Source organism: Ochlerotatus camptorhynchus, unplaced genomic scaffold (assembly GCF_037179485.1).
Source record: "Ochlerotatus camptorhynchus isolate MF236.1 unplaced genomic scaffold, CSIRO-AGI_Acam_v1.1 ptg000729l, whole genome shotgun sequence".
Lineage (NCBI taxonomy): Eukaryota > Metazoa > Arthropoda > Insecta > Diptera > Culicidae > Ochlerotatus > Ochlerotatus camptorhynchus.
The window spans coordinates 46,762-118,850 of NW_027041203.1; the positions used below are offsets into that span (position 1 = coordinate 46,762).

Genomic DNA, 72,089 nt, shown 5'->3' on the forward strand with positions numbered 1-72,089 from the left:
GTGCTCTTTCGAGTACCAGTCGAAGCTGATGTGGTGAATTACCACCAATACTCTTAAAGAACTACCTCGCGCAGTTGTATAAGAAACATGGGTAGATTTCTGGAGGTACTTATTAAGGAATATTTACCTAGTGCAGGGATAACCTGTTTAATATACATATATTATGTACTAGGTGGGGTGAAAAGTATCCTTCTTGACCACCAGAATGCGCTGCTACTACAAAAAAGGTTATGGTGCCTTGTAGTCCATTCATATTTAGGCAGACATGCCCAATTTCAGTGCATGTTTGCAAATGCTTGCTTGTGTAGGTGAAAGCACAGACAGAACACGAAATAAAAAAGGCAAAAAACCATTACATCGCCGGCAAGGTCAACTTCTAACATTCGCTGCGATGTTCATGAACAGAGGATGATAGGAACTGGAACTAACATTCATTGTAATAGATTTTTGGTTTGCGTGTACTTGACTAGCCTATTGGTCCCAAGCAAATCGATTAACGTACCCTATTCTATTCAAAATTCTAGTACTACACTATGTTTGTTTTGATTCGCTATGAAAGTTTGACAGATAAAATGAGGGGCTAGTGAATTTTTCTATGTTTCTAGCGATGCATCGATTAGCTTGGAACCGAAGATAGTACCAGAGCTGAGCCAAAAAGTATAGCACGTTTCTTCGGGACCTACTAGTCTTAGAGTTATTTCTATGGTATTACTGTGCATTATTGGAGCGTTTGAAGGTGGAAGTCGCTGCAAAATAGCCTCACATAAAGCGAAAAAAAAAATTGTTTTTGCAAGACAATGTGCCGGCACACAAGAGCATCGCAACCACGGCTAAAATCAATGACTTATGGCTCCAATTGCTTCCGCATCCACCGTATTCGCCCGATTTGGCTCCCTCAGACTTTTATCTCTTTCCATACCTCAAAAGATGGCTCATCAATAAAAAATTCAGCTCACGTGAGGAAATCATCGACGCCGCGGAGGAGTATATAGCAGACCTTCCGGAAAATTACTTTTCAGACGGGATCATGAAGTTGGAAAATCACTATGAAGCTACAAGGGACTATATTGAATAACATTAAAAAAAAAACATAAAAAAAATTCATTCCCAAGGAGGTTTAAATAAATTAGAGTTAAGGTGATCATCGTTTACAATGGACTTTCCGTCTTATATCACACCCCATAGGAGCTGGAGAAATGAAGACAGTCAACGGTGGGATTACACAGTTGGTTTCGATACACTGATGAACATTTGTTACGTCACAATTGCGCGTCACCTTTTATATATGCACATATCGGCGCAGGTTGCCACGTACAAGCTGCGGTGTTCTGCTACACTGCTCGATCGACGATGATGCACTAATTGGCTACTTCATTGCGATCTTTACTACTAGGATTGCTAGAATGCCCCACCTTGATTTGTTTGAAATTGGAAAAAGGAGACTACTTATAACTACTATTTACAACTACAACTAACCTACAACTACTATATACACCTAACTTAAGGGGAGGTTTACTTGAATTTTTTCAAAAAAAAATGATTTTTTTGCATAAAATGAAAGCTACAAGTGTGTAGAATATGTGGCCAAAAGGATTTTACGATCCGAAACATATTTAGCGAGTTATGGCGCATTGAGTGAACCTTTGTCATGCGCGCTGAGGGACGCTACAAAAACTTTAAACGCGTTTTTCTCGAAACCATATTTTTTATAACAACTTAGAGCATAGGGCTTGAACAAATGATCCGATTTACAATCGGAAAATTGCGCTTTGAAGGATACTATTTTTTGTATGGCTTATATCTAAAATGAAAAAAAAAAAATTGTTAGTTACTATTTTTTAAGCAAGGTAAAAAGGGGTAAAAAAAGCTTAAATTTTCAAATGTCCATAATTTGTTCATTTTTGTCTGATTTCGTTCTAGTTATGTAGGGGAATTTACGTATTCTCGTCAATCTAAGCAGCGTCCGAACTTCTATTAGCGATTTCTCAGCGTCCCACGCATACATGACAGGTTTGTTTGTTGACATTTATCTGCTGCTTGCTGTTCTACCAATTTCAATCGACAGAATTGATCAAAACGGGTTGAACATGTTTTTACAACGCTCCAAACTTCTCAGGTGAGTGTGACTATTGTCGGCAGTCTCTTTTTCTTTGGCACCCTTTCCATTTGAACTGCGTGTTAACCAGCTGTTCTATTATCGGCAACTCGAAATCAGCCGTATTTTGTAGTGTGTATATTTCATTTAAAAAAAAATATGGCAGAACAGGATTGCACAGTCGTAAAAATGTAATCAGATTGAAGCTGAAAAGGTAAGGAATCGGCTTAATATGTTCAGCGAAGAGTTTTGATGGGAAAATACAGTGAACTTAACGTTTCAATTTCGGTTGCCGAAAACAGTCAATGGGTGCCGAAGCCATAATTTACCCTATAAGCCATAGGGAATATTATCAACTTTAACCACAATAAAAAAATTTCATTTCAGTTCACCACCAGAGGGTGTGCACTCGAAGTTCTGCAGCAAAACCTGACTTACACTCCTCCACGCGAGCCGCCATTTTGTTTTTTTACCTTCAAAAAATTTCCAAGTATTCAGGAATAGTGGACAAATATAATTATCGAAACCGGAAGTTCGTATGTCTTTTCATTCTCCTGAAAAAAATTCCAAAGTTCAACTGTTTTTCAGCCAAATCCAAGTAAACCTCCCCTTAAGTTTTGGTAGCAAGGATTTTAATTTTTCATGTGTTTGCATAATCAGCAAAGGCGTTAAGGCATCATTGAAGTTCGACTTCTATACCCAGGGAAGTCGAGAAATTTTCCAACCCGAAAAATTCCTAGGCCGGACCGGGAATTGAACCCACCCAACTAACAATTTTCACACAGTAAACGCTTTACTCATTTCATTTATACAGCCTCAAGCTGTATTCAAACGTTCTACGATATGAGGCAACCTTTACTCAACCTCTATACAAGCAAATCTGGCGAACTTAGTCAGCTACTTATGGCTGTTGTTATGGTTGGAACAAGCTCTTACTGCATTTCTATTTACGCTTCTTTAGTGCTGATATCCTTCTGTTTAAGTTGTGTGCGAACTTGAAAGGCGCTTACCTTTTCCCGGTTATCCAATAATCACACAGCTTTCTCTTGAAGCTTTATTTGTTGGAGAAATTGATTGAGTTTATTTGCTATGAGGAGCAAATTAATCGACATTAGTTATAAACCCACCACCAAATTATTTACCCTGCTCCGGAACCTGGAACCGAACTCGAGACGATACGACCTTGACACTACCAACTTAGCTACGCCAACACTTTGAACTAACGGAAATAAATATACATGAGTGTCTACAATAATACTGTTGAGTAGAGGCTTTATAATAGTGCACATGAATCGCTTTTCTTGACTAGTTACTTCAGCTTTGTAAAGGAGCGGAGTAAGAGTTGTAAAACTTCACAAGTCTAAAAATAAACCTAGATGACTTTAAAAATGCTTCCAAACTAGCGCTAATACAGTTTATTAGCTGAGTACAGGTTGTTTAGTTGTTGAAAAAGCACTGTTGATATGTATGTTATTCAGCAAGAGTGGTTGGTTGTATAGAAGCCATCAAATGAGTAATATATTCCATTTTTTTACTTTGTTTTGCAGCTACAAGTTAAAAGTTGATTAATATTTGCATATTTAGAAGTGGTATTAGCGTTTATTGGCTGCTGTTTTTCAGTGCGACTGACAAATTGAATAATGGTTGTGAAAAAGTTGAGTAAACGCTCTCCAAAACTATTTTGCTAGCTTCTGCTTGTAGCTGTTTCTGCAACTTTTTTCAGCTACTTTACAGCACAATGCTGGAAAAGTTGGCTTATAAAGCTTAAAATGTTAGTTGGGCAGCCACCTCCTCCACCATGGTGTTGCTTTGTAGCTGCGCCTTTACCGACTGAGCTAAGGGAGGTCCACTCAGTCATTTCCCCTATATATTAATTTTAACCATGAAACATCCCAGTGTTGCGCATAGTGAACCTCTCAGTTTGATGGACACGAATCAGCCTATAATTTGACTGTCAGAATCGTTGTTTTCCCTCACGCAGAGCATTATTTAATTTTCTTTCGATTGCTTTCATTTTCGTCTCCACTTGTGTCTGTGGCTGAAGTGCCTGAGCATTGAAAGGGGCGGCGATAGACAGCAGTGGCAGTGCGATGAATGATTATGCGAGACGATCGGCTGGCTGGCAGTGACGACGTCGTCGTCGTCGTCGTCGGTGGCAACCTACTCTTAAGACCCCCTCATCAGCACAATCCTGGAAGTCAGTGTTGAATAAAAAGGTAGCACAGACGATGTCGAGTCGCTCAGTCAAGGTGGGCGTAGTCCTCTTATGTTCTACAGTATGTTCGTAGCGACTGTTTGATGTCTGCATGACTAGATGAGAAGTTGATAATGCGATGATTGTCTTGTAAAATTGCTTATAGCACACATCGCCGATGCACAACGGAAGGAGCCTCGGCTATTGATGTGCCATCAAGCAGTGCTACTTGTTGTTGCCCTTTCTGCTTGTCAGATCGTTGAGTCTCTGTTTGCACAAGCGGCGTACAAGGGTGTCGGAGAACAGTAGCGATCATTGATAGAAAAGGCAACTTGTCATGGAAAAATAACGAGCTCTGTATTTACCGAACGTACCCACTGCCGCGCCGTGTGTACTTATCGTCTATCGAAATCATTAGACCATGGCCAAGTGGTAGCTTTCTAGAGTCGCAAGTACTTTACAAATTAAGCTGAAAAACGTCGGCTGGAAATCAATTTGTGCAATAAGCTTGAGTTATTTCAACAGCGTTCGAACGATGATTTGATTTTAAAATTTGCTAATGGGCTGGTTTTCAAAAATCAGTATGAGTCCGGAAGGGTGTTTTGCTTAAACATGATAATTTGAATTGGAGCCATTACTATATATGAGTATTTTGACAATAATTGCAAACTATTCTATTACTTAACTGTTTTTTAAGCTAAATAATTATCAGGAAAGTAAAACAGTTCATTGATCAATCGTTTAGTCTGTTTGTTCGATAATAAAGTTATGCCATTGTCCCAATTTTCATATCCTCAAAAAAAAAATCCTTAACCCAAACTTGAACAATCCCAGAAATTCTATTAGATTTCTGAGATTCCTGTAAGAAGAAATAATTTGATCAAGTTTCTTCAGCGAGAACTGACATATGTTTTTGAGACATTTGACATTTTTAGACATATTTTTTTGTCCCAGTATTAGAATAAATTTGGAAAAATTGTTCACTTAACTGTTGTAATACGAAGAGAATCGATCGTCGCAGTTACTCACTAAGAATTATCCTTTGCGCCCTTGTAGGAAATAATAAAAGATTATTTTATGTAACTGGTTAACCTGGAGGGGGATAAGTTCAAACTATCAAGACATCACTGATCTTGTGATCACTGATGTGATAGTATTTCTATCTGTATTCAGTTGAGGATTCCTAAATTATTCGGATCTATAAACAAACATCATATTTTCTCACAACAACATGGTTTTGTCAAAGGATGTTGAACGACTACTAATTTGTTAAATATTGTATCATTTTCTATTAACACAATGGATAAAGGAAATTATGTAGAAGCATTACATACTGATTTTAGTAAAGCATTTGATAGAATTGATTTTTTTTTTAATTTATCTAAGCTACGGTTCAATCACGGGTTATTAAAATTGGTTCAGCCTAACTTGACTGTTAAAACACAAAAAAGTAAGATTTGAAGTTTGTCACAAGTAGTGAATGTGACAACTTGTGCGCTAAAATGTTCTCTTGGTGCATTACTGAATGAAGGTGGGTTATTCCACGCACTTTAATCAATCTGATATTGTTCATGCTAATGGTTAAAACAAACGAGTAGATATGTATACTTATTTTACCTGTATGTTCTAGGCAAATGTCAAAAATGTACAGCTTTTTGTAGATTGTAAAAACAAAACAAAAATAAATTGAACGAGAGGTTACGTCATTTCAACAGAATCCGTTAGCTGTTAAGCTAACATCCTACCAAAGCAGCACATTTCCTTCGAAATAAGTTGCTGCAACTTAAATGTGACTAGAATAAGTTGCACACAAGTATCCACAATTGTTAAGTGACAAGCGTGCTGCTAGAGTACCTCGCAAATAATTATTTGTTTCATCGATTTACATGACAATTTTGAAGAGCAAAGACGTTGAACAGGTAAATACAATTGTTCTCTGCCATGTTCATATCATAAATCAACTAAACGTTTCAAAATCATGTTTTAATTACAGAAATATGTATGTGCGGAAAAAAGGGAACTAGATGTTTAAATGTTGATAATTCCGCTAATTTGCATAAAAATGCTCTGAAAAAGGTGAGGAAAAGTTGTTCAGTACTACACACTTACTTTATTTCGATGGAAACCAGCAAAATTTTGCTGGATTTTGCCGAGCTGGATTTACAGCAATCAATCCAGCAAAAATGAACTTTGCTGACCTTTCAGCAATCTAATTTGACAGTTATTTTGCTGGATTTTCAGCAATTATTTTTATTGACAGCAGTAGGATTTTGCTGTACTTTCAGCATTATTTTGTTTTGTTTATTTGTTTTAACAAATGTAGGGGAAATGGCTCTAATATTGGCCTATGGATCTAAGATTGGGTCCATCGCTAAACATCTGCCATTTATCAATTTTATCTAGATGAACGCGTCATTGGGACGATACTGATAAATATTTTTGGTCGCTATTGAAAATTTAGTCGATAGCTGAATTTATGTATGGGCCCAAATTAGTGGCATTTAGGCCGACATTACATCCATTTCCCCTGTATTAGATAATTGATTTACAAAAGAAATTTTTTGTATTTATTAATACTGCAGCCTATTTTATGATATAGGCATGGGTGATTGATGTTATTTGGGATTAACACAATGTATGGATGAATGAACCCCATCAGGTGAGGGAACAGTCGGTGATCATTTCTGGATTGCTTTAGATAGCATCTAGAAAAGATACATTCATAATAGAGTTTATTTTGACTTACTTTAATGAGGATCTAACCACTCTCGAAGATGAATGTTTGCAGGAAATAGATAAATACTGTGTCAATAATGTTGTCACCTAACTGTTTACCAACTTGTGATGCACGTAAAAAAGTATAAGTCTAACTGACACATAGCACTTGCTTATTTTACAGGTTTCTAGCAATAAAAATACGTTTACTAATTTCCCGCACTTCAAACAAAGCGTTGCTGGTATCCAGTAAAAAATAGTTTTGCTGGACATTATTCAGCAATTCAAACTGCTGGAAGGCGAATTCAAAATTTGGTGTGTAGGTTCAATAAAAAAAAGGCCAAAAATATATGCTTAGGCAGCAAGTAATGTTCAAAAATTTGATCCTGGATTATTTTCCATGGGGCTGCAACTATATAGCAACTATGTTAAACTGCTATGGCATGTTTTCATTATGTGATTCATTGGTTAAAATTACTAAATAATTACTTCCAAACAGGGATGGAAATCATTCACATTCATTTCGTGCATTCATTACATTCATTTGCCTCTAACTTTTTTCATCAGCAGAGTTCCGTAAAATAGTGTTTGAAGCTTTTGTAGGCTTTGATATTAACTACATCTTTTGTAAACAACTCAAATTTTAATCTCTTATGCATGATGATTCAGAACGATAGGCACCCGCCATTGTTTTTCAGTGAATGTAAATTGCATTCACTGAAAAACAATAACATATTCTGCCAGCTCTATTTCATCATGCATAAGAGATTCAGATTTTAATTAATAACATAAGTTGTAGTTAATATCAAAAGCTACAAAAGCCTTATACATCATTTTACGGTATTCTGTTTATGAAAAAAGTTAGAGGCAAATGAATGTAAATGAATGCTTGAAATGAACAATTAATCACATATCAGACATTTTGCTCATTTCACCTCATTTTCCCACACAAACTCAGCCAATTTAGTCCAAAGCAACACTGATAACACTAGTTTACAAAACAACATAAAAAGTGTGAACTTTAGTGGTTGACCAACGTTTCTAATGCAACATCCTACGCTGAATTCAATGCCGTGGTCAGAAAAAAATAAAGTAGAGCCATTTTTGAGATATACAAAAATTTTGATTTTTTGAATTTTGGACAAAAGTACGATTACTAAAATGTCAATATCTTTGGAACTAGTGCACCAATTTTAAATCTTTTTTTTATGAAAGTGAAGCTAAATAAATTTGCTATCGTTCACAAGAATATTATGTCTTAATTAAAAATTTAATTTTGAAGTCATTTAAAAATTTACAGCATTTTTTTTTTATTTTTCCTGCGAATTTTCCATAAAAATCTTGTTTTAATCAACATTTTTAATGGGATAAAAAAATTCAAAAAATCATTCCATAATTTATTCTTAAATTCCATTAAAAACTGGAGAAAATGAGCCTTTAATGGATGAAATCGGTTGGAAATTGTCAAAGTTATGAATTTTTTTGTAAAATCATGGAAATTGAATGTTCCAAGATTGGCCGTTGTCCCGCTCCTAGGTTCATGCACCACTTCCAGTAAGCCTTTCTGCGGACGTGTACGCATACGGTGCATTTCACTAACACTACCAGCTGTCACGCAAAATTAAATGGGATATTTTCAACAATATAATTTACGCTAGTGTTTGTAAGACCGCTCGGCGAGAACCTAACGCAACCAACTCAATTTGACAGCTTTCTTTCTTTAACATTGCTTAACGATGTATACGACAAAACGTGAATTCAAGTGTAAAAATGATCCTCAAAAGTTTTGTTACGCGTGAGGCAACTATATATTTACAAAATCGGTCAATTTCACTGCTTCGTTGCAAACTGCATACAGGCTTTATTTTAAAATTGATCCTGGAGACTTTGACGAACCGTGGATTCCAAAAGTATTATGTAGTTCGTGCAAAACGTGCTTGGCTAGGTGGATGTCAGGCGCAAGGTAAATTGATTTTTTGAATAACTATCATATAAACAATTTATGTACAGCATGGTAGTGCTTTGTTCTTTCCTGATCGACATTATCTTACTTCATCTATTTTTGATAAGTGTTAATGTCTTACTTACTAACTCACTTATTTGTTATCTGTCAGTCGCTATTTGTCCTTTGACATGCCCACCATATGGCGTCGACCGTTTTGTCATGCAACGGATTGTTATTTCTGCTTGACAAAAGTTAAGCAACAAGGACGTCACAAAACAGTTGAGTATCCACAAGTGGCTTCTATGACAAAACCTGTTCCACATTCAAGTTCGGTCCCGTATCCTGTTTATCCAAAGCGGAAACGAGCGCCCTCTGTTGAATCGACCGTTACAAAAAGTGAGGAGGAATTCAAGGAGGAATGCGAGGAAGACTTCGAGGTGGAATTGGAAAGAAGCCCAAAACTGTTTACACAATCCGAATTTAATGATTTGGTGCGAGATCTCGACTTATCGAAGGGGAAATCCGAATTGCTGGCATCACGCTTGAAAGAACACAACATGCTGAGCAAGGAGGTCAAAATTTCTTGTCACAGGAATCGTCACAAGAAATTTGACAAAAATAGAATAATCTACAAAGGACCAGGCATGTTTTTGCCATGACGTAAACGGCTTGTTTGAAGAGTTTGGTGAGCCATATGATCCAGCTGAATGGCGTTTATTCATCGATAGCAGCAAGTTGAGCTTGAAAGCCGTTTTACTGCATCAAGGGAATGAGAAACCTTCTATTCCATGCCGTTAATATGAAGGAAACGTATGAATCAATGGCTCTATTGCTCAATTTGATAAATTACAATCTACATAATTGGAAAATTTGTTCCGATCTTAAAGTGGTTGCCATGTTGACTGGATTGCAACAGGGATACACAAAATATATGTGTTTTTTGTGTAAATGGGACAGTCGAGCTCGTAAGGAACACTACGTCCGAAAAGATTGGCCAAAACGGGATAATTTCACAATTGGTAAAGACAACGTTAAAAATGATCATCTTGTTGTAAAAGAACGCATAATACTTCCACCACTACATATAAAACTTGGGCTATTCAAAAATTTCGTCGAAGCGTTGCAAAAAGAAGGGCCGGCATTCCAGTACTTGAAATCAGTATTTCCAAATTTATCTGACGCAAAGTTAAAGGAAGGTGTATTTGTTGGCCCACAGATCAAAAAACTGCTCAATGATTCCGCATTCAATACAGTTTTGACACCAGATGAGGAAGAAGCGTGGAACTCGTTCCAGCGTGTTGTCACAACCTTTTTAGGAAATTTCAGACGCCCAGATTATGAGGAAGCCGTCGATGAATTGCTCAAAAATTATGAGAAAATAGGTATAAATCAAAAATATTGTGTTTGTTACATATAATTAATTTCAAATCCTTTTATTTCACTGAACACAGGTGTGAATATGTCTTTGAAGATACATTTCCTACATGGATTTTTTCCCGGAAAATCTTGGTGACGAGAGTGATGAGCACGGCGAACGTTTTCACCAACAAATGAAGATGATGGAACGTCGTTACCAAGGGTTTTGGGATGAAGCAATGATGAATGACTATTGTTGGTTTCTGATTCGAGAAACAAGTTCAAAACATCGAAGACAAAGTCATTCGATTCTCAATCATTTTTAATAAAACCTAAATAAATTTCTTTTGTATCAACTCGGTTTTAAATCCTGATATGCCTTAATCAAATTGATATGTAGAGAAAAGAATCTCCCATGAAAACTTTACATGCGATTTGGATGCTTACAACGACACCTAGAAAAGGAACTCTAAAGCTGTTGTATTTCAGCAACATTTTTAAGTGTTTTACAAAAATGCTCATAACTTCGACAATTTTCAACCGATTGTCGATTGTCTTAATGGACTTTAAGAATAAATTATGAAATGATTTTTTGAATCTTTTTATCCCATTGAAAATGTTGATTAAAACAAGATTTTTATGGAAAATTCGCAGGAAAAATAAAAAAAAAATGCTGTAAATTTTTAAATGACTTCAAAATTAAATTTTTAATTAAGACATAGTATTCTAGTGAACAATAGCCAATTTATTTAGCATCATTTTCATAAAAAAATATTTAAAATTGGTGTACTAGTTCCAAACATATTAACATTTTAGCAATCGTACTTTTGTCCAAAATTCAAAAAATCAAAATTTTTGTATATCTCAAAAATGGCTCTACTTTAATTTTTTCTGACCACGGCATTGAATTCAGCGTAGGATTTTGCATTGGAAATGATCATCACCTTACCGAGTTCAAAAATGCTGTAAACTAGTGTAACTAAATAAATACTTGATCAACCAGCATCCAAGGATTTAGAAATCTATCCATACATAGTGTTTTACACATCTCTTCGATACAGTTATAAGAAATTAGGACAGCACAAAGTTCAGATTTCTTTTTACTTTATTAATTTATAACAATTTAAATGTTGGGACCTTATTTGGTAAAGCTTTTAAGAATACTGATTGGAATATAATGTAATGAAATAAAAGGTTATATAATAATATAATGAAAGATGTTACGTACAGATTAATGGAAATGAAATTTAACTCGACGTGAACACGAAAAACGATGGAACGTCACGAGTCCGATATTCACTTTCAAAACCGCTTGTCAATGGCAACCCGCAGGACATAGAGCCAGTATGCCAGTCGGGGACGGGATTCAGCACAGACGGGATTCAAACGCACAGCCTACTCTCACTTACTTTATTCATTCTCTTATGGGAGACGAACAAATACTACACAATAGGTACGAAATTGAATGAATAAATGGTCTTCAAAAATGATCTACCTATGCCCATTCATTTTCTTCAAATCCTTGGATACCGGTAATTTACCGGTATTACCGGTACTAAACCTCTCAGTACTGTAATACCGATACTATCAAAAAGGGTCCGGTATTGACAACCCTAGCCTTGGCGTGTTACGACTAACTTGCCTCCATACGTGAATCACTGTTGCCTACTTGGAATTGACACCTTGAAAAGAAGAAGACGCAACGCGCAAGCTGTGTTTTCTGCTAGGGTGATTCTCCTGAACTCTTTCAGCAGTTCTTCATCTACGCGCTTGAGAGTGACAATACAACAATATTCCATATAAAGAGCATGAATTTATAAAGAGACGACATCTTATCCATTTGACAGGTCTTCTGCTCGATTGGAATGACTTTTCCTATGACTTTGACAGACAATCGATTGTTCCAATTTTGAAATGTCGCCTCTTTATAAATTTAGGCTCTTTAATTCCATACACCTCTCAGCTCGTAATCGACAATATGGGCTGAATGAACCTATCCGTGCCGTCGATATTACGTTTAATGACGCTCATGCTTCGTTTGACTTTAATGTGCCGTTAACTGTTTTTATTAAAAATACTGTCCTGATTTTGAATGTTACTTGGTTATATTATTATCATTTTTATTCATTAAGAGAAACATAAAGGGTGATACGGTCAAAATTTGGTCAAGGGAAAACGCGTGTAAATCGGTGAAATCGTTTATTTAAAAAATCAAATTAAATTTCTTTTTCAAGTTCAATTAGTATAAAATTCAGGAAAAATATTCAGTTAGGCTTCCGCTTTTCCAAATCCGAATTGCCGGGCCTTACGCTTGACCCCTGCCATCAGATTTTGTACAGCCACCTTGTCCACCTTCTTCGCCGCAGAAAGCCAGTTTGCCTTGAACTGCTGCTCGCCCTTAGCAGTTTTTTGGTCTTCTTTAGGTTCCGCTTGACAATAGCCCAGTATTTCTCAATTGGGCGGAGCTCTGGCGTGTTGGGAGGGTTCTTGTCCTTGGGAACCACCTGCACGTTGTTGGCGGCGTACCACTCCATGGCCTTTTTACCGTAATGGCAAGATGCCAAATCCGGCCAAAACAGTACGGAACAACCGTGTTTCTTCAGGAAAGGCAGCAGACGTTTATTCAAACACTCTTTCACGTAAATTTCTTGGTTGACAGTCCCGAAAGCTATGAAAATGCTGCTTTTCAAGCCACAGGTACAGATGGCTTGCCAAATCAGATATTTCTTTGCGAACTTTGACAGTTTCATGTGCTTGAAAACATCTGCTACCTTTCCCCTTCCTTTTGCCGTATAAAACTCCTGTCCCGGAAGCTGCTTGTAGTCGGCTTTGACGTAGGTTTCGTCGTCCATTACCACGCAGTCAAACTTCGTCAGCATCGTCGTGTACAGCCTCCGGGATCGCGCTTTGGCCGTCGTATTTTGTTTATCATCGCGATTTGGAGTCACTACCTTCTTGTAAGTCGATAGTCCGGCTCGTTTTTTGGCTCGATGCACGGTTGTAGACGATACACCCAGCTTATTTGCGGCATCTCGGAGAGAGAGGTTAGGGTTTCGCTTGAAACTACCGGCAACTCTCTTTGTCGTCTCAGCGGCTTCCGGTTTTCGATTTCCCCCCGATCCAGACTTCCTGGCTGTCGACAAACGTTCCCCAAACACTTTAATTACATTTGTAACGGTTGATTTGGCAACTTTTAGCGATTTTGCCAACTTTGCTCGGATTTTCGCGATGCGCGAGCAAAATTTTGTTACGCTGCTCTTCTTGCTTGGACGGCATTTTGACAACTGAAGAGTGAATTCCAAAATCAAAATAGGAGCAACATTCTACACACACACGCCTTCAAAATGAGGGGTGTTCAGGTTTTTTAAATGCAAAATTGAAAGAAATACGTCAAGTTGATATTGACCAAATTTTGACCGTATCACCCTTTAAGCCAGATTATTATTATTATTATTATTATTATTATTTGCTCTTTAAAGGAGATTTTCAGTCGTACTAGCCCATTTCCTTCTTTGATTAATCAAGAGTGCAATAAACAATATCAGATCGTGGCCAATGCGGTCTTGAATCCTCATAATGACCTACAATAATCATACAATTTTTTTGATTGTTTATATAATGTAGAAACATTTATTTATCTTGATTAAACAAAAAGTGATAATTGTCAAGATTTAAAATAAATAACAGTGTTGTTTTCTTTTTTCCTTTATTTAACGTCGGTCTCTGTTCCGCAATCTAGTGCCAATCACCGACGGACATCGATTACATTGACGGCAATTGAATGTGCAGGAAGGTAGCTTCCACACCTGCGTAAGATATCGTACCCATTCAACAACACACATGGGGCGGGACCAACGGCTTTGCTTCCCTTCTGAAGGAAGACGTCACCAGAGTTTTTTATGCCTCAGAAAAATCCCACTGACCTCGGCTGGGATTGAACTCATACCCATTGGGATGAGAAAGCAGTCACGCTTACCACTACCTTACCGGCGTCAGTTAAATTGCAGTGTTGAGAATATATTTCAAAAAATCTTATGTCGTTCTATCACGCTTGATTTTTGTGGACATAGGGAAAAAGTTGGCTTCGGCAATACCTTAACCTATTATCGTCATACAACGTCCTTGAGTGCTCAATTTTGGCATGTGGATACATTGTGTTTCAGAGCAACTATTGGTCAAATTTGAATGCTCTAGGACTTTGTTTACCCCGACGATAATAGGTTAAGGTATTGCCGAAGCCAACTTTTCCCCTATATCAGCAAACAAACAACAGCGAAAAAATGTATAAGCTGTGATGTCATTGCTACAAATTTAAAGCAAACAAAAGCTACGATTATCACCAAACAGTGGTGAGTTTGAGTTCAAGATTTTTGCTTTACACCAAAACGCGCCCCGAGGCTTCAATCACCACTAGCAGCAATAACTGTGTGACGGAACGGAATAAATTTTGAAGCATGATATTTTGTTTCAATATCACGCATGATATTGAAAGTGTATATGAAAGTAAGAAAATGCAATTTTCCAATGATTATACCATCACTGATAAATTGGTAACATGTAGTTTCCTTAAGCATGAATTTAAGTTACATACGTAAATACACTGGAATCGAATGTGCAGGAAGGCAGCTTCCACACCTGCTTAGATTATCGCACCCATTCAAACACACATGGGCCGGGACCAACGGCTTTACTTCCCTTCCGAAGGGAGATTTTAAAGCCTCAGAAAAATCCCACTGACCTCGACTGGGATTGAACTCAGACCCATTGGGGTGAGAAAGCAGTCACGCTTACCACTTCACCACTGGCACCGGCTAACCATATAGTTCACTCTTCAATTTTCCATACATCACTCAGGAGACAGAAACTTCATGTTCGACACACCACCAAACGTCAGAATAGTCAACCAACATGCATTTGATTGAAGTCGAGGGGTGAGTGAGTTGCAATTATTGCACAAGAATAATTCAATTTAATTACATTAACTACAATCAGAAAAAAGGTTGTACGCAAAGATTTTTAACTGGTATTGTTTCCAAACGGTTTTTCAATGCAGAATATACATTTTAATACTTGCATTACTTTTCTTGTATCTATTAGCACCTAGGAGAATTGATTTGAATATAATGGGCGACATTAGCAAGTTTATGCACTAATTTTTATCAACTAGAAAAATACTCATGTGAGTATACTATAATTTGACCTAAAATTTCCATTTTTCTATTTCTTAACGAATTTAATCAAACATTGAAATTATCAAACAAAAATAGGTTTTAAAAATAATGTATACTGAATATAGATTTATATCTAACAGTGGCATGCTCGCATTCTGATTCATCAGACATATATTATTCAATATATAGACGAATCAATGTTCTGAAATAACTCTACTGCGTTAAACTAACAAGAAAAAAAATGTCTCTCAATACCATATAAAAATGTGTGCGGAGAAGTATTTCAATATTGTTGTCACAGGTGAAAACAAAAAAAAACCTACTATCGAAAATCGATTTTACTCTCGTTCGGTACGTTATACATAGTGTCGGAGTAGTGCGCATTATAGCGCGTCATTGTGCACTACTTCCGACACTACGTATAACGTATATAAAAGCGGTTTTCACTAGATGTCTTTATTTAATTCTACCGCCGGCATTATAGAATATTCCGGGTCATTTCAAATTTGTTGATTTTCCTTGATTTCTTTTTCTTTTGTTGACTCTTCTATATCTCATTTATCTTTTACTGGCATAGCTAGAAATGGTTAAGTGATTGGAAAAAAAATCAACACTTGTAGTCGTTGTGAGGATGTGAGGAAAGATTGGTAAACTTAGAGAAAATGACAAAATGAGGTGCCTGAGTTATGATCTACTGCTAGGGTAAACGCTCCTATAGTTGCGGTACGTTAGAAGCGTTAGTTTCCTATAGTTGTGTATTGCGTCTCCATACACAACTATAGGAACCTAACGCTTCTAACGTACCGCAACTATAGGAGCGTTTCCCCTATAACGTACCACCGCCTTCCATCATCAGCGCCGTCTGCCTTTGTGCCGCGGTTATAAGCCAAGCAGCCGTCACCAGACAGATGAACCATTCAGCTCGTTGTTTACCCCTGAAGTGGTTTCCCGCAACGAACGACGAACATACAAGTGTGTCATGGTACGGTTGTAGCTATGCCAGCTCGTCGTGGTGTGTTAGCAGAAGCAGCAGCAGCAGTAGCGGTCGCGTCAAAAGAGCGAACGCCGCGTCAACTTTGGTCGGGCCAGCTAAAAGGAACGATTTGGCTGCCATCAACATCAACAACATCATCATCACCACCCGCCATCACCGACAATGCCGAGTGCGATGATGACAACCGTGCTGTGGTTGGAGAGCTATAAGGCGGTTTATTCTCGTGGTTTCATATCATCTTGGGTGGCAAACCAATGAAGATAAACATAACCGAAGAAGTACCGCGGCGGAGAAACACTGAATCGATGTGAATGGAAATGGGAGTAATCAGCTGCTACTCTTAAGTTAACAATGTTGCCAGATTATATGGATTCAAATGTAATTAATGTTTTCGGTTTCGGTGGTTTGGGCTCGTCAATGAATCGTTTAATTAGGTTGAATCGTTTAATTAGGTATACCAGGAACGGCCTGGTATTTGCAGTTTTTTTTTATGTTTGTGGTGTTTAGTCTCTAAATACTAATATTATAGTCATACCTTTCCATTCATTTAGTCGCGCAACACTGAATCCCCACTCCACTCGATGAGCACATTTAAACAGTGTGAGTCCAATGTTCTTCTCTCAGCATAAACATCAACAAGGAGAGCGGTTGTTTTCTGAGAAAATTGCTCTTTTAATGGTTTACTTGTTATGCTCTTAAGGTGTATTCAGATCTGAGCGATATTTCACGCGCGGAGAGAGATTTTGCGAAGGTACGAGAGGGAGAAAAGTACAAGTTGTCTCTCTCATTCGAACGCACATTTTGCTCCGTTCCGCTAATGTACGCTTAGATCTGAATACACCTTTATGCTCAATTCAGCGAGCCAGCATAACGAGTTTGCTCAACACCATTAAGTGTGAAGTTAATGGGCAGAGGAAGTAAGAAATAAAATAAAACTCGTTCTGAGTGAGACAGACAAGCATACTTGAGTGCCATGTGCGTGAATGAAATGAAAAAATCTCTCTCCTCTCTTTGCTACTTGTGTGTGTAAAGAGGGGCGCATGCTTCCTAGCGTTGCGATTGGCCGACGGCTCAGTCGAGATGGAAACCATGATGAAAATGTGTATTCGCTCGTCGTAGCCATAAATCGTTTCATGATATCCAGTTTTCAGTTTGAGTTTGTCTTTCGGGCCGTAAACAGCTCTTGCCTAGAGCTCAGAGCGTAAAGTCATTTGAGATTGTCAGAGAGTAGATGTTTCCTCTATGTGGTTAATGCTGAAGGAAGAGGTAAACAACATTACATGAATACTGTTTGAATGAAGATAGTGGAAGCTATTGTCAGCTGCGGAATCGTGTGGTGCAGGAGAGTTATCTCCGAAAAGCTTACCAGTGTGTGGGAAAGCGGAAAAGTGATATCTACAATCAAAGGATAATAATAGAACTGTGGATTACTATTTGTGAATTGAATGAACAAGGAAAAATAAGAACAAAGTGGTTACAAAAGAATTCAGAAATATTGGAGTACCTCAACAAATGGTCATACTAGAAGGAGCAGCAATGTTACAAATTGGAAATAATCAGTATCTGCAGCCGGATTACATGTCACCGCTGCCAACCTCGGTATGTTTCAAAATTACGATTGATATTATTCTATATAGCTTCCTTATTTGAAACAAAATGTATTTCTTACTAACTAATTTCATTTTCTTACACTTTGGTACAGTTGGATGCAAAGAAGAGCCCACTGGCACTGCTGGCACAAACCTGCAGCCAGATCGGTGCTGATTCTGGGAACATAACCGTCAAATCGCTGGTTTCTCCATCGGAAAAGAACAAAAAATCATCATCTTCGTCTTCGTCTTCAGTTTCATCGGCCGGCTCGGTTGAAAACGGAGGACACTCTAACAACTCGAGATCCCCGTCGGTGAAAACAGAAAAGTCGGATTCCTCTCCTGAGATCAAATTGGCGTTCAAACCATACGAAATGAATGTGCTTACCACAAAAGTGAAGAATGACGATCGTCCTTCGTCTAAAATGAGTAGTGGAAGTGATATAATGAACAACAACAGTGTGAATCATGCTAATAATAATGATGTGAAGAAAGATATGCGCTCTTCATCTCGCGGAAGTGCTGAATCGCCTCGTGCTGGAAGTGTTAAGAACAGTGAAATGAGTGAAAATGGTAAATGTACACCCGAGGGTAGCAGTAGAAAGACAAGTTCCCCGAATGACCGTGACAAAACAACTGCTAGCCCTATCATACGACCGGGTGCCGAAGTTATGCAAGCTGGAAAAGATATGTCGGGATACAAACCTAGTGCTTACGGAATAAACCCACTTACTGGATTACCATCACCGTCGGGGATTGATCATACGAATCCGGCGTTCAGGCCTCCTTTCGCTGGAGCCTTCACTCATCACCATGCTGCAATGTTAGCGGCGGCATATCCTGGAGCCGCAGCTGCTGGTGCCAATCCTTACCTGAGCTACACAAGGGTCAAAACTCCATCTGGTGGTGAAACCTTGGTACCAATCTGCAAGGATCCTTACTGCACAGGATGTCAGTTCTCAGCGCATAATCATCAAATGATGATGGGTGGACAATGTCCAGCAGGTTGCAGTCAGTGTGACCATCAGAAATACAGTCTAGCCATGGCTATGGGAACACTACCGCCAGGATATCCTTATCCACCCGCTGCTACGCAACCTGGTCGTCCCTACATGTGTAACTGGGTTATGGGAGATTCGTACTGCGGTAAACGCTTCAATACCACAGACGAACTACTGTCTCACCTGAGAACTCACACAGCTAACCTATCGGATCCGGCGGCATTAGCCTTACAGCAACAATTGATGCCATTGAGTGGCATTTTTCCACCGTCATCACTACACCGAGGATATCCAAATCCTCCTCTGAGTCCACTTTCAGCTGCCAGATATCATCCGTACGCTAAACCTGGGGCGCTTCCAGCGGGGCTTTCTGGGTCACCGTATGGAGCGGCTTTCAACCCTGCTGCATTTGGGCAGTACTATTCACCGTACGCAGCTGCCTTGTACAGCCAACGAATGGGAGCAGCAGTTCACCAGTAAAAGCACTACTTTCCATTCGAAGAATGCCCAGGTGTTATTTTCTATGAATCTGTGATATTAACTTTATTCTTTATTGCAAAAAGGATAAATGCTGGAAGGAAAAAAAAAGAACTGTAGTGAGACTAAAATGTCTAAAATGTGTATACTTAATCGTGGTTGTAAAACTGGTTTCAAGATTGTTTTGCGACAGATGTGAACTGAAACTCAACCAAATAGATCAAAACGAAGAAGTTTCTTAAAACTAGTTTTTAACCATGGTATCCAAGCTACTTTTCTAGCATAATTGAAATAATGCTGCTGTAGAACTGAACCCGTCGGCATTTTGTGCTTTTAGTTTGTGAGAAAGTTCTTAGCCGCAAATTAGATTCTCATTTAAACAGTAACCATTGGGTGAATAATTTATTGTTTCAGTTACAAAACAATTGCCAAACATTGTAGTTTTTAGTCTGATTTGTTTATTTTTGCTTGTTAAAACTTCAATCCGTTTACACCTAAATTGACACATAAACGCAAGAGTTAAAGACTGTAGTGATTTTTTCATTGCAAAATCAACACAAAGAACAAGATGTACAGCCAACTCGGAAATTATAGAAACAAAAAAAGGTACATAAACTCAAGAAGAAAGCCGCAAAAAGCTCCATTAATTACCTTTAAGTGTACGTAAAGAAATAAAGAAAAAGAAATAAATGATTTTATAAAGAAAAGAAAACCAAATGAGTAAAATTCAAGTTATTTCTCGTTTTTGTAATTTATTAGTTAATTACCGAGTCTTTCAATTAGCACCCCATGTCGAGCAAATGGCGTCGCCGCTGTCCAACGTTGTTTGTCATGTTGTCGGAATAAATTCCGCTTTTTCTGTTGCCGTTTCCGTTTCGCACATTTGTTTTCCACTTTGTCTCTGGGTTGTCTTTCCACCTTGAGTATCTCTGCTTCGTTCTCCGCCGCTGGCATAAATCTCTATGAAGCCCACAGTGTCATGTGTCGCCGTTTGTCGTTATTGAGGTAGCTTGCTTACACCGTTGGGTGCTCCGGTTCAGAGCACAGCATAAAACGAGAATGAGACAAGAAATAATAAATTTTACTTGGTTGAACGTTTTCCGTCCCTTCCTTCCGATTGCATGCGGGATGTGGATGGCTTTCGAAAGCCAGTGCGCTCAGTCTGCAACATGGAGGTGGTGCGCCGAATCACACTCACACGCACACACACACATACACACGCAAACACATCTCGTTAGCTTGGATGATTCCCGGTGCGCACGGCCAACTGAGATACTCTTCAAATACATTAATCACCCGCACGACGAGGGAAACGTCAGGCAAACTGAAATTTATGTGTAATTATCTTCGATTATACAGTCGTTATTTTTCGCTCCTCCGCTGGCTGTCTTGTGCCACCGCGCTCAGAGCTCAGCTTGCTCATTTGCTGCCGTTTTGAAATTTGTCTCAGGGAAGAAGCAGTCAAACATTCCTCACAGAGCTCCTCGGGCTTCTTTTGACACTTTTGAAATTCCATACGACCACTTTAAGTGGATAGCACTGTAATCACCTGATTAAGTGATTTGAATAATAGCACATCAATTATCAAATTAGTCTAATTCCATTTCAATTTCCACCACCCCAAGCACTCGGCACAAACCACCATCCTCAGAGGCGGCTTCATTCTTTGTCTCTGTGAAATTCTGTCGACTGCTCACCGACCGACACCATAACAAGCTGTCCGACATTTGGACAGATAATAGGTTCAGAGAAGTGAACGAGAAAAAGCGAGTGTATCATACTTGTTAGCTGATTCCAGACAATACCTTCAAATATAGACTGCCCATTTGTGCCAAATACAGGGATGAAGCTAAAAGGGGTTGTGATATCCGTGTGCTCCAAAACCGAAATTTTAATAAGTAGGTATTTTCTTTTGCTTCTCTTGATTTTGCAATCACTTGTTTGACTATAACAAATCCGGTCATTAAATATCAACAATTTTTCAATAATTCCGATTTAAACATATTATTGTGACCACTAATAAAATCTACAAAACATGCATCGCATTATACACCTGGCCACATCCTTACAATCGCAGGTGAAGGGAGGGAAAGTTAATCTAACATCTACTTAAGAAGGTGCAGGGAACCCATACTACCTTCATAGATGTTACAGAAAGGGACAAGTTGTGTTAGTAGGAGGGTGAATGATTAGGAAACTTTACTCGTCAATATAGAGCATTTGATAAATCAGTAATAAAAAAGGAATGTAAATAGATAAAATGGAAAGATCTCAGCCGAATGGCCAAGTGACTTTGCAGCGTCATGTTTTCGGAAATGCTTTATTTAATCACTGATAACGCTCTTCTAGCTTACCCCTTTGTTCTACTCGTACGCACTCCACGTATAATCAAAGTCATACATAAATGAACTAGACACTACAAGAATAATCTTGATTGCGACTTCTATTGTTATAAAAAAAAAGTATCACACTCGCACGCACAATAGGCCGTACCAAGGCATTCTTGATTATATGCGCCTCCCGCATATAATGAAATGCATGCGAAATTTATTTTTTTCATTATGTGGTGCATACAAATCTTAACTTTTGGTTATATGCACTCATTTTGGAGAAACTGTTGAAAAACTTCAAAACATGTGCTTGATTAAAATGATTCTGCTTACTTCATCCACAGATATCCGCTGAAACTATTGGAACCAATTTGAAAGGTTAGAGTCCAAGGGCCTCATTGTTGAAACGAAAAGTTTTTCGAATGCACGCTTGTATGAAAAAGCACTTGGTTGCATAATGTGGTCCAAGGCTTTCACCATGGGTTGGTGGAGGTCGAATACTTGGGTATATAGTTTTTTTTTTAAGTGGACATGTATGTGAATCATAGGTTCTGCTTATGCAGCTCTCATATTTTCAGCGCTTTGCTAGATCGCTGCTCTTCTCTCCATTAACGCTGCAGTTACGACATAATCTGCGTGACAGCTCTACTGACGGCATCCCAACTGTCTTCGTCTCGAAACGATAGGGATCATTCCAGCGATAACGAGATAATTCTGTAATCACTGCTCAGATTCCTGTGGTTCTGCTTGGTTTTCAGCGCTGAAATCCAGATCGAACCTCCGTACCTCAGAATTGACGGACACCAGGACACACTAGTCAGGTCTTCTGGCCTCTTGCTACTGCTTGGCCCAGAGTTGTCCGGCATGAAGTGAAGTTTAGCCAGTCGTTGATCAACACTAGCTTCTGTATGTTCCACCTGTCAGGGAATTGACCCTCGCCCAGGATTTTTTGCAGCAGCATCCTGAACATGTCCGGGGATGTCTGGATCGCTGTTTTCAACGCCACGTTGGGGATTCCATCTGAACCGGAAGAGTTGCTCGTTGGTGACTTTGACGTTATTTCCCTCTTCCTCACCGTTTGGAGAAGGTGACTAGGTTGTTGGGTGCATCGGGAATAGTCCTTCCACGATGACTTTAAGTTTCTCTGGGCACATTTCATCGGGCGTCCTTAGACCTCGGATCTTCGCCATAACGACATGGTATGCGTCGCCCCAAGGGTTTACATCAGCGTCTCGGCACAGCACCTAAAACAGTTTGAATTACTCTGATTTATCTCTCGTTTAAGTGCGCCCATGGCCGCTCAAACGTTCTTCTACGCTCCTCTTTTTCTGCTTCTGCTCTTGCTCTCTGAACACATCTTCTGGCTCTGAGACAACTAGCGTGGAGGGTGCTGAGTGCCTCGTTCCACAAGTAAGCAGAGCACCGTCCAGTTTCCTTACTAATGTCGCTATAAACGCTCGAGTATAAACCTCGCTTACTCTCCAATTATTGGTTGCCACCAGTGAAGGACTGCAGAAAGTGTCGTCGATAATAGATTCCCAGCCGTCTCTGCAAATGTGCTGATGGTACCTTCGTTGGACAGCCTAACTTCCAGCTTTGCCAGAGCTTTCAGTAGGCTGAACCCTCTTGCGTTGGTTCTTCTGCTTACCCACTCCACTACCCAAGCATTGAAGTCTCCTCCGATCACTACCAATCTTCGTACGATTAGCTCATCGGTAAGTCAATCCAGCATTTGATGGAACTACTCAATCGTCCATCTTTTTGGTGCGTAGCAACTCCAAATGAAGATTTCGTAAATTTTGGCGATCACAACCATTTCCTAAATAAGGTATCTGCTTGTATTGCAGCCATCCCTTCTCTATCCGCCACCAAGTTACCGTTTTTGGGAGGGACTCAATACGGTTCCACAATGATTGTAATGTCGCACTTTGTTTTCGTTGTTGACTGCCACAACGGTTGCTGTGCAGTGTCGCAATAATTGAGGTTTATTAGGGTTACCTCCATTACTGTTGGCCTGCGATCGCATTTTTGAATGATGGGCATTTGAAGCTTTCCGTCGTATGCACAGTGGTCGGATATGGCAAAATCACGACTTGTATTGTGTATAAACTATTGACTTAATAAAAGAACTGTCCTCATAGGAGTTTCTCACATAAGCATTGCCCATAATTCGAAAATCTAAAAAATGTCATACCTTCCATGAAGAAAAAATAAATTTTTTACCTTAAAGTAATATAAGGACCCTTTCTTGGGCTGATTTATAGCACTTACACTTATATGAAATTTCGTTTAAGATAACATATTTATATGTCTAATAGTGTTGGAGATATGGACCATTATCGATGGCTACCCCTATAACGTTTGTTTTTCATGAACTTTTTAAATTATAATTTTTCTAGCATGGCTTTGTTGTTCTGGATAAATATGAACAAAGATAAATTAAGCGTTTTGCTGTGGCTATGTGGTACTTTTTAACTTTATTTTACCATATTTTGGACTGCATGTACACTGATAGGCAAAATAAAGTGCCCACCCCATCATTTTTTGAATTTCTCTCATTTATTTGGTTCAAATTAAAGTAAATACACTGTAGTATTTTTTATATCTTATTCTTTATATTCTTTTTAAGTTTCACTTATAGAATACCAGATAAAAAGAAGAGACTGACTCGAAGAAAAAAAAATCAAAATGGGTGTAAAAAAGAACAGTGACAAAAAAAAGTGCCCACTGCATTTTAACTCCAGAAAACATAAAATAAAGTAAAAGAATACCAGCCTAATAGTTAATGTGTCCTCCTTTGGCCTTCAGGACCAGCTGCAGGCGCTTCGGCATGCTCTCCACTAGATTCTTCAGGTGCTGTGGATCTAGTTCTTCCCAGGCGCGCTCCAGGGCTTCAAAATAGTTATTTTTATTGGTAACACCAGTTTTGTCAACCCTGGCATCGAGAATCGCCCACAAATTCTCGATGGGGTTGAGGTCCGGGCTTTGTGGAGGCCATTCCAGTGGTTTAATTCGACATGACCGGAAGAAAGACTTAGTCTTCTTGGCAGTATGCTTCGGATCGTTGTCCTGCTGGAATACGAATTTCTCCTCAAGGCCCGTCTGGATCAGCGAAACTTCCAGATTTTCCCGCAGGATGTCGATGTAGGAATCTGCCGTCATTATCCCGTCGATTTTCACCAGGCTTCCCACTCCACCCCACGAAAAGCACCCCCAGACCATCACATTTCCTCCTCCATGCTTCACCGTGCCTTGTATGTGGCGCTCCTGAAGCTCCTCACCCGATCTACACCACACACGAACCCGTCGCTTCCGGTTGAACAGTTCGAATTTTGATTCGTCCGTCCAGAGAACCGTTTTCCAGAACTCTAGGGGCTTATCAGCATGCTCCTTAGCAAACTTAAGCCGTTTGACTTTGTTTGCCTTGCTGATAAATGGGCGCTTCCGAGCAACTTTGCTGTTCAACCCCTGTGCTACGAGACGGCGACGAACAGTTCGACTGGAAACTGTTAGCTGAAGAGCCTCCTGGATCTCGCGGACAGTTACCTTCGGGTTCTTCTTCACTTCACGCATGATCTTGGTGTCCGTTCTCGCATCCGTTTTGCGCATCCTGCCTCTGCCAGGGCGATCCACCACTGATCCGAACGATTTCATTTTCTGCAGAATTTTCCCGACCGCTGTTTTGCTGATATTGTACTTCCTAGCGACAGACCGGTGCGATTCACCGTTTTGCACATCACGAACAACCAATTTTCGGATACACACGGGAATTGCTTTCGAAATCACTACGTCCTCCATTTTTTTCAACTGATTCAAATGCGATCACGTGTACAAATGCACCAGTTCCACCCGTTTGCTTCAATACATGTCAAACTTTCAAAACAAAAACAATCGAGGGGTTTTCCGATGGAAACTTATCGAAAACATACCGATTTTTGAAGTGGGCACTTTTTTTTGTCACTGTTTTCTTTTTCAATCCAAATTGATTTTCTTTTACTTCAAGTAAAACTTTATATTTTCAGTATTCCATAGGTGTAACTTTAAAAGAATAATAAAGGTAAGACATCGAAACAGACTACGGTGTGTTTATTTGAATTTGAACCAAATAAATGAGAGAAATTTCAAAAATGATGGGGTGGGCACTTTATTTTGCCTATCAGTGTAGGGTAGAAGGCGGCAAACCGGGATACAATATCAACTACTCATTTCAAAGCTTAGACATTGCACTACAAAGGAGTAAATGTGCGATTAGCGCCAATAATGAGTGAATAGGGTACCGTTGAATGTTTTGCCATTTTATTTACAAAAACGAGCCACACTGGTCTAACTGCTACTCAATTCCACAAGCCACATTTAAAACATAAGCAGTTGCATTCTTGGCAAAAAAGTTAGGCCATGCATAATTTTTGAAATCGTCAATTTGTGGGCAATATTTATGTGCAATATTCCTCTGAAAACATTTTTTTAATCAATACTTTATAAACAAATCAACTTAGTTCGTGATTTTGCCTTCTCCGACCACTGTGGTATGGTCGTTTCCGTTTTTATTTTTGTATAGCATACACCTCGGTTGCTTTGTACAGACTATAGCAATGTGACCCTTCTCTCCGCATTTCCGGCACAGATCAGATTTGTCAGGGCCAATGCAGTTCCTGGCCTGGTGTCTGAAATCCATGAACTTAACGCATCGCTCCAGTTGCTTGGTAACCCGAGAAGTGGCTTTCAGCAAGCACACTGACCACCCAATTTTCAGCTTGTTCGCTGCAACTGTCGCCGTTTGCATGTCATCAAACGCCTTCCACATCTGAATTGACATCGAAACACCTACCAGATTACAGTGCACCTTCAACGCACTTCTCTCATTCATTGCTTTCGACCAGTTTCTCCTGCGATAGAGCTTTTACGCTCGCCCCTTCGCAAAGAGACTTTTCAGCGAGCTCCTTGAAGGCTGAGCTCTTGATATGCTTGGCATACACAGTTGTATACACCAACTGCTCATTTTTTAATAACTTTTCACTCAGTAGTTGAAATTTAGTTTTCTTTAAAGTAATTGATAGATTATGATCATAGTTAACTGTAGACATGCAAAGAGTAGGTAGATCATATCATTTGAATCAACACCATTGAATTTTTACACATAAAGTCTAAGATGTGCAGCAAGCATATCTTACTTCATTTTTGTAACGCAAAATAAAATACATTTTATTACTATAACTAAAATCCCTTTTTTACATACCTATAAAAAGCTTCAGCCCTATTCTATCGACTGCTTCAAACAGAACTATGTTTCGTCAACTATGTGCAAAGTTATTAGCAAATGAGCAGCTTGTGAGCAAAACTGTGTATGCCAAGCATGGCTCTTAATCGAAGGATCAGCTCAAAGAGCAGCTAGACTTCAACTCAAAGACCAGCTAGTTTTCACCCTGTTCTCTCCTAGTTCCTTCAACTTAGGATTCTCTTGAACTCTCCGGAAGAGTGCTACATTTACTAACGGGTGTTCAATAAAAAATGAGAATTTTTTCATTCATATAGCTAGTAAAAAAAATAATAAACGAATTCAGTATTTTTTATTAAAAACATAATGTTCATTCTTCAAAAAAACGTCAATGAATATTGGAGAAGCAGCCCTGTTCAGCCGTACGACGCAACTTAGTCGCGATGCTCTCACAAGAGCGCTGGAAAGCACTGAAATCATTCTCATTTTTTATTGAACACCCGTTACTCACTCACACGCATATAACATCAGAAACGAGCAGTAGCTTAAGCGAGCCGCACAGTTTTCGTTCGTATAAGGCAATCTATTAGACAGCTGCGGTTAGCTGATTTTTTGAGTTTACTAAGAAGTTTTGACAGTTTACAGTTGAACTAACATTTCGTTCCCATGGAAAATAGCATTGCTTGTATTTACATCTTGCATTGACAACACCTGATTACTCACACACTCACAGCTTTTTAGCTGTCAGGTCAACTATAAAACGTCTCATGGGTTACCTTAATCTCATTGAAATGAGCAAAACATAGAGCTGAATGATTTTGAGTATAGTATTGTGTATGATTACTCGCTTATTATTTTTTGCATGTTGAGCCTTTTACGATTGCACTCTGCTGAGAGAGCTGAGTGAGAATTTTGCAGAAAGAATCAGTTTCTATTTTCTTGCTTTAAACATAAATTGACACATTTAAATTCGTATTACCATAGAGCAAAGTATTATACTGTAACACATAAACGTTAGCGTCACGCAAATACTGTAAATAAGCTTTGGCCAATTCAACTGATTTAAATCATTGAGCCGAAAAATATCTCACTCGGCTATTTAAATCGTTAGTGTTAGGTTACTACGCATTCAATCCGTTTCTCCCTCGGTTGAGAAAATTGTTCTGCTATATTCTAATTGAGTAACCACAGTTTTGCAAAAAATGCTTCATGCTATTTGTGCCAAATGGCTTAAAGAAAAAATATAATCTTCGTTTCTTCTTTGGCTATTATGCCCCTACTAGAACTTTAAGTTTTTGAGAACAAAGGAGATTATAGGCAAAAGGGTGCAAGTGGTTTTGATTTATTCTCTTCATCGACTTTGTCTTTCATTAATAACTCAGCGGCAAACATTTATTTATTTATTTATTTTTTTATTATAGACACTCTAACGCTCTTGGGTCATTTGTGACTTGTCCGGGGGTGAGATTTGAACTAGTGACTTTGGAGAGAGAGGTATGGATGCTAACCACTACGCTGAGGTTGCTCCCCCGGCGGCAAACATATTCCTTGATGCGGTTGCTATCCTGCATGACAGATGATAACCTCCTTTATCAAACTATGTAGCAAAAATCAAGCTGAACAATTCACAGTTTGAAAAAGTAGTGTAAATTTCTGTTCAATATGATGCACATAAATGGAGCGTCACATATCATATACGTTTACATTATATATCATGTAAAGTTCTGACACATTTCATGCAATGTAGCAAATATTGTATACAAAAGCCTATCTTTGTAAACAACATTGTTTACAAGTTGCTCGGTTGCGTGAAATGAAATACAAGTTTACGTGAATGAATGTTTACATCACAATTAAAATTCAGAATTTTTATCTGTGTGGATTAGGTCCTCAGTAACATTGACAAATTCTCTTCGTCGATTTTCTCTTTGAAATGGCCATTAAATGACGTTTCCAGCTATTTTTAACATACGTTTTGTTGAAAGAAACTATTATCAAGCATCCAATACACCACACAGTTCGAAAAATATATGTCATGTCACAAATCATGTACGTTTGCATTATATATCATGTAAAGTTCTGGGACATTTGATGCAATGTAGCAAATATTGTATACAAAAGCCCATCTTTGTAAACAACATTGTTTACGAGTTGCTCGGTTGCGTGAAATGAAATACAAGTTTACGTGAATGACTTGTTACATCACAATTAAAATTCAAAAATTTTATGTGTGCAAACAAGACAAGAGTCGTTTTTATAACCAAGTTATTAGCGAAAGAGAAAGTCTATGAAGAGAAACGATCAATGTTACTTAGGGCCTAAGGCATTTTTTTTTTTCTTGATTTGTTTTCCGTCGATTTTGTTTTCCGTGCTGAGCACCAATGCTACCGACGCCAGAGAGGCTGCTCCCACACCTGGACCCTACCTATTGACCCATCAACTCATGAACCGGGGACCAACGGCTTTACTTCCCTTCCGAAGGAAGGCGTGATCAGAGATGTTATGCCTCAGAACACGTGCTGCAATTACGGCCTCCACACGCTTCCGGAATGCACGGCAGGTTCTTATAATGTAGTCTGGATCCATTTCTCTCCAAGTACGGGTCAATATTTATCTGAGGCTTGCTGTACCTGGGGTCGAGTTAAGAACAGGCCTTGGCCTTCATGACGCGCCATATTGAGTAATCCAGCGGATTAAGATCGGGGTTGGATGGCGGCCACATATCCTTCGCCCAGAACGGAAGATGTTCCTACATCCACTTCTGAGTGCGGTTCGAGGTGTGGCACGGAGCCCCATCTTGTTGAAATACAACATTTGGCTTCAGACCGTACTGTTCTTTGATACTTACTTAAAATCCCGATGTAGACCTCCGTGTTGACCTTGTCGCCTTCTGGAATGAACACCGGGTCTATTTGTTTGCCATCGGAAGCCACAAATCCAAACATCATAACGCTAGCAGGATGCTTGATCAGATACACGTTCTTGTGCTCGTCGGCTACGTCTTAAACCAGTCGGTTCTGGAATTTGATACGTGATCGACGGTAAACATGCTCTCGTCGGTGAACAGGATTACCGGATTTTTTCGCTTAAGGAAGTTCAAGATTTTCTTGCATCGTTCAACTCGTAGCTCCCGGATGCGGTTGGTAGTCTAGTGAGTTTTTTTTTCCGTGCCCTCGACTTCGCCCCGCGTCTTTCTTTACAATCTTCCGCGTTGTAAAGTCACTGTTCCCGTGTTCCTTTGCTATTTTCCTTATTGAACGCACTGGATTCACCCGAATCTTCCTTTTGATAGCAGCGATAACCCTCGGAACCCGAGTTAATCTCAGACGACCTGAGGCCACCTTCGCGGATAGTTGTATGAGCTATAGGTTACGTGCATGCAAAGAAAATCAGGGCATTGTATGCACAGGTGAAACGGGAACCTTATTTGTACGATGGTGCAAACATTATCACGCATACGGTAAGTGTTCTTTGAGTACTTCCACTATTAAAGAGCTTTCTTAGCCTGCACCATTTTTGCATTCGTATATTGTGTGGCAAGCACATATATACCCTATTCCCAAGGAAGTCGAGAAGTTTTCCAACCCGAAAAATTCTTTGACTGGACCGGAATTAGAACACAACCATCTCCAGCATGGTCTAAATTTGAGCTTATCCACAAATCTACTCGGTAAGAAAAAAAATACCCAAAAGTAAGTTCTTTTCACTCATCTCGGCAAGTGTAAGAACCCAAAAGTAGGTCAAGCGGGTCAAAATAGCTTTCATTTACTTGTGTGCAATTGGTATGGAATTTTCCACTAGCTTTCAACCCAAAATTAAGTTAGTTGTACCCAAAAGTAGGTAAATATGATTGTACTTAACGTTAAATTCCCACACTTTACTGGTTGGGTGGTTTTGCTCCTCCGTTTTTGACAACATTAGAACGAGAAAAGGAGACAAAGAAGTCAAAAGTAGGTAAACTGCCGTTGGGTACTTTTTTTTTACCGTGTAAGGGAGGCTCTATAATATGAAATGTAATACGTATCTACCACATATAATAACAATCACAGCAGTGAATGTTTTTGCAACGATATAAAAAAAATTGTGAAGAGAATCGATCAGAAATAGTCAGATTTTGAGCTAGAGAGGGGCGAAAAAAAATAATTACTATGGAAAATTTGTCCGAATGCCATTTCACCGAAAGCCTTTGTATTGCTGAGTTTAGGGGGAGTTGTCACCTTCCCCCTCTGACTACGCCTATGGAATCGATCAATGAGACGAATTGAAATGTTTTATACAAAGATACTGTATTCGTCCTAGTAGCTCAGTAAATCATAGTCCTAGGGGCGATTCTAATACAAAGCCCACTATTTAGGGAGAGGCCGCCTTAGAATTCACACACTTAGAAAAAATCATGTAAATTTAGGTGTTCTGAGACTGACATACGAGCGTCAATTTTGACATAAAATTATGTCATAACAGACGCGAAATTCAGCCCAATCAAATGTGCTTTTCATTGAGTAACGAACTTTTCAGTCTCTGAGCACTTAATTTTTCATGACATGTTTGTTTATGTCTCATCCTTTATGTCAAAGATATGTTCCGTCACGTGTAAAATTATTTATTTTTAAGTGTGCAGGACAGCACGGGTAATAGGTATTTGAAAAAGCGTGACACAGGAAGAAGAAAAGTAATAAAATTTACATATATGCGGACGTCATTATTGAACCACCCTTTATGATTGGTAGCTGATTTGTTGCTATGTGTGAGTTTTTTGATTATGCAATATATTGCAATATTGACCATATATCAAATTAATAAAGTTATTCTCATGACTATGGCCTTTCAGGTGCTGGACATATAAGTTCTAAATGTTCTGTTCTGTCTTCCGTTAGATCTATTTTGAGAATTATCTAGGAAGGTAATGATTCCAATTTGAAAATTTCTGGAACATGAACAACATGAAGTGATCAGAAGTTGATATTTGACACCTTTTTTTAATAAGGTAACAGTTGTTGAGAAATTTGAGACCCAACTCATTTAACAGCAAATAAAGAACCATGCCGCAAGATTTCTCGAGCTTCTTTGAAATCTTACTCATACTCATATTTGTTTTTCGTACACAAAAGAGCAGCATTTTTTGATCTAAATGCTTTGCAGTTGGCATAGTTGGCTTTTTTTCAACGATAATTACGCTTTTAAACTAAAAAAAAAATCACGAAACGCTGTTGTGTCGTAAAAGTACTTGACAGAGTGAAGCTATATTTACGCTGGCCAAATTGTCAAATCCATAAATATCAGGGGGGCCTCCCTTAGCTCAGTCGGTAAAGGCGCAGCTACAAAGCAAGACCATGCTGGAGGTGGCTGGGTTCAATTCCCGGTCCGGTCTAGGAATTTTTCGGGTTGGAAAATTTCTCGACTTCCCTGGGCATAGAAGTATGATTGGACTTGCCACACAATTACAAAAATGGTACAGGCATCGAAAGCTCTCAATTAATAACTGTGGAAATGCATCTAGAACACTAAGTTGACAGCACGCAATAAGCTAATATGCGATATGCAATAAGCTTGAAATGCGAAGAAGAAGAAGAATAAATATCAGTAGCTGTTGCTTAGTAATCAGTCGTAACTACTATTACAATACTCATAGTTAGCGAAAAATTCACAAATTGCAGAATAAGGCAGACATCTTATCTATTTTAAGGGATTCTAAGGGAAGTCTGAAATCTCCTTTCAGAAGGCCTATATGAACCCTGCATTGAAAAAGGCAATTATCTAGCTTGATGGTTACTTGGGTATCCCATTTAAATTCATTATTATTGACGCTTGTTTTGAAATAGAATAGAATGTCATCCGTTTTCAACCACAGATGTTGCTGATACTGGACACTTAACGCTAGACAACGGATGAATTGTGTAAACCAGTAGGAAAATCTCCTTTTATGGAAATTTTTTACCGCACAGTTCGAAAAAGTAGTGTAAATTTCTGTTCAATGTGATGCACACAAATGGAGCGTCATATATCATATAAATTAACATTATAAATCGTGTAAAGTTCAGAGACATTTCATGAAAAGTTGCACATATTACATACATAAGCCCATATTTTTAAATAACATTGCATACAAGTTGCTCGTTTGTGTTTAATGAAACACAAGTTTACGTGTATGAATGTTTACATCACAATTAAAAATCAGATTTTTTTGCTGTGCGGTTAGAGTAGGAATCGAACCCTCACTTCGTGGTACATACTATAGAGCTTTTTGACGTTTAATCGGCGCACACTACTGCACCATTTAAATCGAACGAGTGCGAGCAAGAGGGAAACAGATTAGTGGGAAAACAAACCGTGCATTCATCCATGTGTGCTAGATAGAGAAAGACGATTAAACGTCAAAAAGGTCTATACGCCTGAACGATGAGTGATCCTGCTAACCGCACGACCACGAAGCTGGCTGGTTAAACTGCAATGTAAATATTTTTTCCTGTTTGTGGGGAACATCGGGCAAAATGGACAGTTACTGAGGTTTGCACATGAAAAACACATGAAAATCGACTTATCACATTTTTTTTTACATTAATACAATATATACGGATGCATAGCGTTTCAAAGGACACTGAGTTGAGAGCAGCAAATACATTCACAGAATATATTTCATAAACCAAGAGATGTTTCATAAGCCAATAAGAAGGAGAAGAAATGTGTTTTTGCTGTATTGGCACATGGATATATGTATTAAGCTACAGACAATGCAATGTACACTAGGGTGGGTAAACATTACAACCCCATGCTCCCCACTGTTCTTTTGATGCGCCTTGAGGACCCAACAACTGTGCAAAATTTGAGTGAATTTATTATGATCTGGATTTGCTAGACAATTTTAAATATTGTTTGGGCAAATGTATGGAAACTGACACAAAACTATTAACTTGATTGTCAAAAATTAAATGGCTTTTTAAACAGAAGATGAATCAATTGGCAGTCTTGGAAAAATTTGTTCTGTGTGCTATTTGGCAACCTAATTAATTGTTTCGTGTAACTTTCCCAACAAAATTAAAAATTCTTCCGCAAATCTAGATCATAAACAAATTAGCCCAAATTTTGCACAGTTATTGGGGACCTTAGTACGGATCAAGTTGCATACAGCATAGGGCTGTAATTCACCATAAAAACTTGACCCCCTCCCCTTTATTGTACACTCTTAGAAAATACTAATCGGAAAATACGTCGGAATAAATACGTTGGTCATCTAAATGTACTTTTTATTGAGCTGAATTTCGCATTTTTCATGATTTTATTGTCTGTTAAAGGGACAACTGAACTTTATATAATTATTGTTTTATGTACAACTAGTCATTAGTGTCACTAGTGTGTATGTTAGGACAACTAAATAATATATATTAAAACCAATATAATCAATTTAACCCACATTCGGTATTTAAAAGCACCCCTGGGAACTATTTCATCAATAGTCTCCAAATAACGGGGAAAATTTCGTCTTTCGAATGATGAAGGTTTCGCGAATGTCGATTTTTATGTTTGAATGTTAACCTAACAAAGACACCGTGTTCTAATTGTCACAGCATATTTTTTTTTATCTATTTATATGGAATATGAAATAGTTATGCATCAACGGACCTAAAAAAAATGCAATCACAGCCGAAAAATTAGGGATATCTTCCCAAAAAAACAACATTAAAATCATGGATCATTTAAACTACAGGATTCATTAAAAACTGTTTGACTACATCCCAAGGAATCCACAAAAATTAATCTCCTGCTGTCCTGAAAGCACAACGTTCGATAGGTTCGCTCCTGACACTAACTACCAAACCGAAACAATGTGGTTATAATAATAATTTGCGACAATTTAACATTATTCCTATTAAACGGTGCCAGCTGGATGCGGCATCTGCCCAACTCACATGACCTAGTATGGGCAGTGGTAAAAGTGGCCAATTCCTACCAGCAAAACCGTACAGAAATCTGGTGTGAACGTGGAGACGTGAAACTTTTTCCTCTCCTTCCAGCCCAACGTGTTGGTTGCTTTGGAACGTCTGGTTAGTCTGCAAGGAACAGCCATTGGATGGGAAATCGAGTAGGAAGCAAATCCTAGCATCAGCTGTTTGTGCATACTTGTCTCGAGTTGGCAGACGGTCTCCACTCTAGAATCGGATGACGTTCTGGAGAGGAAGCGAAAGAAAACGAGAATGAGCAGCCAAGGGGAAAGTGTGGGTAAAAATAGTTTTAAATGGAGTAGGGTCATGGGACAAATGAATGCTTGTTGCAGCTAATCGAGAAAGTGCTTTATCTAGATTGGAACGTGAATTAAAAATTGGTTTGCTTTAATTAGAAATCTGGTTCGAGGGAATGTTTTGCTGTGAAAGAATTAGGAGATCTAATGGTGTAACTAGAATTGGAAATTGAGCTAGTTTGATATGATTGTAGCAAGTGATAATCTAATTATTTAATTTGTTGATTGCAACTGTGACACAAATTATGTTTTGAGTAGTAAGTATGTTATGTGTATCAAAATTTCTTATACGAAAAATCGTCAAAATTATCAATCATAAAAAGTCTCGAAATGATTCGAGAGTCCGCTCTTCGGCATACAAACTGTAATATGCTAGATTACCGATCAAAAATTTGCTTCCGTTTGACTGCTATTCCAAATTCCAACATTAGCTACCGTGACGGTTTTGAAAGCACTAGCATATCAAGAAAACAGACAGGCTGACAGACAGTGAACTGCTGTGTAAATTAAAATAGCTACTGGCAGTTGAAAAAATTAGCCTGTCTCGTGCTATTATTGAACGGTGGCAGGTCAAACAAGAAGCCGCGACTTTACGTACCGGAATACAGAGACCATGGAAAGGAGCAACTAGTGAGTGTGAAGTCATCGCACACGGTCCATCAGCCGATGGTAGTTGTAGGGATAGTCAACCAAGTTATCCAACCGGAATGATTTTGTGGTCATGCAGTAAGTGAGTGGCCCCGAAACCGACAGAACTGAAGCATGCATTCGTCGCCATCAAAGCCGCTGTTATCAACGTCATCGGTGACTGCTTGCTCGGCCTCTCCACTTCTGTTTCTTATTATTACAAGTTGTTACACTTAGCGTTGAGTTGTTAAAATGTAAGAGGGGGAAATTGAAAGATAAAGGCTAAGCTAAAACGGTTTGCTTCTACATGTCGTTATTGACATGTCATTTAGCCGGGCTGATTGGCGTTTACCACATTTATATTAATTGCCAGAGTCATGACTTCAAGGCATGGCTTGTCTAGTTTTTTTTTTCTTTATCCATTGGTGGCTGATGGAGTGAGAAGAAATGAAAGCTGCATGATAGTTTAGATATACATTTTTCGTAATACTTTAACGTATATATCACAATTTACTTTAATTTACACCTACAACGTAATACTAGACGCATATACGTACAATAATATCATGTTTTGAGTGAACATTGCTATGATTATGGCGCACAAAATAGTCAGAGCATTTTGTTTGTACAGCCAAATACCGACTTGTGAATAGTTCAAAAATGCATATTTGCCCCAAAAGCACCAAATCCCATGATTACTCTGAAAAAAAAGGTGAACAGATTCAGTCATACCCAATACACCAATTAGCAGTAACGCTCTAATGCAAATGCCACATTTGACGTCGGATATAGCAACAATAATGGGTAGGTACGATGTTGCATGAGAAACATTTATTTTTAGCTAAAAATATCACCTTCCAGTAATAACTTGTGAGTTGTGACGATTTCTTATTTGTCTGTTAATTTACACATTAGGAAAATCGTAGCGGTCTTGTTAAATTAAATTATCACTCGAAGCCGCACCCAGGGGCTAAATAAGCTCCTTTAGGATTAAATTAGCATATTTTCGGATAAGTTAGGTATTCCAGTGTTCCTATTGTTGCGGTATGAGGCTTATGCCGGAATAAAGGTTGAAAACCAAATAAATTTATTTGTCATTGGAAATTTTCCTATCACAGAGTAGAATTGCACACATACAAAATAAAGTTTGTTCACCTAATCGGAAAATGTAAGATTCTATTACAGATTTGCATGAAAATTATCTACAATTTTCAATGTTTGAATATGGTCGCCGTAAGGTTTTTTTTTAAATTAGTTTACAGTTTTTACGTTAGCTTAGTTTCCGAACAAAGTTTGTTTTCCCAAATGCATCACATATTCACTGCCGTTATACGCATAACTGTCCCATGTTGTATGCAATCCTTATGCCCAGTGGACTCTTATGCGTATAACGGCAGTTCAGAAGATGTAATTAATCCAACCTTAAATTAGATGTAAGAGAAATCGTCCATTTTTATTAAACACAAAAGAAGCGCTCCAGGCGAATCATTTTTTCTGATTTCATCCGTATGCCGAAGTGAATCCAATGACGTTTCAATATGTTTGGACAGAATTGAGTGTCGTATGACAGAATTGAAATAAAGAAGCATTGTAAGATTTTTAACAATATCTCAACAATTTTTGACTCTTTATGAAATCCAACCTTACGTATAGAACCATGCAGGAGACGGCTGGGTTCGATTCCAGTCCTAATCTAAGCACTTTTCGGGTTGAAATCGGGTTGAAATACTAATGTAAAAATGGTACAGATTTAGAAAGCTCTCAATCAACAACTGTGGAAGTTTTCATAGCATACTAAGTTGAGAGCCGGTGAAAAGTCCCAGTGGGGCCGTAATAAAGCCAAAATATAAGAATAAAGATAAGATGTGATAAAATTTCACAATTCTAGAACGAACAGAATGACGTAATCTATTCAAGTCTCAGATTTTTTTTAAATTTGGTCCTAAGTATTGAAATGCTTGTTTGCCCGCCCAGAAATACATTTTTCTTAATTTTTGAATTTTGAATTTCGATTTTCCGCTCTTTTTCGCCCAATCTCTGAATTTTCGATTTTTTTCTTAATACGGGATTTTGAACATTTTTTCTCAACAAAAGAGCTCAATTATTTTCCGATGGTTTAGAATTTGGAGAAAATAAATTTGAAACACTGATCCCTGGAATTTGTTTTCACTTTGGAAAATTAAATATGTTTTTACCAGAACAACCTAGGAGATTACCTGTGAGTTCAGCACAGGATACCTATCGAAGTACCTGGTTTATTTTTCAGATATTTCATGTGAATCAATTCAGGTCATTCTCATAGTATAAACATGAATTCACTTAAATTAACACTGGGATGAAATTCCCTTTAAATGTTTTTCAGATTGCTCTGGGAATTTAATTGTACAGCATAACAGATTTTTTTTTTCAATAAACAAAGGAAAGGAATCACCACAATTCATGCATTAAGCGGGCATGTAGCATTTTTTTGTTCCGTAACCCCATCCCTGGCACTTACGGCACTAGGTGATGTTATGGAAATTTTCTCCAGTTTTCCTGAAGTGTTCCCACTGGCTAGCTTTTTCTAAGGCCTTAAGTTTGTTCATTGCACTAGACTTGAAGTGAACTAAATAAACATTATTACAAAGCCGTTGCGCGAATCGCCAGGACGGGATATCCTTTTCATTTTGATTACTTGGAGTGGCACATCTTTGATCTGATCCAGGGATTCACCACTGGGCAGTCTTTTCATGAGAACTTTGAACACACGTTCAGTTTTGATGTCGTAAGTATAAAATTGTTAAAAATAATTACTTTGATCAAATTAACGAAGTCATGGTGGCCATCTTGAAGCAATTACCAGTTGATATATAAACAAACACAGTTTCCATATGGTATCGGAACCAATCAAGGCCTACTTTGATCAAATTTTCATTGCAATAAATTTTACAGACTTTCCCAATTTTCTGGCGGACCATCTGGTGACCACTGGGAGTCAATGATCAGCTTAAATGTCAAAAATCACAATTTTTCTTCATTCCATATAGTTACAGAAAAAAATCAAGGTCTACTTTGATCGTATTTACTCATCAATTTTAGAGTCAATGAATAAAACCGGAAACCCGGAATAAAACCGGAACAACTTGCCCAATCTGTTCAAATTTTTAGTAGACCATAATTTCGAACGTTTTTCTACTGACTGTAAAAATTTCCAAGGGAAGGGCTAATTTCATGGTTGAACAAAAAAAAATTATACCCATGCAAACATTGCTATTTGTATGCCTGTTCGAAAAAATAAAAACCGCACAAAACGCGTTAGGCCCTCCCCAAAAGTAAAGCAGGTGGTGTTCGTTTGAAACGCTAATAACTTTTCTGGGGTAACTCGGATTCACATCCGGTCTTCAGCCTAGATGTTTTTTAATACTCCAAAGGTTCTACATTGTGTACACGAAAAAAAAATCGACGCACTACAGCGCCACCTAGAACCGCGTATGTGAAAGTGGCTCGCTCCCCCATACATTTTGTCGATTTTTCCCATACAAACTTCAAGCCGTTTGAGCGAGGGGTTCCCGTGAATCAAATGACTTCAAATTTTGGAAGGTGTTTTTGACCCCCAAACTTAAATTCAAGTGGGTAGCATTTGAAATTCCAGGCTTTGTTTTTTTTTTCATGTAACGCTGAAACACATAAATACTAATAAAAATATCAAAAATTCTAACCTGATTTCATTTAAATTTAAAACCTTTATAAATGTCATAGAAGCTACCAAAAAATTCCTTGCAATGTACTCGTAGAATGTCTAATCAGATTTTCTTACAATGTACTTCATAATTTCTCAGTGGGAACGACACATTTTCACATCCATTGTATCCTTAAATCAACAATCTTATCCACATCAATGGAAAAAAAAATCCCAGAAAATATTTTGTCTATTCGAAACATTCATTTTCTGAACATTCCTGTTTATCCTTCTGTTCCTTAAGGGCTTTTATTTTATCTCGCACGCATGTCATCGCAGCAGTGCCCAACAAACTGATGCAAAGTTTGAAATTTTCGCTCCACACTGCTCAAACGGTTCCAAATCTGGTTGATTAGAAACTGACTTTTTCTTCCTTGATTTGTTTTCCGTCGATCTTGTTTTCCGTGCTGAGCACCAATGCTACCGACGTCAGGGAGGAAGCTCCCACACCTGGTTCCTACCTATCGACCCATCAAACTTATGAACCGGGGGGACCGTCGGCTTTACTTCCCTTCCGAATGAAGGCGTGATCAGAGATGCCTCAGAACATCCCGGCGGCGCCGACAGGGATTGAACCCAGGCCTGATGGGGTGAAAAGTAATCACGCTTACCACTACACCACCGGCGCCGCTAGAAACTGACTTGGCACAAACCATTTGAAGTTTATATGGAAATTACCCAACATTATTTTATTATGATGTAATAAAATACATCTCCAAAATTGCCTACGAATTCCCATCAAAGTATCCTAGAAATGCCCGAGAAACAATTATCAGAATTCCTTTGAAATATTTCTCAGAATTTCATCCGCATGAAATTGAAGTTTGAATTTTAAATTCGCATACAACGCCACGTACTTTTAATTGTTTATGGAAAGTTTATAAAAATTCTGTAGTTTAACTCATTACACCGCAAAAAATTCCAAATATGATCAAATGTGTCTGCCCTCGAAAATCTTGTTACACAGTGTTTTTATGGAGATAAAAATTCTTTGGTGTTTCTTCAAAATCCTCTTTGAATCTATGAATTCCTATTAGAACTAACCTGAAATTATACCTACAACTCCCATGGAATCCTCTTAAAAATTACCATGAAGATTATACTCAGAGTCAGTGGCGTCGAGTGGGTGTTGCATGGGGTGCAGGGCGGGTGTGGTCCGCACCAGGTTCACAGATTTTCGGGATGCATCTCAAACCCCTGAAATCACCGATTTATCAATTTCAATTTAACATTTTGTTTGCGAAATACTATTAAAATCAGCAGAACCTCCTATAGAGGAAGATGGGGATGCTTGATCCCTATTTTTGATTTTTTGCAATATCTCAGCCACTAGTGTGTACATTCTATCTTTTTTCCTGTCACATCAAAGAGTCGTTACTAAGGTACACTTCAATAGCCATAACAGTTGAAGAAAATTATTTTTAAGAAAGTTTAAATCGTTTTTTCTAAAATTTGGAAAAGCGGCCCAAGTATCTCTTATTTTATAAAATGGTTTGAAGTATAATATTAAAATTAATCTGATAAATATGATTTTCTTTCAAAGCAATAAATGGGCTTCTACAATACTGCGTCAGCGTCAGCGTTGACGATTGGGTTTGTCCGTCAAATGACAGGTGTAACGCATGTCAAGTTGCTTTTAAACCGACATATCTCGTTGACGACCTCACATCGATGGATCAGTCCGCAAATTTTTATTGGGTTCAAATTTAACGCTTACGTTGACGTTGACGCAACATTGTGGGAGCGCATTCAAGGTATGTTTTGCGTGAAAAAAAGGGCCCTGCTTTGTTCAGATTAGTCTATCAGCTAAGCTGCTATGACAATGGTCTAGTTTGTTTTTCTTTTAAAAGTCGTCCAACCAAAATTCTGAAATGTCAAACAGTGTATTTTCCCAAGGCAGGCCTTATGCCTCTGATATTTTTCTTGCAAAGTGAAGAACTAGCCAATGGCTAAAATTCACTAAAATAAAGAAGAAAACCAAACAAACATTTGGATGTGTGTAAATTTGATGTTTTTTTTTTGTCGGTAATTTTGCTACTGTTCGTATTATTATTTTAAAATCATTTCTAAAAAGCCTTATGCATCCAAATTTTGTTTAAAGTGAGTGAGATTGATAGATAAATTATGCTATGTCAATTGGATATGATTTGCTTCGAATTCAAGAGCTCACGGACTCCATTACCGGCTCATTACCGGAATCCGGAAATTTAGGTAATCTGGTTGGTAATCGAGCTCGTGAGCATCTGAATTGGAAGCAAAACAGATCCAATTGACATTTTAATCATTTGGATGATTAAGGTTTTTGGGATATGTTTTTAAAATAAAAATACGAGAAGTAGCAAAATCACCGGTAATCAACCCTACTGTATTTATCGCGTTATTTATTGTCCATTTTGATTGTTCACGACATAACAGACAAAAAATACCAAACGTTTTTGATGAAAAAAGATAAGTTCTAAAAAAAATAAAAACCACATTGAATTATTCATGCAAAGAATTGAGCTTTAACTACAAATCTAAACATTTCCAAGTTTATAGTAATTTGGATAAACATTTGTACTATATACTGTACATATGGCTTCTGTGTATTTTTTTTTCATCGCCTAATCTGTCCACATGTTCTGATGATCCCATGTTGCATAAATTTATAATTAACTTCGATACTATTCACAACTTGAGTGGAAGTCATTTGAGTGCCTGAATATTTCCCTCGGGCCAAAATATGACATGTATTAAACCCGTCGTGTGACGTATCAAATCATACGACTATTCAAGAATAACGATCATATTGCGTGTCCGAGACCAAATTGGCCACATTTGTACCACATCTTCCCGAAATTTCCTTGGAAGTGATAAGAAGTCAAAACCCGCTATACAGCGCACAAATCACGTTGCTCAATATTTAGTAACATGACGCGTTTGGCAATAGCCCAAATGATATTAAATTTTCATTTCGCCGCACATGACAAAGTTTTACCTTACAGCCATCGACAGTACTCTAATTGCCCTTATCTGCATCGGTATGCCTGTTGAATACATTCTCCAGCCCAATTAACTAGTTGAAAGTGTCAAAAAGGAAACGTGTAAGCCATTACAATTACACGGTATAGTACCAGCAGGATAACCCCCGACCGACAAGCTCTAACTCAATTGAGAACCCTATCTGTCTGTTGCACGAGCTGACAAATCGCATACAACCGATGTTCCCCCAAGCAGCACGCTCCCAGTCATACAAACATTCCTACTAACCACCACCAGCAAAGCGCTGCGCTGCTTTTTGATCTGAATTGTGCTCTGCTGCACTCGTTTTGCTGTTACTGACTGTGAGAACATTTCTTTCTATATTCCAGTGTCATCTCGTTTGCTCTGCTACCACATTAACTAACTCTTCGTGCACAGAGTGCACTCGTTTGCTTCTTGTGTATTCTTGTATAGCATTTCATAATTTGAAAATGACACTTTTTTCATCACGAGCGCCGCCGCCGACAGAGAAGCATCCCATCATCATCACCATCGTCATCCTGGCATAAAACATGTCTCGTAAACATCTGGGATAGGGGAGGGAGAGGTTGGACGAGAAACACGAATAAGCAGCATAAAAGCAGAAGCAACAACAGTTGACAGTGAAACGACTCAAGCCGCATATCATCAGCTCATAATTCGTGACATGAGTTAAAATTTTTAAAATTAATACGACGTGCAACAGCGTACACAGACAGGCAACCGTGACAGCTCCCCGTGAGGTAGACGATGATGGCAGCTTACGGCAGGCAGCGGAACATGAGAGAACCAGCAGCAACAACAACAATAACAAGAACCCAACGAAGATAGACAGACAGACAGTGAGAGCCGAAGCAGCTGTTGATGCCACATTTCATTTGGCAAAACATGTTTATTTTCAATTAATTTGAAAAATAGATCCAATTCATGAGGAAGAAATAATAATCTGTATTAGTACCAATTCTGGATACCTGGGGATAACATTGTGACGTTTGCTTTCAACGTTACCAAAATACTAATTTTAACTCAAATCCGATATTGATTAGAAATACACCAAAGAGCACTCCCACCTCAAAATAAAACAAAAATAAAGCTACTATTGTTGCGACCCCTTCAGATTTGAATGAAACTTCGTACATATGTTGGTTGTTGGTTTTCTTTAAGAAAAATGGTAAATTTTCTAACATATTTATTTTTTCATAAGAACGTATGTTTAACATTTGTTTATATCAGGGTTTTTATTTGTTTCAAAATATCCTAACTTGAAATCGACATGTTTGAAAAAATTACGTCTGAGAGAAAGTTGTAGGTTATAAAATGATCTTTAAGAAGAAAAAAATAGACTGTGTTTTTATTAAATTGTATAACATACTCAAACGCCGCTTACTTTAGTAAAATAAATCTGGTCTGAGTTGCTGATTGGGAATATACAGCCAATACGAAGACGGTCTTAAACCATGTATTGGCCATTTATTGATGAATTTCAAATCTCGTGGTACTACTAAAATCCGTATGGTCTGTAGATTATTTGTATTGTAAATAAGTTTAAAATAGGATTTCCTACTTTTTCAAAAGTGAAAAGAGTAGTTAAACGTTTTTTTAAAGATATATCTACTTGCAAGGATGAAAAACTATAAAATTTATTACTGAGCACGAATGCCAAAATACAGTCATGGTTCTAAAATATGGACACTGGAGACAACTGAATGGTACTCTGGACTATCCGTAACAGTGATCAATCTATTAAACTGATTCTAGATTTTTTTTTTTTCGAAAAAAGTTTGAACAATATGAGAAAAAAATTGGATCATACAATAACGATGGAACTTTTACGGATGTTCGGAATCTTCCGGATGACCAATTCCATAGCCATTTTGGTCCATGTTTATGTGAAGATCTCAAATTCATTTTTATAGTGGATTTGAAAAAAATCGCTAAGTTCGAGGATCAGTTTCATGGATTTAACACTGATGTTCCGGATATTCCATAGAACTGTTTTCGTGGCTCCATGTTTATGTCATGATATAAAAAAAAATCTTATATCACAGTGTTTTTTTAGAAAAAAAAACGCAGAGTTTAGGATCAGTTTCATGGATTTACCACTTTTACGGATGTTCCGGATCTTCCGGAAAACTGAATTCGTAGACATTGGGATTCATGTTTATGTCACAACCTCAAGTTTATTCTTATATCATAGTTCCAAATGCTTTTGAAAAAAACACGAGGCACTAGGATCAGTTTAATGAAATGACCATTTTTACAGATGTTCCAGATCTTCCGGAAAACCGTTTGGGTGGCCAAATTCAACCTTATATCACAGTTCCAGATCAGTTTCATGGATACACCCCTTTTAGAGATGTTCCTGATCTTCCGAAGGACCACCACCGTGGCCGTCGTGATCCTTTTATATGTCACAACCCCAAATTCATTGTCATGTCACATATGATCAGTCTCATGGATTGACTAATTTTACGGGCGCTCCGGATCTTCCGGAGGTCTATTCCTTTTTCTACACTGCCCATATTTAAGAAAACTGGCTATATTCTGGCTAATTATGAACATTCGTGCTCATAAATCAAAATTATAGTTTTTAATAAACTTGCAAATCCCACAAACACACTTTTATAAAAAGCGTGTATCGACTCTTGTCGGTTTAAAAAAAAAGTAGCGGACCCTATTTTGAACCTATTTACAATCAAAATAATCTACGGACCCTGGATTATAGTGGTATCATAATATTTGAAATCTATGAAATGGCTAAGCTATGTCATTAGGGTGCTTCATGTTGAAAAAATGTCTTATTTCTTAGAGAACACCCTCCAGTTTGATTCAAAACCCCAAAATATATTTCTGTTCAAAAAACTATAAAGATTAAAGTTTAGAGGTCGCGCAAACTGTTTGAAATTTTTTCCCTTGATTTGTTTTCCGTAGCCGCTTTATGTTTGAAATTTGTATAGATTTCCACCAAAATTACCCCAATTAATCATGTTTGGTTGTTTTTGATATCATCCACATCCAGAGGGCCAGTCACTTTCAAATGTATGGGAATGGTAGGAAACCATTTGGAAATGCATGAAAATTTTCAGTTTTTATTCATTATCGTCTTTATGGGTAGTTTTAGATGCACAAAAATTGCACGAGTACATTACTATGGTGATAAGGTAAACACTCGTTTGTTTATTTCCTTTTGTGAAAGCATGTTTAGTCACAAATCATGGATTTTCTGATATTCTCCATACTGCAAAAATGATTTTCCTACCACTGAAGGGGCGACATCTCTTGGATCTTCAGTATAGCTACTACTCAAATCATATAATTTATTATAACGAAGTGCTTAAAGATGTGTTCAGGGTATGAACAAAATTATTTGTAGAATCATTTTACCATTCGGGTTACTGTTCGTTTATGGTTTTCGTTTCGTATTAAGGTATTTTTTAAGAGACAACATGATTTAGGACAAGAGAGAATAATTCTGCGTGAGCCTAGTTTTTATTAAGTTTCCTTTGTAATTGTGCCCATTGCAATAATCTTTAAAATAAAGATCCCTGAATACAATCCAGAACCAGATCAATACGTTGAAGGAAGAAACGTATTTTATTTTATTACTTTAGGACTGCAAAGCCATAACAAGATGTGGTTCGGTAGCTTAGTGGTTACCGTCTCTGCTTACTGATAGCGGATGACTGTTTCATTGATAGATGATTTTTTTAGAAATATGAATACTCAGTAGACGTGTTTTTGTGTGTGGTAAAGTAGTGTTAGGTTTTGAACGCTTGTTGTCATTTATAGATGAAATTAAAATCCAAATACGCCAATCGATAGGATATTACTTAACGAATCTGCTAAAATAAATACTTTTCAATTTTTAATCAAAAAACTTTTGAAAAATACACAAATGCTAATTTTATCACTGTTTTCATGAACTATACGTTTTCCCCAAAACCAGTCATCATACACGAGTACCAATTGGTTGCACATCATTCTGCTTGAACCTGAAAAGATGTAAAACAGCGCTGCTGTCTTGCCTCTGCTCATTACCGTTTCGAACGTCGTGGCACTTGATCCACTTGATCCAGGGCCCGGAAGGTGTTGGATTATTTCAAGCGTAATCCGAACCTTTCGATTCGCGACGCGGCTCTGAAGACAAAGTGTTCCGCCTGGTTCGTTCAGCAAACCATGAAACGAGCTGGGCTTCGTGTATTCAAGGTCCGAAAGGCACCGAACCAGCGTGATCATCAAAACAAGGCGGCCAAATCCCGCGCAAGGAAGCTGTAGCGACAGTGGTTAACGAAACCGATATGTGTGGTTATGGATGACGAAACCTACTTCAAGGCAGACGCAAAGCAGATACCGGGGCTGGAGTTCTACGTTGCTAAATCACGGTTAGATGTTCCGAAAGACATAAGGAAGAAGAAAGTGGTCAAATTCGGCAAAAAATACTTGCTCTGGCAGGCCATTTGCCAATGCGGTAAACTGAGTAAACCGTACATCACAATGGGTACCATCAACAGCAAAATTTACCGCACCGAGTGCCTCCAGAAGCGTCTGTTGCCCTTCTTGCGGTCCCACGGAGGCGAGACATTATTTTGGCCGAACCTGGCATCATGCCATTACGCGCGATCGACATTGGATTGATACAGAGACAATAACGTTGTTTTTGTACCAAAAACTGCCAACCCCCCAAATTCACCAGAGATTCGTCCGGTAGAAAGATTTTGGGCCATAATGAAGGCCAAAGTTCAAAAATCGTCCAAGATGCTTAAGAGCGAGCTGGAGTTGAAGAAAGAATGGATGAAAGTGACCAAAAAGGTCGGCTCCACCATTGCACAAAATGTAATGAGGGGTCTTAAGGGAAAGGTGGGGACTTTCAGCGATGGAAAGAAAATTAAATAAAGTCATTATGCCGAAACATAATCCATATGTTTTTGTTCATTCCCTGAAAGTTTCAAGAAAATCCGACTTAAAATAAATTTTTAGCGAACACTTTTCAAGAGACTTATAGTCTAAATTTACGGTCCAGAACTCTCAGCATAAGAAGGGGGATTTTCCAAGGCGATACCTTTAGTCCGCTGTGGTTCTGCCTTGCGATGAATATTCTCAGTAGAACACGCAACTAATGCAACTATGGATACTATTAGAAAATTATAGGAAGAAGCACAAATTTTACCCACGAAAACAGTCGAAAAGCTGCACCGTCTCTTGCAGCTTGTAACGGTGTTCAGTAATGACATTCGGATGGAGTTTGGAGTCTATAAATGTCGAACAGTCAATATACGTCAGGGTCAAGTAGTGGATACTGGCAGTTTCCGCGTCAACGAACAGGAGGTGATTCGAAATATGGTTGAAGGCGAAATCTACAAGTACCTACACAGTTCAAAAAAGTAGTGTAAATTTCTGTTCAATATGATGCACATAAATGGAGCGTCACATATCATATACGTTTACATTATATATCATGTAAAGTTCTGTAACATTTCATACAATGTAGTAAATATTGTATACAAAAGCCCATATTTGCAACTAAAAGGGATTCGCCATACAACGATCAAGAAGGAGCTGCAGGAACAATTCTTGTATCGAATCAATCGTGTTCTGTGATCGTTCCTGTCGGCCGACAACAAGATAAAGGTGATAAACACGTTTGTCGTGCCCCTGTTGACGTACAGCTTTGGGGTGAAAAGTGGACCAAAACCGACTTGGAGACGATACAACGAGCAGTACGAGTGGCGTTAACTAAGCATCGCATGCATCACCCAAAATCGGCCGTCGAGAGAGTCACCTTGCCACATAATGAAGGAGGAAGAGGCATCACTGATATCTAAGCGCTATGTGTTTCCCAGATTCAGCAGTTGCGGAGCTACTTCGTAGAAAGCCAGAACCTTCACGAAGTCTACCGTGCTGTTTGTGAGGCAGAACACGGGTTCAGCGCCCTGCATCTGGTGCAGGAAGACTACCAGTTAAATTGCGACCTAAAAACTGTCGAAGATAAAGTTGCATCGTGGAAGCTGAAGGAGCTGCATGGTACGCACCCTCATCAGTTGGAACAAGCGCATGTCGACAAAGTGGCGTCGAATACGTGACTGGTGCGAGGTGAACTCTTCTCAGAGACGGAAGGTTTTATGGTAGCCATCCAGGATCGGGTTATTGCGACGAAGAAATACCGTACACGCAAAGTGAAAATTTATTACAATGAATGTTAGTTCCATTTCCTATCATCCTCTGTTCATGAGCATCGCAGCGAATGTTAGAAGTTGACCTTGCAGACGATGTAATGATTTTTTTTATCTTTTTTTATTCCGTGTTCTGTATATGCTTTCACCTACACAAGCAAGCATTTGCCTTGATTGTTATGTATAACATGGTAGAAGGACGCACACACTTGCCTCGAATCTCTCCAGCAGAAAAAGCATACGAAGTCAAGTGTGCGAGAAAATGAGCGCTTCATGTTTGATTTTATTCTATCCATATTCAGGAGCATGGACAGAGCAGTGGAGAAAACACTGGTCTGATAATCTCAACGTTCGTGGTTCGAGTCCAGTCCGGCAATCTGAGTCCTATTTTTTTCGACATAACTAATTTACCTCACTAATACACTGTACATTTTTCGGTCTACAATTTTCTTGCATTGGCCTGCAGCTAGGTATATCGCATCCTCAATCAATGAATTGTGATGCACAATCCTACTGATCGTATGCTTAGCAAGTGCACTCATCGTTGTAGAAGCTTTGGTTGAAGTGATTTTCATCTCGTTGTTATCAGGACGACATTCATCCTTCGTTTTCATGACCTTAACGATAAAAAAGGAACTCCACAGCTTTTTCAAACATTTATAAGATTGAGTAATTTGAAGTTCAACTATACCTGATCATAGCTAGGGAAAATGTTCAAGTTCTTTTCCTTCGTGTCCCTCCTTAGTCTTATGTAAGTAGCTTTACTCATTGATTCGTCCAACAATAAACTCAAAGCTTGAATTGGTGTGAATGGTTTCGGAATATCTGTGTCAAGGCGTTCTAGAAGATTTTCAAGATTTTCGAAGTTAGCTATAATTTTCTTAATTATCTTGCACAAAAACGTGTTCCCATTTTTCCTTGCTGCGTTGCTGACCGATTCCAGAAGAATTAGCTCACAATTATCAAATTATGTGGCTTGACGGCGAGAGATTTTACGCTTTCTCTCCAAGCAAAGCTCATTCAAACGCTTTTTCGGACGACCTGTGGATTAATGCGTTATGCTATGTATTTACCAACTATAATTAAATAATTTAAAATTTGTGTACCTCGACTAGCCACATTTAAGGGCAATGTGGTATCGATTGTTGACAAAATCTGGCTTTGAGTTTGAGCATTGGGTGACAATGAAATGTTTCCTAAAATTTCTCTAGGAAGTTTGAACGGTTTATCAAAATATTTCTGATTAGATTTGAAAACTCGTGTTGCGTTTCGTTTGTGCTTAGTGTACAATTTCTTGAAATAATTGCATGTATCCTTCACCATTAGAGCAATTTTATCCCTCGTATCTTTCTCCACGATATTATGCATTTTGAAGACTTCTTGACAGACACTATTACGTTTATCAATAGTGTTTCCGGACGCATTTTTCCACAGGTTGAATAATTTGCGCTTATCCATACTTTAAAATAAACCTCAATCGTAATTTTCAAAAATGAACGACAAACATACTTTATTTGACCAAGCGCTTACCTGGAATACTTCCGGAAATTTATCTTTTTAAAGTTTCAACTGATTTACGTATATACTTGCTGCCACAAACTTAAATCCCGTCTTGACGTCTTGATCGCATTCGTTTGATTAAAATGGTGCAGTAGTGTGCACAGATTAAACATCAAAAAGCTCTATGAATGAGGCATTTATTACAATAATAGATTGTTTGGTTGATTTTGAATGATTATTGAATTCTAGCAATGAACGTTTACAGCGTGTTTGCTGGTTTATATTTAACTGTACGTTTGATATTTACAACACTGTACGTTGTATATCCAAACGAAATGTCGAATATTTGAATTTATTAAACTATCAAGAGCAAATTTTCATTGGGTCGTAAGCAACAATGTAAACAAAAACGAGATTTCCATGCGATAGGATAGCTAGAGCGTTCATTAATGTGAGTTTAAATTTTCATAGCGATGTTTTGATAATAAACATTAAAATTTGCACATTGAAAAATCAACTTATGCCGCACAACCCTACAACAATACTACTTTGCAACATAGGGCGAGTTTGCCTGTTGTCGGTTTGAGACGTAAGCAACATTACATTTTTTATGTTTAGCGAATCGACGAAACGAACATGACGTAAGCAACATGATAGCTTAAAAATTACCGAAACCCTCTCAACGTAAGTAACATGTCAGTTTATAATACAGCGTAATGCTTAGATGAAAGTAACGTGCAACCTATCATAATGACTTATGAAATGGTCGTATACACGTTTGATGAACAAATCTCATAGTATTATCGAACTTAATATAAATCTTTATCACAATCTTTATCTAATGAAAATTTGCTCTTGTTATGATGTTTTGTTTGCGTTTGCGTTTGCGTAAGCTCATTGAGATAGGTAGTGAACAGGTAAATATAAAAGCACTGCAACAGAAATTGTGGACAAAAACTACTGCTGTACACTGATAACAAAAAAGAAACATTCACATTTACATACAAATCTGAAACACTTATATATTTGAACATCATCATGTAAATGCATGCATAATATGGGCCATCGTTAATCGCTTACTGGCCTTATAATTGAATTATGTAAAATTAAATTTCCCTGTAGGGGTGTTTTTGGTCTTTTTTAACCAATGTTATCTCTAGTTCCAATCATCTTTTTCTCATCAAGGGTACAAAAGGGTACAGATAATATTCTATAGATTTTGTGGGCAGAACCACGTTCTTCCAGAATATGCGTAGAAGTTTTGCTCATATTTGCTCCTTTTGGAGGAAAGTGTTCTGGAAAAATTGGCTTTTTTTACACAAAAACAGGAATAACTTTCGTAAAATGACAACTATCAATTCCCACCTCTTCTCAAAAGATGCGTATTCTCATAATCTTGAAGTTCTTGAAGATGGCTCTCAAAATAAAACAGAAAGAAAAAAGTTAGAGCAAAAAAACTGTTTTTTTTTCAGAACCACCCTATCTGAATTTAAAAAAACGTTCCTAGAATTATGTATTGAAGAGATAGAATTTTGATGTCTTTGGCAAAGTTGCTTGACATTAAATTATCTTTGACTTTGTGGAAGCAAGTATTCTCCTGAAACATATAAATTAAAAGTTATGGTTTTTTATTTTGAAAAAAGAGGACCACCCTAGTCACCACCTACACCAAAAGAAAGATCTTATCTGGTAGATAAACTCTTCCGAAGACGTCAAACCCCTAGAGTGCATATTTTTCGAGATATCGGTTTTTGTCGTGAAATTTCGCGTTTTCGGCCATAGTGCCTCGGTTCATGCGGTCTCCACTAACATCCTCTGATGATGAATCCCTCATAACTGTAAGCGAATCTTATATCCCCCGGTTGGGTGTTGATGCAGGATTCGTTTAATGAGTTTCAAATATATCCTTCCAATAGAAACCCATATGTAACACATATGGGTATCGTTCGGACAAAGCTAGAAAAAATGGATTGTTTTTTTTTTTAATAATTATGAATATAAGTACTTTTATCAAACTTAGTAAGGAGTACATCGTAGAGCAAACGTCAATATTTGGCATGTTCTGTATGTAAACCAGGAATGACCTCATGCATCAGATTAAAGGCTTTACATCGCTTCCGAAGGAAGACATGACCAGATATTTTACGCCTCAGAAAATCCCAACGACCTCGATTAATCTTATTCGAGACACACTGGGATGATAAAACATTCACGCTTACCACTCAGTCACCAGTGCCGTCCGTTATGAACCATGTCATGAGTTATTTCAAATATTGAATAAACGTATAATTCTTGCAAACAAACTTGGAAGTACTATATCTTTAGAGTCCTTAGTATAGTGCAATAAAATATAAGATTGCACGCATGAAATCATACATCACTAGTTTTTTTTTTTTTTAAGTGTTGAAAGCATCAGGACGGGATATCAGGCCAGTCAGATAACATCCACTTTCATAAATCAATTCTGTTTGCTTCGTTATTTTAATAATAATTTAAACAATAGACCTCGAAGCGACTCTAATGATATACAACTTGATTTCCATCAAACAATAAGTAAACGGCACCTTTATCTCAGTTAATCATTCAACCCCTTCGAAATCCTCCGTCTCAATAAGCTTTGCCGACGGATCACTTTCTTATCTGGCTGGTTCGTTGAAAAAAAAGTTATAATTTACAACTTAATTGTGCCATAAATCTGTTCGGGTTTGATTTTTCCGCTTGATTCCCACCACCATACATCGATTTTTATATGAGATTGCCTGTTTCTTCACGTGCAAAAGGCCAGGTGACGTATACGTTGTTACTCTTTATCGATGTGGTTTAATTTAAGGTTAGATAAATGCTCGAATTTGTTACTCACGTAATCGGGCCCGGCCCGTTTCGGCACCGAGAGAAGTAGCAAAACACAAGGCAATGAACATGGAGTCACCGTATTTTGTTGTTATTGTTGCCTTTTATTACAGTCCATAAATTATCGTTTCGTTATAAAAAAAATGATAAATTTCAACGAAATTGGGTGCGTAGAAGAGGAAGAAAATGTCGGTCGGTGGTATATACACCACTCGAGGAAAACGGCAGCCATCAGAACCAACGGGTTGAGGGCAGGTAAGCAACGATGAAAACAAGTGATCTTTTTAAGAAACTGAAATCCTTCCATTAGCACTTCAAAATAAGTGCCTTTCCCTAAATTATTGCTTAAAGGCTATCGGACGTAATTGCAAACTCTGAAAATCAGCTGCCTCAATTATAATGACAGGGAACGAAAAGTGCACGTCGATCGGACAGCTTAGGGCTGCAAGGGGTCTCGGAATTTGTGAGCGAAAAATGTACGAAACAGAAAAAAATCGCTGGAGGTAAGCAAATCTTTCGACGTTGTTTGTTTCCTCCTTTTTCCACCTCATGTGTACTACAGGGAGGAAGGTCCGATCCCATTTTTCATTATTAAATCGAATGAACATGTTGGGTTTCAAAGCGAGTGGTGTAAGTTGACAGGCTAATAATAATATTATAAACTGTGCTTTTGAGTATCGAGTGGCAGGATCTCCGCCGGCCAGCCAACTGAGTGAGTGTGAGGTTAAACGATCCGGCAAAGGTTTGCGTTTACAATAGAGGCTCTTGGATTTTTGGTTTGGAGGGTTGAATGGTGCTATACAAAAAAAAATAAACTCAACCCTGTCAGACTGGGAAGACAGCAAAACGGAACTCGGTGAACAGAACTAGTTTGAGGTTTTAATTTGACAAGGAGCGGTTGAAGCAGTGACGTGCGACTCACACGAAGGGACGAATGCCAATGAATGTAAAAAGTGTTGTTTTTCACCCATACAACCCCTAACTAATTTGAATTCCGGTTACATAAAGCATTTTGCTGATTAAATATTATTCTTTAATTTTCGTACCATTCCATGGGAACTTACCCGTGCCTCTTCGTTATAACAACACAACCTGAAGTTGCTTCGAAGACACAAACATTTTTAAACCATTTGAATAAGGGAAAAAGTTAATGTGACCTTTAAAACGATGAAATGTACATTGTCATATCAACAGTGAATGCCATTATAAAAATAGCAATTTTGGTTCTGTATTCTTGGAAATCTGTGTATCGCGCCTCACGGAGAAAAAAAGTATCGTCCAGTCAATCATATGTCAGCTAAAATCAACTATATTTATACACCCAACCGGGGGATGTAAGATTTGCTTACAATTATGTGGGATTCATCATCAGAGGATGTTAGTGGAGACCGCATGCACAGAGGATGCGATATACCGAGCTGCAGGCCAATGCAAGAAAATGGAGAAAGAAAAATGTGGAGAGTATAAGTGCACTCAATCAATGTGCAAATTAATCGTGTCAAAAAAAATGCGGACTAGAGGATCTAGAACCACGAACGTTACGATTATCAAAACCTGTGCTTTATCCAATGCTCTCTCCATGCTTCGGGATGTGGATAGGCTAAAAGGAAACAAGAAGGCTCATTTCATCGCATACTCGACTTCGGAGAGAATCGAGGCAAGTGTGTGCGTCATTCTACCATGTTATACATAACAATCATGGAAAATGCTTGTTTGTGTAGGTGAAAGCATATACAGAACACAGAATAAAAAAAGATAAAAAAAATCATTACATCGTCTGCAAGGTCAACTTCTAACATTCGCTGCGATGTTCATGAACAGAGGATGATAGGAAATGGAACTAATATGCATTGTAATAAATTTTTGGTTTGCGTGATACATTGATTTTTGGATAACAAGCATAATTCATGTTGAATTAACTGACAAGTATGCTTGAATCAACTTCGGTAAATATGGTTGATTCAACACTTGATTCAACAATAAAATGGATCTACTAAAATATTTGATGGTTGAAATTTTGATAGTTCTTTTATAGCGCCAGTAAACTCAACCATGATTATTGGTGTACCAACTGAATCAAAATAGTTGAGTCGAACATGCTTGGGGTCATTTAGATTTATTTTCTGGGTTAAATTTTTCGTTCCAAAACCGTTGAAGTTAAAAAAATAATAATCATGGGCATTTTAATATTTATTTATTTATTTAAATAATATCATCTGCATCTTACCATAGGACAGCGCCACTTATTTAAACCATCGATGTACATACCTTGATCTGACGACTATTAACGGTGACGGCAGTATAGTTTCTACTTCTGCACGCTTTATTCTCTAAAACGCACAAACGTACAGAAACATATCTTCTCAGTACGATGTTTGAATGAAATATTAAAAGATGTGCTTACTAACAAATTGCTCAATTGCTGCATCAGTCAACTGGAATAGTTTCAATAATTCCACAATTTCTTTGTCCACTACAAAATCAGTATCAAATTCTTCCGGATGTTTTTCTCCACGGACGCCATGATGAGAATAAATGCATAGCATCAGGATGTTGTTTTGACGTTTTGTATAGTTGGTTTAACCATACACACTGGTAGGAATACTAGCATTTTTGTTTAACTAGGTTTTCTAAAGGAATACTAGCATTTTTGTTATGACAGATGTGTAAAAATGGTAGCACCTTTAACTACAAATTATTTTTGGCTCAATGAAGAACTTATTTAAAAATTACTAAAATTTGTGGGTGATCCAAGAATATGTTTATTTAAAATATCAACTATCTAAATAGTTACTTGAATCACCCGCCTTTTCTCTCCGTGCTTGCAAGGTCTTGCTGATAACAATTAGTTAAGTAATGCTTTTAATCTGTTATTTTCCAAATAACTTTTGAATTTTAATATCTGGGTGATTCAGCATCAAATCTGGTTTTTTATAAAATCTAACTTCCCTTTGAATGTATAGGCCGGAGAGAAAAGTAGAGCTAGTATGAGTACTTTTTCCTAGCTGGTCACTGGCTGGAGAAAACAAGATTGTGGATTTGGCCCACGGACCGTACTTTTGACAGGCCTGTCTAAAAGCTTCCCTTCTCTTTTATTGCTCTTCGCCACGTCTCTAGCTGTCTAGATAGTAAACATAAACAAGTAGCTATGCAATAATTGAGCGAAATTTCGAAGCATAAAAAAACTGATTTTTTTTTCAAGGATAAATCTGACATTTCTGAATGCTGTGTGTGCAGCCGAACTGGTCGCATGAGTTTTTTTACTGTGTTATAATGGACCGGTGATGGCCTTTTTATTAGTTTTATACCCCGTGTGCGATAATTTGATTTGATTGAATAAGTTTTTGCTAATGTTTCTAAGCTTGATTCTGATGCAATGCTTGGTGTACTCTCGCATTTCCCTTTGTTATCCGGTATGCCCTTGACCGCCCTGATATACACAGCAAAAACTAAAAATTAATATTACATCAAAGCGGATGCTCTACAACCACCGACAAACCGACATGACTCTTAATTCTGACTTATGCCCGAATATCTTAAACGGCTGATTTAAATGTGCAGTGATCCGAACTGTCAAAACCATAGGAATTTTTGATTTAGATATAAATAATTTGTTCAGAATAGATCAGACACGCGAACCAGATGTTAGCAGTGTGCTTTGGTCAGAAATTTTATTGTTTTTGCTATGGTCATTCATGTTGGTTTGTCGGTGCTACAACCACGTCAAAAAACTGGTGAGATTGAGATTGCACTGTTGAAATAATGTTTTGCTGTGTATGGTTTGGGTTTTTACGATGAGGAACGTATTTGGATGTGGTGAAAACGAATAGTTACCGAAAACACGTTCGATCATGCAGTATTTGAGCTTGGCCTTTGGCTGATCGTAGTGAATGACCGGGATGCGTGCCAGTGAAGCAAAATTGAAAAAGTTAATCATATCTAATTATTCTATGGCTAGAATCGGCTGGAGGAAAATATGTGCGGAGTGATGTTGATTCTCTAATAAGGAAAAATTCCCAAAGGTTTGGTAAAGATTTATGATTCTAAAAAGATCTGTAAACATAATTCTAACAGTTTCAGTTAATACGTATTGTTCGTTTTGTCAAAATCTGGATGCAGTTATTTGGTATACAATACTTACACAGCAAAACATGTTTTATCTGCTATCATTACTAAAATAGCTTGTTGGGCTGGTGCCAGGTGATTATCACATGTATACTTAGTATAAATGTAACGTTTTTGCACAGAAAAAACTACAAGTGTACACAACATGCTCGAAAAGAAGTGATAAAATTTGATTCAAACATATTATTTTGATAGGTCTCACTTGCCCCTGGTCATGCAATAAACCGTGACTTCTGGAATACATGTACTAATCGTGTAAACTATTTAAAACTAGTAATTGTTTTCGTGTATATTTCTTCAATTCTCTAATCACCTGATGCCGGCAAAATAGGCCTATCTCAAGTAAATGTTTACAAAATGTTGCATAGAGATTAGTGCGTGAAACTTTATTCGTTAGTTCAAACTGACAGGTTACTGAAAAATATTTGCTGGAGATGGGAATGAAAACAATATTCATTATATTATATACAATGTTAGCGGTAGCACTTTATCTTTCATCTGCAGGTAGGTTTGAGAAATTTCTGTTAATAAAAGTTAAATCCACCGTTCTCACTTACTCCGTATTTTCACTTGCCCCAGTGAACCTTACTCGTAATTCCAAAGTGCTTGATTGTACTTAACAATAAAGGCCTAGACATTATTTCAAAAGCGTGTTGCAGATTAAAAAATACATCAACAGTCGTTTCTTCACGCTCCAAGTTGTCATTACACTTTGCTAACACCAAATTCAACACAGTTTCACAAGAATGACCTTCCCGATATCCAGATTGTTCTGATATCTACAAAAATTTGCTATTAAAATACTGCAACAGCTAGCCTTTAACAACAAGTTCTAAAAATTTCTAAAATGTGATGGGACGAAGCTCGGCTTTAATCGTTCCAGAAACTGTTTGAATAGGAACCACTAAAGGATTCCTTTCAAATGTGTGAGTCATGTCCATTCTGCAAGGATTCATTAATAAGGTCCAGCAAGATGTGGCCAATGACATGAAAGCAATCTTGAATAGCTATAGAATCAACATTATCTACTCTAGCCGGTTTTCTTATGAAAAGCAAATAACTCTATGTTCATCTAACGTAATTGACTATCGCATATTAACTTATTGCGTGTCCTCAACTTAGTGTTCTAGTTCTAGATGCACTCGCACAGTTGTTAATTGTGAGCTTTCGATGCCTGTACAATTTTTCCATTAGTATAATTGTGTGGCAAGTACAATTATACCCTATGCACAGGGAAGTCGAAAAATTTTCCAACCCGAAAAATTCCTAGACCAGACCGGGAATCGAGAAACCAAACCATATCTTCAATCAGCATGGTCTTGCATTGTAGCTGCGCCTGCACCAACTGAGCTAAAGGAGGCCCGTTAAATCTATACGGAAACAAATCCGATTCCATTTACATGAATAAAACATCATGAAATGAAAAAAACTTGCCATCCCATGAAATCGTAACAATGATTCATGATTTCGTCATGGAAATTCATGATTTCATAATGCAGTGGAATCAAGACCGCTTCAAGCGTTACACGTACTTGGCAAACCGTGTTCATAAACCGCACTACATAGGTATCTCTTATACGCCTTTTGTCTTCCGTCTATAGCAAGCACTGGCAGTCTAGTGGTCATTGAATGGGCTTAATAATCTATATTTTATTCTTTTTACATTTTTCGGTTAAAAGTTAAACCCATGAATTTAGCTCATGATTTCAACTCGAATGATTCATGATTTTGGAAATGTTTGCTGTGTTATACCCCGTACAGACTATGGCTTATATCATGTAATATAGGCTGTCTTGCAATGAGCACTCATACATCTAGTTTTCACTGGAAATCCTATGTATGAGTGCTCATTGCAAGACAGCCTATATTACATGATATAAGCCATAGTCTGTCCAGGGTATTACGGAAAAGTTGCTCATGATATCATGAATATTATTCATGGTGTATTTTCATAACATGAAAATACGCTGTGTTCATGAAATCATGAGTCATTTTTTTCATTTCGGAGATCGGATTTTTTCCCGTGTACAACTACTATTAATTGACTGCTTTATTTCGTCAGGTTCATCGACCAATTCAATTTAGAAGAAATTACTTGCTCTAACTGTTGTTATGTGCCATTAAAAGCTATGGACCCTGGTTTGCAATCTCTAGGTTTAAATAAAGATTCTAAAATTTTCCATCAAACATATTCACAACGAGTTTTTTTTTATCGATTGTGAATATTTCTTACGCGCGATTGTGTACCTATTTCATTGATTGTTGCTATTTGATCTTCAAAACTGTTTGTACCATTTGTCCCCTTTCTGTTTAAAACACAAAAGATCCTAATTGTACCAGCTGATACACGTTTTCAAAACGTTAGTTGGACCAGCTGAAGATACATCTTAATTACCGGCTACGAATGGTAAATCCACGCTTCTCTCAACATGATTCAAAAGAGCATTTTCGAATATTTCCTCCAGCACTTAAATTTTACGAAGTAATCGTTATTGTTGATATTATCTAATACATTAATCACTAAGGTCTCACGATCTGATTTTTTCAATTCAGTATCCGTAACTGATCAAATAGAATCAAACTGGAATAAATATGGACAATTAAAGTTCTGATGTGCTTGGGAATACGCTTGTATTCATCTATCGTTTGTTTTAAATTGAAATCCAGTGATGGTATAAAGGTATGTATCCACATTAATCCGGACACCTTCACTGCAACTTTTGAAATATTGCACTGGAGTGAAAAATTTCGCTGAGGTATAGCAGGGAGTCATTACTGAAAAAGACTATGATTGGTGTTTACATTCCATGTTTATTGTTCAAGATGGCGACGAATGAAAATCACGTTTTATACGGACGTAATGTAAATTCTGACTTGCCAAATGGAAATCCACTATTCACGGTGTGCTCACATCATTTTCTTCAGCTACAGCTGAGTATTTCAGGATGAAGAATGCATCGAAATTTCCCAAAAAATACCGTATATGGCAAGCAATTTGCACGTGTAGCCGAAAGAATAAATCTTTCATCACTACAGGCTAGGGCTGGCAAATGTCATTTTCCATGAAATATCTCACGCGATATTTACAGAGACATTTCTGTCACTATTATGATGAGAAAACGATGACTGAGATTTTCTTCAAAATCTCATCGAATTTTTCGTCCTGACAAAACGTTACAGTATTGTGATCATCGTAATTACTAGCTCATTTATTGTTTTTAAAGTCACTTGTACCGATAAAATCGCAATAATATATTCACTCTACCGATTACATCCGGTTACTCAAGTAATCCAAAGTTCCGCGTTCAACGATTAAAATCACTTCCATGTTCCATAAAGTTCAAATAAAGTTCCGACAGAACTCTCAAGTTCCATAAAGTTCAAATAAAGTTCCCACAGAACTTTCAAGCCACATGAAGCAATCCGTAACAAAATTTAATGTGCGTAAATATGAAATGATTAGTGGCCCGAATAAATTATAATTCTTATATTAATGCAGTGGATCAATATGCTATCCAAACATAAAAAAATAATTAAAAAGTATTAAATTAAAATTAATTAATGTATTTTCTGGATTCGAACCCGTGTATTCGGCATGCGATCTACGAACGCTTACCACTGCGCCACAAATGTGTTGGAATACCCTGCGCGCAAACACCAATTTAAAATTCATCAAGGTGTTGTATTTCGTATTTAAGTCAGTTAACTGGCACTGAACGGCGGGACAACGGCTCACTTTATTATATCTCAGACGACGCAGCAGTTCGTGCTGGGGCTTTCACAGCTCCAATTTTACTACTAATGCTGATAATTAATACACATTAACACAAAAGCCCGCGCCGGTGATGTAGTGTTAAACGTGACTACTGTCTTACACCTCAATGGATCTGGGTTCAATCCCAGCCGAGGTCGGTGGGATTTTTCTGAGGCATAAAAATCTCTGGTCACGTCTTCCTTCGGCCGTTGGTCCCGGCCCATGTGTGTTGAATGGGTGCAATATCCCTACGCAGGTGTGGAAGCTGCCTTCCTGCACATTCGGTTGCCGTCAATGGATGACAATCGATGTCCGTCAGTGATTGGCACTAGATTGTGGAACAGAGACTGTCGTTAAATAAAGGAAAAAACTTTAACACAAACACAATACACCTGCCCTTCAAAATAACTTTCATAAAAGTGCGAACTAAATTGAATTGGTGTAGAGAGGACAAAAAACCTTTTTTAATTTATTTTCTAAAAGTTCCGTTCAAGTTCCGCCAGAAGCTGCTTAGAATGCTCTCCAATTAGGATACCGGAATTTTCAAATTCTTATAACGACTTAAAAATGAGGCTGCTTAGAATTCTATAGACCACAACCAACCAAGCTGCTTAAGCCACAAATAGCCTTTTATCAGAACTTTGGGTTACATGGGTACTTGCTTGAATTAATCTAAATCAGTTAGAAATGTAGATGTAAAAACCGCATATGAATTACTCTCATGAGTGCTTGATCATTGAAAAATGACAAGAAAGCTAATGATAGGTAGTTTTGTCTCGTGATAGTGAGAGGACCCTTTGTTCTTGTTCGATTTGACATCATGCCATTATGCTAAAACTGTGATGGAGCGATTTTTTTTTTTTTTTTTTATTTTTTTTATTTTTTTTTTTTTTTTTTTTTTTTTATTAAGGACATTTTGATGGAGTGATACAAAACATATTAAGTGAATATTATACTTAAAACCGCAAATCCATACGAGATATATTTAGCTCTGAGGAAGCGGAAGCTTCTGGAAAGAAATAAGAAATCAAAGATATCAAACACTTCCAACAAATTTGGTCAAAGACGGCCACCACGGTATCTGAGGAGTCTGCAAAAACCCTAATGGATGAAGTTAAGCCCAAAGTTCGAAAATGTTTTGCAAATACCGAATAACTATTTCTTGACTTAGCGAATTTTTAAATCATATCCCATGAATCTTAAAACAAAATAACGGCAATATAATGCGAAATTTGGTGTTTTACTAAAGTTTTGATGTGTCCGGATTATTGTAGATACAGACCTTACTTGTGTTTTGAGAAAGCGTCTAAACAGAAGCGGAGAGGAGATCGATATTGCGCCGTGATAACGATCGACGTGTAGAACGCATTCAACTGCGCCAGCTGGGAGGCCATCGCCGAAGCACTGCATGGAATGAGGGTTCCTGATTACCTGTGTAGCATTATAAGGAGTTACTTCCAGAACCGGGTTCTAGTCTACGAGATGGACATGGGAGAAAAATCAATCCGGATCACGGCGGGTGTGCCACAAGGCTCCATCCCCAACGCTCTGGAACGCGACGGCGTGCTAACGTTGAAGCTGCCCAAAGGAGTCGAGATCGTAGGATTTGCGGATGACGTCGTGTTGGAAGAGGTGGAAATGCTGGCAACCGAGGCAATCGACACGGTTTCCAACTGGATGCAAGGAGCGAAGCTGCAGATAGCCCACCACAAAACGGAAGTGCTATTGGTCAGTAACTGTAAAGCTGCTCAGCGAGCAGAAATTACCATCGGGGAGAACGCCATAGCATCAAAGCGCGTGCTAAAGTATCTTGGAGTGGTACTCGATGACCGACTAAGCTTCAATAGCCACGTCGACTACGCATGTGAGAAGGCGGCGAAGGCCATCAAACTAGAATCATGCCGAACAACTCTGGACCAAGCAGCAGCAAGAGGCGTCTTCTGGCTAGTGTATCGTCGTCGATACTGAGGTATGGAGGTCCAGCCTGGGATGCAGCGCTGAAAAAGAAGAAGAACCAAAGAAAATTGAACAGTACGTTCCGCCTCTTGGCCATGCGAGTCGTGAGTGCGTACAGAACAATTTCGACGGAAGCAGTATGCGTTATCGCCGGTATGATAATCATCGTCATCACCTTGGCGGAGGACACCGAATGCTATTTGCGAAGAGATACCAGAGGAGTACGGACATTGGTGAGAACGGAGTCGATGGTTAAGTGGCAACAGGAGTGAGACGCAGCGGAGAACGGTAGATGGACACACAGGCCAATACCGATTCTTTTGACCTGGGTGAACAGGAAGCATGGAGAAGTCAAATTCCATTTGACGCAGTTCCTGTCTGGTCATGGCTGCTTCAGGAAGTACCTGGCCAAATAACAGACGGCGTCCAGCTTAGGCCTATATGACTGCTGGATACACTCGGAAAACTCTTGGAGAGGATCATCCCAAACAGGCTGACGAAATGTACGGAGAGTGAGCACGGATTGTCGGAGATGCAGTTTGGATTCTGGAAGGGGAGATCGACGGTGGATGCCATTCGGGCTATGGTCGAGAGAGCCGAGAAGGCGTCCAAACAGAAGCGGAGATCGATATTGCGCCGTGATAACGATCGACGTCAAGAATGCGTTCAGCAGCCCCAGATGGGAGGCCATCGCCGAAGCGCTGCATAGAATGAGAGTCCCTGATTACCTGTGCATGATCGTGAGGAGTTATTGCCAAAACCGGGTTCTGGTCTACGATACAGACATGGGACAGAGATCGATTAAGATCCCAACGTTAGCCAGCGCCGGTGGTGTAGTGGTAAGCGTGACTGCTTTCTAACACCCCAATGGGTCTGGGTTCAATCCCAGCCGAGGTCGGTGGGATTTTTCTGAGGCATAAAAATCTCTGGTCATGTCTTCCTTCGGAAGGGAAGTAAAGCCGTTGGTCCCGGCCCATGTGTGTTGAATGGGTGCGATATCCTACGCAGGTGTGGAAGCTGCCTTCCTTGCACATTCGATTGCCGTCAATGGATGGTAATCGATGTCCGTCGGTGATTGGCACTAGATTGCGGAACAGAGACCGACGATAAATAAAGGAACGAAGAATGAAGAAGATCACAGCGGGAGTTCCACATGGCTCCATCCTTGGTCCAATGATCTGGAACGGGATTGCACAACGGCGTGCTACGCTGAAGCTGCCCAAAAGAGTTGAGATCATTGGCTTTGCGGACGACGTCATCTTGACGGTTACAGGCGAGACGCTGGAAGAGGTGGAAGTATTGTCAACCGAGCCGATCGACATGATTGGTAACTGGATGCAAGGAGCGAAGCTGCAGATAGCCCACCACAAAACGGAAGTGTTATAGGTCAGTAGCTGTAAAACGTTACAGCGGGCAGAAATCACCGTCGGGGAGCACGACATAGCCTCGAAGCGTGTGTTAAAATACCTGGGAGTGATGATCGATGACCAGCTAAACTTCAAAAGCCACGTCGAATATGCCTGTGAGAAGGCTTCGAAGGCCATCAACGCGATAGCTAGAATCATGCCGAACAACGCTGGTCCTAGCAGTAGCAAGAGGCGTCTTCTGGCCAGTGTGTCATCGTCGATACTGAGGTATGGAGGTCCAGCCTGGGTTCCAGCGCTGGAAACGAAGCAGAAACAAAGGAAAATGAACAGTACGTTCCGGCTAATGGCCATGCGAGTCATGTGTGCGTACAGAACCATCTCGTCGGAAGCAGTATGCGTTATCGCCTGTATGATCCCTATCGGCATCACCCTGGCGGAGGACAGCGAGTGCTACAGGTGGAGAGAAGCCGGAAGAGTACGGAAAGTTGTGAGAGCGGAATCGTTGGCTAAGTGGCAACAGGAGTGGAAAACGGTGGAGAACGGTAAATGGACACATCGACTAATACCGATTCTTTCGACTTCAGTGAACAGAAAACACGGAGAAGTCAACTTCCACCCAACGCAGTTTCTTTCTGGCCACGGCCGCTTCAGGAAATACCTGCATCGGTTCGGACACGCAATGTCGATGAAGCGCCGGTGCATGTGGTCTTCAACTGTCCAAGGTTCAAGGCAGTGCGAAAGAATATGCCTTTCTTTAACGCGGAGAATCCATCCCCCGAAGTAGTCGCTTCACAGGATCCAGGCAGAGGAGAGAGTAAGGAATGGTTTTTAGTGAAGCTACACTAGGCAAATAGTGGATACCACACCGTGCCATCTTCACTTAAGGCCAGGCTTCTTGAAGCTTTTCGGTACACACACGGACATTTTTTGGTCTCGCCAAGTTGTGCAAATTAGTATATCACATTGCCCTTCGGGCATTAGATCGAAAATGTGTATTTCAAGTTATAACCTTTCAATGGATGTAGATTGAACATTAATAGAAATGGTGATAGCTGTAAGTATACCTGCATTTATCCATCTATTATGATAGTTCTTAAGAATGTAAAGATGAATGTAAGATTTGAGTCATATATATTCTGTATTTGGACTACAAATGTGTAAAATGTTTGCTAACTTTGCTCACTGTAGTTCAAGAAATAGCAGTTTTTAAAAGGGTGCCAAATAGAATGTTGAACAAAATGTATACAGACTCTGCAAATCAAACCCAAAACTATACCGTTAAATCAATAAATATTTGATCACCCAGAAGTAAAGATTTCAGCAATCTATCTCTGTATTTAGACTGTACCAACATGCTGCCCATACACTGTATCTATAATAGTATATTAGTCCCATATGCGAAAACTAACATTTTTAGAAAACAGATGCCATTTTTCTAGAGGATCTTCCACTGTTATTAATTGAGAGCTTTCTATACTAATCAATGCATGGATTTGTATGTATATTGTGTGATAAGCAGCCCAGGAAAATCCAGAAAATATTCAACCCGGAAGATTTCTTCGAACACACTGGGAATCGAACCCGCTGCCTCCGGTTGGTAAAATCGTGCTTTTACTGACTAGGCTATCAGAGGCCCTCACAGACACAAATGAGCTTCAATTTCCCCTCACACACCTTCGGTTGCCGCTCTACCATGTCGCTTCTTACCTCAAAGTGACAACCGATTTAGAGTTTTTTTTTTGTTGTCATCATCATTGTCACTCTCTGCCACGTAGGTCACATCAGCCACATCGGCGGATGGATGGGACGAGACCTTCGTCGTTCCTTGTGACATTTCTCAATTCTTCATTCTCTATTTTTGCCGTGTTCCACAAAGCGACTTTGATTGATCGGTTAGTTACGTGCGGGATGTGTGATCAATTTCTGCTGATTAAATTTTCATTCTCTTTCAATCTCTCATTTTCTCCCAGTACCAAGCCGGCAGTCAGTGTCATGCACCCGGTTTTTCCTGACTTGCAATTTTTTTTTGCTCCTTGCTCTGCCGCTGTGTGCTGCTTCAGTTATTTGTGCACTGTCACTCGTCGTCGTTGTCATTCTCCAACTTTGAAAAGGAGTTCATTTCCATATCCATTTATATTGTATCAGCCGGCAACTGTTGGTCGGAACGACAGCGGCAAGGACCAGAAGGAGAGACCGAAGTCAGTCTAGAAGAGTTCGGTATAGGTACGAGACAGGAAAAACCATGAAGGCACATGGATGGACTGTTTGATTGACATGATTCATGATGATGACATCGTTCATTCATGAGAGTTAGATTTTTCTACCAGATATATCCGAGTGAACGGGTGTCTCCGACGGATCACAACGACACAACGGTGCTCTCTCCTCCCGGGGACGGAACCAAAGTGTAGGAACGTCATTGTGAGACGTATACAGCAGCAGAGCACACATTGTGAGAAAATGTGCGAGTGGAAGTTTTTCTCTGACACCCCTTACTCTTTCACGTCAACCCGAGATCTTTGCTTTCCATCATTCAGCGATAGGTCCCGGGTTGGTTTAGATCTATGTAGCCGACCTGGTGATGGCAAACCATCGCTTCACATTCAACCCAGTCATCCCAGGAGTGACAATTGCTTCATTTTCCAACGAGGGGATGATGACAAAGTCTGTCAGTGTCACATTAATCAAAGTTCATTTATCATGGATGTCTAACAATATGCCGCCTTGCATCATGGAATGGTGGTAGAGGAAAATTTTGATAGGAAGTAATCAATAAGAATTTTGTCCTGAACAAAACAGTGAGCAGAAGCTCATACATTCACAGATAGATTGATTTTTGAATAATTAATCAATATTAATCTTCACAACTCGATTTTCCTACCTTATCAATTTTACGTTTACATAACCGCCATCTTATGTTTGCGATTAAAAAGACAGTAGACATATTATTCCATTTGCTTTTCAAAGATATTATGTGGCATGACATAAATCCAAAATCCATTATTAACCTCAATAATTAACCCCCGTTACGTTATTCCGTTTTTTTTTCATTAGATTTTAAATCCCTCACCCCAGAGCATGATGTATTTACTGAGGGCGATCCACAATGCATATTCCATATTGCGTCTCATAAAATAAAAATCGTTTATTTATAAGTCAAGAATTGATTATTTTGTTCATAATACGTCCCGTAGCCCTATTTTATTGCTCCACAAATACAATAATTTTTGTTATAGATTATGAAATTCTCCCCATGGCCCAAACGAACACACCAACTCACCTACGATTTCAAATCAGCAAATGTTACTCACTCGGTTATCAAGCAATCAGGCAAATGATGATTAATGTGTTTCTTTTCTTTTTTGCTGGAGCCCACAGTGTAAGTATACCGGAATCAATAAATCATAGCTGTTTGAGTAATGGGACTTTATTAGTGTTTTTCCGCTGTCACGAAAGCTTAGCAGTATGTTTGCTTAATAATCATTATTACAGCTAGCATCCGATCGTCGATAGGAGATGTAGAATCTGAGACACTTTCGCCATCTATACACGAGCGACATTGTTCTTGGTCTCACCAAATCATTTTGATGAGTGTTGATTAGACAGGACACATGCTACAATTTTGACACAATTCGATCAGTATCAGAAGCTCAACTCGTTCCCCCTCTGAATACAAGCGCACCTTCCCCCCAGCGAGGAACAACATCACACGGCATTTACGCTTGATCGCAAATTGGACGCCCCACTGTGAAGTGTGTGAGGAGGGAAACGAACGCTCACTTTTGACGGCCTGTCACGATTTCAACATGCAATTTGAGCAAAATAGAAGCTGACACGTAAAGCCGCTGAAATCCGTCGCTCTGTGCTTGAAAAGTAGGAGAGGAAACTGACATTATCTTGATATGAGATCTCTTAAAAGAACCACGTTAAAGAGTAACAAATGACAAGTGTCAAACTGTTTGAATGAAATACAGCTATACATTATTAATAAACAACTTGTGAGAGGCTCTAAAAGGCTTACCTCCTCAAAGCATCTACGGGTGATTCGAACGAGGGTGTCATCCGGTGACTCAGGCACAAATTTTCGTGAAATACATTTGAATAATGGCATTGCGATTGAACATTACGAGAAGACTATGAGCAGACGTTTATTTTAAGGCCATGTTTCGTAATCTAAGGAGGCTCAAAAAACCTCGGGCAATAAGCATGTATTTCAACTTCCTGCGCGTCTCTCCCACTGAGCATTCGTCAAAAGAGCCAAGCCGTCATAAAATGAGTGAACACAACAATATTTCTATAGCACTTTGGCTTCTCTATACCGACTGCGGCATGGCCCTGTTAAGGTCGATTCAGCTGGCAGCGGCTTGTAGGGTAAAGTCACGCACACACGCCGAGTCACGAGGGGAATTCAGACAGACTGCAGATCGACACGTCAAGATAATTCTACCTCCATTTAAATATGAGAAGTAATAATACAAATGTTAAGGAATAATAATGAATACATTAAAAACGTTGAATTATGACTGATGGTACTCTGAGTTGGAAATTATTTATCCAAGAGCTGTGATTTATAGATAGCCATTTGTTCTTCACTTTGTCCTCTTTCTTGTTTTGCCGTCAACCTATGAGTGCTTGGTCATTCGGCACTGTGGGGGCATTGCCGAATTTGCCAAAGGAAGTTGGATCATATTAATTATGCATTGCTTCATTAAAACCTCACGGAAATGGATACCCAATAAATTAGCTCATGATTGCTAGTGATGTTTTAAAAGGTTGGAGGTTTCGGCTGTTTGGTGTATATTAGGAATTTGTAGAACAATGATGTATCCACTGAAGGGCACTGGAAACATATTTTTATCTAAATATGCTAAACAATTGATACTGTCTTCTGTAAAGTAGTAGATAATGCAAATTATAGTATCTTTGCTACATATACCAAATTTTTATACTGAAGTAATGATGTTTCTATCGACGGTTTTTGGCTACAAAATGGTGAGTTGACAATCTGAAAGGTGCGGGTTACCTAGCTTTGGTTCTCACAAGTTCCTAGCTTATGCCTCCCCCTGAGTCAAATATTTTTTTTCCTTTGGTTTGTTTTTCCATCGATCTTATTTTCCGTTTTGAGCACCAATGCTACCGACGTGCCAGGAAGGCAGCTCCTACACCTGGACCCTATCTATCGACCCATCAACTCATGAACCGGGGACCAACGGCTTTACTTCCCTTCCAAAGGAAAGCGTGATCAGAGATGTTATGCCTCAGAACATCCCGGTGGCGCCAACTGGGATTGAACCCGGGCCTGCTGGGGTGAGAGGTAACTAGAAAACTTATTACATACATATACATGCCCGTTGCATGGGTTTCGAACCATGTACCTTCCGATCACCAGCCGCTTGCCTTGCTAGACTACATCATATGGGCTGCTCAATATTCAATAAAAGCTTGCTTGAAACTGAATACCTATCAGCACTCCTGATCGTCCCAAGGTCCAGTGTTAATCAAGTGAGACCAATTCTACCGCTTCACCTCTCCAATTTGCAAGGAGAGGATGCTGGATTAATTATTAAACTAAATCAATGAATTTGTTGCCGTGAGTGATGTGATCGATGATTACGATTTAGAACACAAATCACGAGGGGACATCTACTTGGAAAGCAGAAACGGTAACCACTACACAACTGATTTCGTCTTGCTGTTACACTGAACCAGTTTTGTGGAATAATGAATCTAATACGTCGTTTATAAAGCATTTACAAAGCATGCAATTAAAACCTGAACGCATAGTGATATAAGAGCTATTTGCTGACTGTATTCACCTTTATACAGCAATAGTGTAAAGCAATGCTATGAAATCTAAAAATGCAGCTACAAACATTTATACACGCAAACCAAAAATTTAATACAATGAATGTTAGTTCCATATCCTATCATCCTCTGTTTATGAACATCGCAGCGAATGTTAGAAGTTGACCTTGCAGACGATGCAATGGTTTTTAATCTTATTATATTCCGTGTTCTGTATATGCTTTCAGCTACACAAGCAAGCATTTGCCTTGATAGTTATGTATAACAATGTTATACATAACAATCAAGGCAAACGCCATGTCATGGTAGAACGACGTTCACACTTGCCTCGATTCTCTCCAGCAGAAAAGCAAACGAAGTCGAGAATGCGAGGAAATGAGCGCTTCTTGTTTGTTTTTAGCCTATCTTAATTCCGAAGCATGGAGAGAGCAGTGGAGAATGCACACACACTTAGAAATTTTCGCCGACTTCGGTAATTTTTACCGAAATCTGAACAGCTGAACTGTTCGGTAAAATTTATGAAATTTAATTCAATTGCTTTTCAGTTACTTTGAAACTAAATCTACACTAAAATGACAAGATTTGATCGTTTAATCAAGGTTTAACATGTTTTGAAATTATTTTTTTAATTCACTGGACTTTAAAATGAAGGTCAAAGTTTTACCGAACGTTCAGCTGTTCTGATTTCGGTAAAATTTACCGAAAACGAAAACCAAATCTTAGTGTGCAGGTCTGTTAATAACAACGTTCGTGATTCGAGTCCCCCCAGTAGGCACTTTTTTTTCGGCATGATTAATTTCACTCACTCATACACCACAGACAAACAGACGTAACTCTTCATTGTGTACCTTCGTTCACACATTTAACGGTTGATTTGAATATTATCAGTTCCGCGAACTACTCACCGCAGCACTGGCATCGGATCACTTTGACGTTTCTACCCATTCTATAGAACTTTTATGCAATATTTTTAGCGAGTTAGCGAGCCAGCTTGTTTTCCGCGAGAAGCCCGAGAGATGTCGTTACTGAGGTCCTATGTTTTGAGATACTATATTTTCAAGAAAAACTTTTTCAAAGAGTTACGTCTGTTTGTCTTAAATAAAGAATTAAAAAAAAAAAAAATGTTTGTCTGTGCATACACTGAGGCAAATAAACATAAGAATTTCATAAAGCTCGACTTCTGAACAACATAACATATATGAATTTCATAAGCGTGACTTATGAATGATTTTCAGGAAACATGAGATAGCTTTTATACGCCTTTAACCATTTTATTTTCCCAAGCGTTGAAAGACGAGTGTCCCATAACCTCAACGTCCATTTTCCGGTTCCAGTTTGCTCCGATTTATTATTTTTTTTGTCAACATTATTTTTCATAAGGCAAATTAATGAAATTCACACTCATTTCTTATGGCTAAAATTCAAAAGTGTTTCTTATGGAATTCTTATGTTCTTTCCTTTCTCCATTTTCTTACATTGGACCGCAGCTCGGTATATTGCATCTTCGGTTCATGCGGTCTCCACTAACATCCTCTGATGTTGAAACACACATAATTGTAAGCGAATCTTACATCCCCCGGTTGGGTGTATGCTTTTTCTGCTGGAGAGATTCGAGGCAAGTGTGTGCGTCGTTCTACAATGTTACACATAAAAAGCTTACTGGTATAGTCGAAAGCGTGGATAGAACACGAAACAAAAAAAAAAAGATAAAAAATCATTACATCGTCTGTAAGGCCAACTTCTCACATTCGCTGCGATGTTCATGAACAGAGGATGATAGGAAGTGGAACTAACATTAATTGTAAAAAATTTTTGGTTTGCGTGTAGTGTTAAGTAGTACACACGCATGCGACATTCGTACCTCTGCTGTCTTTCCAATCGCATAATGGAAAATTAAATTTT

At 38.5% G+C, this 72,089-nt stretch overlaps 1 protein-coding gene across 1 annotated transcript; it reads left to right on the top strand.

Moving 5' to 3' along the window:
* The first annotated feature begins 17,589 nt into the window (after positions 1-17,589).
* noc (no ocelli) lies at positions 17,590-19,607 on the top strand. Its single transcript, XM_065238172.1, has 2 exons — positions 17,590-18,069; positions 18,173-19,607. Exons 1-2 carry the CDS (start codon positions 17,983-17,985, stop codon positions 19,538-19,540), a joined length of 1,455 nt encoding a protein of 484 aa, XP_065094244.1. The 5' UTR covers positions 17,590-17,982; the 3' UTR covers positions 19,541-19,607.
* Positions 19,608-72,089: the final 52,482 nt, after the last annotated feature.

Coding starts and splice junctions, on each gene's coding strand:
- noc (XM_065238172.1), top strand. CDS start 17,983: ATGGTCATACTAGAAGGAGCAGCAATGTTACAAATTGGAAATAATCAG. Junction 18,070..18,172: donor TGTCACCGCTGCCAACCTCG/GTATGTTTCAAA, acceptor ACTTTGGTACAG/TTGGATGCAAAGAAGAGCCC.